General features: G+C 39.7%; 2 protein-coding genes across 2 annotated transcripts in view; one reads left to right on the top strand and one right to left on the bottom strand.

Moving 5' to 3' along the window:
- npffr1l2 (neuropeptide FF receptor 1 like 2) overlaps window positions 1-4,487 on the top strand; it is a 24,830-nt gene extending 20,343 nt beyond the window's left edge. The window contains exons 2-3 of the mRNA XM_072387042.1: window positions 2,835-2,934; window positions 3,485-4,487. Of these exons, the coding sequence (XP_072243143.1) occupies window positions 2,835-2,934; window positions 3,485-4,487 (1,103 nt within the window). The remainder of the gene's footprint in view (window positions 1-2,834; window positions 2,935-3,484) is intronic.
- Window positions 4,488-17,787: 13,300 nt separating this feature from the next.
- On the bottom strand, window positions 17,788-60,224 carry hk2 (hexokinase 2). The gene is made up of 18 exons (XM_072388498.1): window positions 59,945-60,224; window positions 53,786-53,948; window positions 52,611-52,759; window positions 51,332-51,451; window positions 48,911-49,006; window positions 46,961-47,060; window positions 43,210-43,393; window positions 39,432-39,593; window positions 36,300-36,533; window positions 31,293-31,597; window positions 30,289-30,437; window positions 30,022-30,141; window positions 25,753-25,848; window positions 23,445-23,544; window positions 23,145-23,328; window positions 20,794-20,949; window positions 19,350-19,586; window positions 17,788-18,863 (listed from the first exon to the last, which is right to left on the bottom strand). The coding sequence occupies exons 1-18, from the start codon at window positions 60,005-60,007 to the stop codon at window positions 18,719-18,721; spliced, it is 2,763 nt and encodes a 920-aa protein (XP_072244599.1). The 5' UTR covers window positions 60,008-60,224; the 3' UTR covers window positions 17,788-18,718.
- Between the last annotated feature and the right edge of the window lie 11,865 nt (window positions 60,225-72,089).

The following is a 72,089-nucleotide window of genomic DNA, read 5'->3' on the forward strand; positions in this document are numbered from 1 at the left end:
GACGTGGAAAAGCGATCCAAGTATGTGGACCACGCTTCGATCGTATTCAGAGTTTCAAGAAGAGGATAAGACTGACCATTTGTTGAGAAATATTTTCAAAATGTGGTCCGATTGGTTGTTTGTCTCGTTTGTCGTTTGGCCCTGTGATGGACTGGCGACCTGTCCAGGGTGTACCCCACCTCTTGCCCAATGACAGCTGATATAGGCTCCAGCCCCCCCGCAAGCAGACAGTTGGATTAAGCCAGTATAGAGAATGGATGGATGAAGTGGTCAAATTGAATGACCCTCTTGCCCCTCAACATGCCTGTTTTTATGACAAAAACTCAACTACATCCAGCACAGATGGTTGTTACTCCCGCACCTGACATGAAATCTTTCATTTCAGCCTGGTTACCATGATTAAATCAGACTGGATTGTCCTAATTTGGAGAGGATGCATGTTTTTGGAGAGGTGGAAAGAGAAGAACCAAAAGTATTTGAGAAGACAAGCTGCTGTCAGGTCGGACTGGGTGAGACTCCTCCCCCTGTTAAACAGCCATGAGCCTGATGTCACTGTTAATGACATTAGGCTCTGTTGCCCCACGAATACTGTTTAAAATCACAAAATACGGACTCAAGGTTTAAGCAGTATGCGATGCAGTATTTTCTTATGTTTATAAGTGTATGAAGGGAAGATGGAGGAGCCTCTGAGATGCACCAAGAAGTATGAACAGAAATTAAAAAGGGTAATTTTTTCTCCATACAAGAAAGAGAGAAACAGACATGAGCAGCTCAAGAGGAAGCAGACACAATATTAGATTCCACTGCATGAATACTTTAAAGAAAAACAACTTTGAATTTAGTTTTTGGGAAACAAATTGACACGTTGAAGTACTCCAATGCAACTAATTATTTTTAATTAAGTGTACTCACTCTGTCAGATGTGTTGAAGCCGCTCCATTCCTCTGTGGCAGGAGAGATGAAACGCTCATCATGCGAAATGCAAGATGTGCAACGAGTCCTGTCTCCTATTTGTATCTCAGTTATTACGTAAAAGAAAGAGACAGCTAAGATGAGATGCCTTAATTTCCCAAGTATTAGGTAACAGATCTGTACCATGCTGTGATTTCAACATACAGAGAATAAATTTTATTTACAAGTAACTCTGAAATGCTTGGTTAAATTCCACGTAATGAATGATCTTTGATAATCATTCAAACCACTGCTTTTTATATAAATGTGCCAAAATATACATTTACGCTTAGTCATTTAAGAGATACTTTTATTCAAAGTGAGGACACAACATTGAAGCTTCAGTGCAATGAAAAACCTGGTCTTTGCATTTAGTGCTGCATCTATATAAATTCATCGAAATGACAGCCTGAGCAGAACACGTACAGAAAGTGCAGGTTAGGTGTTAGTGGTGATCTCTGAGGAGATGAGTCCTCAAGGGGTTCTTGAAAATAGAGAGAAAAGCCCCTGCTTTGAAAGCACTTGGTTGCGGAACCACAAATGAGAACAGTCTGGACTGAGACAGTCTTGTGTGCAGGGATTGCAGTACCAGACGATGTTCCAGAAAGGACTGCTGTGCTCGAGGGGGAGAAGGAGCTCTACCTTTGAAAATGTGTGAATTTTCTGAATCAGTGAACTGAGAAAATAATCAGTGAAATAATAATTGAAGCTGACAAGTTGAGCTCCTCCTCCATCAACTACAACAGCTTTTTTCATTTTCAATACGTAACTATATGAATACAGTAACATAAGAGTCACAGGGGATACATTTCACTGCTATCATGTGAAGAAGTATTTGTAAAGTGTTGTTTTTGTAGGCTCAGTAAAGCCTTGGGATCCCTCTTCCATCCCTCACATATTGATTGAAGTAATGAGATTAACCTGACAGAAAAGGATCCTGTCGATCACATTCAGAAATGCTGACAGAGAGGCAGTTTCTGCTTCAAATAATTGTGCTTTTTACCAGTTGACGCCACAGTCTTTAGCAGCTATATAAATGTATAAATGTAACCGTTTCTACTGACTGAAATGCTTTGCTTGCTTTAGATGTACTCTTATTTTTAAGTATTCATAAATAATATCATTGTTACTATTTGTTAAGGAGTGTAATTGTGTTATTTTATGTAAGATTTTCTTGTGTACAATTGTAGATTCTTATCTTTTAAACATTCTCTCATTTCACGATGCCATGCAGTCATTGTTCTGAAAATGCTTGTACATGGCAGCGTTATTGTGTACTATGCTTTTAGATCAGTGTTATCTGTTATTGTTTTGACATATGAAGCACCTCAGGCTTCCTCTGCATGACAGTGTATGGTGCGATAAGAAAGGCACTGTGTCATCTTGGAAGTGATGTTTGCACACTGAGCTGCAATTTCCCCCAATCTGAGGTCAATGTCAACTGATTTCGATTTTTCAAAATGTGCTGTCACTTTGTAACAATCCCATCGTGCTCAATTTAAGCAATTTGCCGTTCCTCAAAGAGGAAAAAGGAACCAGGAGGGTGTACTCACTCTGTCAGATGTTTTCTTCTGTGGCAGGAGACATCAGGTGAAACACAAGATGTGCACGGACAAGTCCTGTCTCCTGTCACGTTGCAGTTTGTATCTCAGTTGAATGTTAGAGGTAACAGATGTATAGGCAAGATGCACTCTTTATCCTTTGCTGAACATCTTGTATCGATCTGAATTAGGCTAAAAAGTCTCCCCACCACATTATTACACAACATACTAAGACTCTCATAAGGTTTCAAAATCAAAGTGTGATTGTTGATTTCCCTCAGGTCTGCTTTGTAGCTTGATGTAAACATTAATGATGAGGTGGTTGTCATTTTTTCTCCACAGGTTGGCCCTTCTCCAACACAGTGTGCAAGATGAGTGGGTTTGTGCAGGGTGTTTCTGTGTCAGCATCAGTCTTCACCCTGGTGGCCATTGCTGTTGAAAGGTTAGTACACGATGGATCTTTAACTACAAACTGAATATTCAGAGTCCTGCCGGTGGTTGTTTTGTCCAGTATTTAGGAACAGCACAGCTTGAGCTAAATTCTGAAATCCACAAACAAAACATGCTTTTAATAACAATGCTGACATGTTGGGACCTTTTTAAATTCACGTGCTGATACATAAAACCTTACAAATGAAAGATGGTGTACTTTACATTTTCACGTGGTGGTTTTCACATGACTGTAGATATTGTTGCCAAATTTCATAACAATTCACAGAATGGTTGTTCAGTATTTCACCCAGAACTACAAATGTTAACCTCATAGATCCAACCTCAGGGGACGAGTATGCAGTTTATGCATTGAGTAGGCAGGGCTATGCCGGCTTGTCTGACTTACCAACACTATTATTTTTTTGAATATTGAAGTCAAGTAATGATCATTTAGTTCTAGATCATTTATCTCTATTGTTGTAATAATTTTGCTTCTGTCTCGTATTCATATATCTACCCGCCACTCAGTAACAATACTTTTCTCTACTTGTCTGCTACAGGTTTCGTTGTATAGTGTACCCCCTACAGCCTAAGCTGACTCTGCTTATTGCCAAGGTGGCCATTGTGTCAATTTGGGTGTTAGCCGTGGCGATCATGTGTCCTGCTGCAGTGGCACTAACTGTGGAGAAAGTTCCATTTCATTACATGGTTTACAATGACGACTTCAATCACACGTTGCCCTTGTACACCTGCTACGAAAACTTTGCCAACCCTCAAATGAGAAAGGTCTACACGGCAGTTCTCTTTGCCCACATCTACCTGGTGCCCCTCATAGTTATCACACTGATGTATGTAAGCATCGGAGTCAAACTCTGTTCCTCTGTGGTGGCAAACAGAGAGCCGCAGCTAGCCAACGCCACCGTCCAGGCAGGGGGGAGGAGACACGGTCAGCCGATGATATCTCACAAGAAGATCAAGGTGATAAAGATGCTCATTGTGGTGGCTTTACTTTTCATGCTGTCCTGGTTACCGCTCTGGACCCTCATGATGATGGCAGACTATGGAGGCTTGGACAGGGACAAGCTGGACCTTCTGACCAGCTACATCTTCCCCTTTGCCCATTGGCTGGCTTTCTCCAACTCAAGCGTTAACCCCATCGTGTATGGATACTACAATAAGAACTTCAAGAGGGGCTTCCAGTCAGTGTGCAAGTCGAGGCCCATCTGTTGCACCTTGCAGCTGAGGAGCAGAGTGGCCAGATGGGGGAGGAGGGGACGATCTGTGCAAGGGCCCTGTGAAGATACCGATTTAAGAGACGGCTTGAACAATCCCAACAACTTTGTGTTGGGGCTGAGGAATCGTGTCCATAATAACAACAAGTTGAGTGACACACCAGAGGGGAGCAGAGGCTCCAAGGTGGGGTGTGTGATGCTCCACTCTGGTAGAAGTCTGTCAGATCAAGGGTTAGAAATGTCATCTTTACATAAGAAAAGCAGCAATGGAGAAACCTCGGAGAAGGTTAGCTCACTGGCAGTTTCAGTGTATCAGGCGTGGGATAACTGAGTATTAACAGTGATAACAGGACAGGATCCAGACAAAGCCATAGGACATTGCATTGTCATACCGCAGTCCCAAGAAAAAGATCATCACCACTTACATAATGTCCAATGTAAAATATAAGCAGTGTTTGGATGGATGGTTGCACAATACTACCCGTATTTCTGGGCACTTGAAATTAAAGGGAGGACACCAGTGGAGCCCTGTGTTCTATGCCAATATTACCACAGTTCAAGAGAACGTCATCACTGTAGGGACAGGGGCTGTGAAGGAAAGAAACAAGCCTTGGCCAGCTTACCACATCCCACTGATTTGAGACTTTTTTCTTTTTTGTTTGTATCTTTATTTTTAATGTTAACCCTAAAACAACCAAACTAATGTCTTATCACTTTAGCCTAATTTAGAAATGTAAACCACAAGCAAGGACAGTGATGCCTATTGTAACTGCTCTCCCCTCCCTGGCAGCTAAAGTATTAGCTGAACAGCCCTGATGCAGAGTCTGTGGAGCTGCAGAGAAGAGGGATCAAGTCTAAAGACTCTGTTCTAAGGATATGTATGTATTAGGGGTATACAGACAGACAAGAAGTAGTATAAGCTCCTTGCATGTTAGTCTGCTGTTTTATTTTGTGCTGAACTTCAGAAAAAGGGACACTATGAGAAAACCAAGCCAAGACCGATTTTTTTTTGGTTCTAGTGGCCTTTATATGACAGCTGCTTGACATGAGAGGGAGCAGAAAGTGAGTCGAATGACCTGCCACAAAGGGCCTGAGCTGGGGACTCTAATCTGGGCCACCTACGTCGAGGAACTTTAACCTCTGTACATGAGGTTAAAGTTACCTCTTGAGCTCAACCCATATGTGCTATCAGGTACCCTGTATAGATACTTCTAAAGAAGGGTCATGTAGGAGAGAAAAATGTTTTATGGTGAGAGTATAAATAAATTACATCTGAAAACATTTAATTCTCCACCAATATCAAATTTCCTGAACATGAGATATTTATTTGAAATATTCTCTGTTGATTTCTGCTTTTGGCTTCTATACCCACCGCTTTCTAAAGCACATCTTGAATCAAACGCAGGTGTTTGTCACATGAAAAAAAAATTATGGGGAATTAAACACTTTAGACTTTTAAAAAAAAGGGATTAATTTAATTTACTGATATCAGAGTTTGCATCTTATCAAGTCTGAAACCATCTGACCTTTTCAACCTCTGCCACTGTAAATACACCTGAAACAATACATATAATATCAATATAATTTCCCATTAGTATAATTATTCTTTGGGAATAAAATATTTTGATAGCGTTAGATGTTTGTAACGTGGTTGAGTTAGGTCATTCCAGTCTGAATATGGTTGAAATGGACTTCTATCTTAATCTTTGGGAGCTCTGGAATAACATTAACTGATTTTGAAAAGAAAAATATGTTTATATCAATTTTACATAAGAAACATGTCTCTTCAATAGATAATGCATCATCAAAAGTGACCTCAGGCTGTACTAAAGCCAGCACAAGCAGATTCGTCAGTTCTCTATCGTCCGTTACATCCATTGATTTTTCCCTTCTATTTGTGTGTTGGGGTTTTTTGGTGTCATTTACTCTCTTAAAACTAAGACGCAGCTGTTTGGCTTTGATTTTCTTTTTGCACAGCAAGGTTGGTAATGTAAGTGTGACACTAAAGAAAAAACATATTTGTTAAAGCCTCTGTAGCAAAGGTATAAGTTACATAAAGCATCCTGCTGTCACTTAAAAAGTGCCTTCAAAGATCAGAACTCTACCTCCACAACATTCTTCTGATAAAACAAAACCATGAAATAAACAAAAACCTTTTGGTCAACTACCTCAACTTCCATCTGTGCACTCGGATCAAAACTTCTATACTTCTTTACTATCACGACAAAACATTTGGTACAGAATACAAATATGACAAAAGCATAATCGTCCTTGCACAATCCCAGACGATCGTTCTCACTGATGAGACCTTTTTTCTGTCATCTTTGCAGACTTTTTGTTTGCAGGTCTGACACAAACATCTGAAGTGGGAGGGTTTAATTCAATGTTTGTTCCCACTGGCTTGTACGTTTTTGAGTGACAGCTCATTGCCCCCTACATTGAGTGCAGGTTACAAAGGCCGACCTCTACTTCTTCTTCTTCTTCTGCATACTGGACTGGACTGGAGCCTGTGCAGAGCGCCTTGGCCTGTTTGAGTCTAGTCGAGCGTACACAGATAGGAGTGACTTGACCACCAACCACATTATCAGGGCATGTTTGTCTGGTTTTGAGTAGGATTTCAGTCAAACTAAAATGTTTACATCTATTTAAAAAGTCCAATTATGGTCAGACCAGCACAATAATTAGATTTTATTTTCTAGTATCAATAGGTATTGCCAGTATTCTAGAAAATGAGAATTAAGCAGAGGGAGCTGATACTTACTAGAAAATTACTTCAATTGATTAAGAGTTTGTTTGCAAATTCCAAGTCTTACTTTTGAAATCCTGCTTTCATTCTTTTTCTATTTATCTATGTAGCATCATCGAGGTTTACTTTCTCAAATTCTTTTTTTTGATTGATATTTAGTGCTATTTGATGTCATTGGCACATATCTGATTCCATACACTTGAAAAGGGAGGGAGGAGCCAGTCGTTACACTAAGGTTGACTTCATCTTGTATAAACTATGACAAAAAATGTGCTAAATAGGGTAGATGCAGTTTTCTGAGCATGAAAAAGAGAAGAGGCGTGCTTCCTTTCATACTTCGGTGAGCTGATGCCAATTACTGTGTGAAGTGGGTGTCCGTGTTAGATTGTTGAGGCTGACACTGGTGATCCTGGATAAATCGGTATCACAAAGGTTTAATCAGATGGCTACAGCAACTGCTAGTTTGTTCACATGCCACAAATGGAATTGTTGCACTTACAAATCTGCAGATCAAGAGCAGAACATGAGATCAGATTCAAATGTACAAGACTGAGGGTTTTCCGACTAAATGATCCTACTTGTGCTAATGCAAATGTAGTGCTGTAGTGCTATATATATATACTTATCTGTTTCTTTAAAAATAGGCAAGGCCAGTTTATTTATATGGCATGATAACAGTTATGATAACAGCTATGGGATTCAAAGTGCTTTAAACAAGCATTAAATAAAATTTACAGTAAAAACAGGTAAAACAATATGAATAATAAACAGCTGGTTAATATATTCAGTTACTGAAAACACAGCAAGTGATCTTTGTCCTGCTGTCAGAGTCAGATTTTATGTGGAAGTCCCCATTCTGCACCCCCGCATTATAATAACCCTATGACAGAAATATGACTGTTTAACAGTTAGGAATTATGCATAATAATTAGGCTGTTTGTCCATTATTTAATATGGCTCTCTTTGCATTAAATAGTGAAGCCAACATGCTTTGAAACGCATAACTTTGTGGACGCGAACACCATGATGTCCAGCTTTGGATTGTGAACTGCTGATTCGAAGCCTCTTGTTTGGCACTTTCTTGGTGTTATCATCGATATCTAGTAGGTTTTTAGCTGAAGAGAGATATTTAAAACAGGTTAGATGGAAATATTTATCTTTGTGGCCCATCTGTGATAGCTTTCAAAAGGATATCAGAGCAGGAGGTCTTTTAATGATCATGTTGCTACGTAGATATATACTTTAAAGGTAACCTTCAGGCTTTCGACATCCTCATTCCATTGTTCATTGCAATAATGACAAATTTTGGCACACCATCTACTAAAAACCAAGCTCACAGGTGGTGAAACATGTCTGTTAGCACAAGTAAGGTGAAATTAAATGGGCAACCCCCCTAACACGAGTTAGTGCAGATAAATTCATTGTAAGGCAAAATCTTTGACTTTGCAGTACACACGTTGACTGCAAAGTCAAAGATTTTGCATGTTACCAACAATGCTAAAGTACCACAATAAGTAACACATGAACAAGAAAGGTCATTTTATGCTACAGTGACCCCACACATGATTAAGTGGTGTTTGACATACATCCTGATGTACAGCTAGTATTAATGCCCCCAGTTCTTCCCAAGGTACCTGACATGTGCTATGCACTTGAAAAAAAAACCCTTTGAAATGCAGAGGCAGCTCATTTTCACTACCTTCAACAGATAAACTAACTGTAGCTTAGCAGATGTCAGCTTGCTACAGCGCTAAAGTCATCTTCTTTATTAGAAACGCTGCAATACTTTTGTGGTGCCTTGTTGTGTTTCTTTATTTTTATAAAGGAATTAAATGAATTGAGAAAATGTGAAACATGCTATCGCTACTTTAAGTAGATCCTCTTACTGTAACGCTGTTTCGGTCGAAAAATGTATGATTTAAAAATAATTGCTGCCTCAGCACAACTTTAGATAAAATTCTGTTGCTGTGTAGGGAGCTTTCAACTAATGTGAAAAAAACTGTTGCCATGACATAATGTTTGTCTTTGGTATTTTGCCGTTATTGAGGTGGTCCAGTGCAAATTGTGAGTCCTCCACTTTACAGTGGTGCAACACTTTTTGAAAAGCACAATTCAAACATAGTGTAGTCATTAAACTTTGTTTCTGTAACACTGCAATGCAAGATGATGTGATCAGAACTGTAGCTAATTGACAATTAGTCTTGAGGGCTCTGTGTTTTTTTTGATGGCGAAAAAAAAGACAGTATCCATGTCGTCGCAATTTCTCAAAATGCCAACATAGTTTATGGCAAACTTTACAGACATGAGTGGATTATAGTGAGGATTCATTGGAAATATCAGAGCAGCCTCTGGTCTTCTCTCTAAGCTGGAAAACCAGGAAATAAGCCTAAAATGTCGGATACAGCTTGGCGTGTTCTAGCGTGTTTTAGTGTGTTTTATATCACCTTCAGCAAATAAATTAGGTAAATACAACCTCAGCTGCGCAACAACACATGATTTATTACATTGTGTCATTTAATTAACAAAAACTATGCTAAAAATGCAGAAGCAGTGTGAAAAACTACACCTCATGATTCAAATGCTTGAAAAACACCTTCCGCACTAAAAGCTTGAAATAATCACTTTCTTTATCTTGTTATCAGTCTTTCACCTCACTGTGGAGGAACTTTGGTCCACTCTTCTCTCCAGCGTTGCTTCAGTTCATTGAGGTTTGCAGCATTGGTTTCTGCACAGCTCTCTTAAGGTCCCACCACAGCATTTCAGTCAGGTTGAGGTCTGGACTTTGACTGGATCACTGCAACACCTTGATTCTTTTCTTTTTCAGACATTCTGTTGTAGATTTGCTGCTGTGTTTGGGATCATTGATCATTAGTCCTGTTGATGACCCAGTTTCAGCCAAGCTTTAGCTGTCTGACAGATAGCCTCACATTTGACTCTAGAATACTTTGGTGTACAGAGGAGTTCATCTGAGACGCAATCATTATGCAATCAATGCAATTATTACACTTTCATATGCAACTGAGTCAAGCTACAGTTAAGAGTTCAATCGGAATGTTTGATTAGACCATCATCTTTACCCTAGTATATGTAAAAGAAGATAGAACTTTGGGACATATACATAGTGCCAGGGCCCATTTGAGTCTAGCTGAGTGGGAGTGACCCTGAACCACGTCATCTGGGTGATATTGGGCAAACATGTTAACATGCATGTTTAAAGTCTGGTTTTGATTTGACAAGCACATTATATATTTTTGAAGTGTCATGTAAGCATTGTACTGCAAGGTGCCCAGGTCCTGTGGCTGCAGAACAAGCCCAAATCATCAGCCCTCCACCACCGTGCTTGACAGCTGGTATGAGGTGTTTGTGCTGATATGCTGTGTTTGGTTTCCTCCAAACATGCTCCTGTGCATTATGACCAAACATCTCCACTTTGGTCTGCTCTGTCCAAAGAACATTGTTCCAGAAGTATTGCGGTGTGTTCAGATGCACCTTTACAAATCTAAGCTGTGATGCCATGTTCTTTTTAGAGAGAAGAGGCTTTCTCCTGCAGCCCTTCCAAAGAAGCCATATTTGTTCATTATTTTTCTAATTGTACTGTCCTGAACTTTAACATTTAACATGCTAACTGAGGCCTGTAGAGTCTGAGATGTAGCTCTTGGGTTTTTGACCTTGGGGTGAACTTGCTGGAACATCCACTCGTGGGAAGATTGACAGCTGTCTTGAATGTTTTCCACTTGGCCTTATAACCCTTCCCAGATTGATTTGCAGCAACAAAACTGCTGCCTTTATTGAGTTGTTCATACTTGTTGATGATCCATTAATAAGTTCACTTGATTAGCAGCAGGGCTGCACGGTGGTGTGGTGGTTAGCACCGTCGCCTCTCAGCAAGAGGGTTTCAGGTTTGATCCTCACCTGGGGCCTTTCTGTGTGGAGTTTGCATGTTCTCCCCGTGTATGTGTGGGTATGTGTGAGTACTTCAGCTTCCTCCCACCATCCAAAATCATGCATGTTAGGTTAATTGGTGTCTCTAAAATTGTGTGTGTGGTTGTGTGGCCCTGTGATGGACTGGTGACCTGTCCAGGGTGTACCCCGCCTCTCGCCCAATGACTGCTGGGATAGGCTCCAGCCCCCCTGTGACCCAACCAATGGATTAAGCAGGTATAGAAAATGGATGGATGGATGATTAGCAGCGCTTGGTTGCTACTCACCTTCTTAATTCCAGTGGAAACAGTAGGGATGTACTTACTTTTTCACAAACTACTTCTGCAATCTAGTTTAGTTATTGTCAGATAATGACATGGTGTAATGTACCACGCTATCTTTAACTGAGGTTGTATTTACCCAGTTTCAAGAGCTCATAATACCCTGACTATGTCCTGCAGATACCTAAAACCACAGAACTGAAAGAGTGTAAGCTAGCTTACTATTCTTACATAGCTTATTATTTTGGTTTACCGTTCTTCATATAGTTGACATAAAATACACTTTGGAGCTACATCTAACTGGTATTAAACTTAACAAAAATTGACAAAACATTTAATGTCATTCTTGTTTACTGCACCAAACACTTGAAAGCATGCCGGAATCCAAAAGCACAACCCTTGTGCTCCTTTTGATTATTAGTGCTTTGATTATATCTGTTACTATTTAAAAAGAATAAATACATAAAACATATTAAAACTGCCACAAAGAAGTCAGCAGCTGAAGAGAATGTAGTTGGGACAAAAGCAAACATGCAAGAGATGTGATCCAACCCAGCAAAGATGTATCACCAATACATTTAAAGCTAATTTAAAATACAAACCTTTAATCCAGAGCATCCTTTGTACAGATGCATCTCAAAGATCAGGCCTCTGTGGGGTCCAGACCCCCCTTTTGCAGGACTTCTTGTCTTAATGTAGTTCTTAATGTACATTTGGTCTTGCTGTCATGCTTCTACATGAACGTGACACTGATCAGACACCTTACCGATCACACTGCACCTCAAACATTTGAGCTTTATGTTAAAGTGGTAATACAATGGAATTGTTGTGTTGAAATCGTTGTTGCTAAGCAGTCACTAGTGTGGTGTAAGCTGTATGCCTTTCCAGGTTGTGCCTTTGTGAGGATGTACAATTTTAGCAGAACACTGAGGAGGCCTATTTCGTCATTGATTTATTAAGTCATTAGGCAAGTAAGTTGATTGTTTACACACCTATTTTTGTCTATACCATTGCAATGTGGGTGCTTAAGCGTGCTTATTCCAGTGTTATGGACAAAGGATGTTTCTAGCACAGTGGGCTGTAGTTTTGTTCTTACAGTTAGATTTATGTGAGTGTATTACTGGTGTCAGAAGAAAGTGTTTAATGTAATTTCTTATAGTGAGTCAGTGCTACCTGATGACAACTCAGGAAACATGTTAAAGTCTGCGTTTGTGGCTTGCAATGCAAAACTGAGTCAGCGTGTGCTGTAGCTCTGTGTTTTTGTGTGGTGAACTTGCAGTTCTGTATGTATGTGTTCAACCAACATGCTATTTGTATCAAGGTTGGGTGTTTTATCTGTATTTCAATGCTGAAGCCATTTTGATTGCACCTTTTAGTTTTGTTGCTTTGATGAGAACACGTTTGAGAAAAGCATTCAATGGAAGAACTTGTTTGTTCGTCCTCAAACGATGAAAGATCACAATCATTCAATATTTGTTTTCAGGCTCATTTGTAACAAGTCTGTTTCCCTTTTTTTGTAATTCAAAATGAGCAAACATATAATCTTTTTAAGATTCAGCGTTCGATGCATTGTCTTTCTAAATATTTTCAATCATATATGTTGTTTATATGATTTACTAATTATTCTTTTATTTTTTTACACATTATGCAGTAGCCTCTTTTTTTACATGGGGTTTACCAGCAGCTCAAAATGGAAGCTAAAGCCTTTCTCTTATTTGTTCTCTATTAATATTTCATTCCAACATGTGAAAAGTGGAGACCACTGACTAACGCATCCAATAGTGGATCAGTAAAGGCCGACGGATTGGACCTCGTGGTTCTGTGTGACAATCCAGCCAGCAGATGTATTTCAGATCAACTGACCATCCAGCCTTCTGTGTAAACATGGAATACACTTTCACATGTGAATAAAAGGTTCAAAGGGGAAAATTGTATCTGAATAATGTGTTTTGTGATTGTTTTTTGTTCACTGCCACCCTCGTGAACTCGTGCCTGCTTGCTATTCAGTTAAAACACTGATGCATGACGCTGCATTTGCTTGTGGGTGTTGCTGAGGAACAGCTGCGAAGGTACAGTATGAGTGACAGTAGCTGGAGGTTGTGGCAGCAGGTACTTTAAACTGTAGCTATTTTTCCTTATCTGAGCTTTGGTGTATTCCTGTCAATACATATATAAATTGTTAATGTAATGTAAATTGTTCCTGGTTGATGTATTCATCCATCATTTGTATCCCTTTTTTCCTTTTTATGTGTAATGGTTACCAAATAAATTATTCACTCAAAGGCATAATTTGAAGTCCTGTCACTTCTTTTTGAACAAACAAAATTCCACAGTGCATCACTCGGGTTCATTAAAAGACCTCTTGCAGAGCTTCATCAAAGTTTAACATTTTAACATATGCTCGTGATGTCCTCAGATACTACTGCATGGAAACACATGTTAATGCCTGACATTGGTTGTAATGCTTGTAAGAAGAAACCAGTGGCAGGTCAGGGGTGTAGTTTTTGCAAAAAACAGGAATATCACCATCAAATCTTTCCATTTTGTACAGTACAGTAGTACTTATTGCACCTTAAGTCTTGACAAACAACGTCATTTCTTTATAATACACAATTCAATCCATTTTCTTTAGGGATTCCATGAGGAATGTCAAATTCTACTCAGTTTGACAGAAATAAAAAAGGGGATTCCCAAAGAGTTGTTAGCTTAAAACTTGTACGGCGTCCTTTAAAAAAAACAGAGGAAACTGGACAAGTGAAGGACAAAAGAAGTATCAAGCTTCTTCAGGATGAACAGTGCTTTTAGTTGATCCATCTACTGTTGGCTCAAGCCTCATCAGAAATGGTCTCCACGGAAGGGTGGCTGTCAAGAAGCCATTCTTAAGGAAGGGAAACAGGGAGAAAAGGCTGAGCTATGCCAAATGACACAAGAAGTGGACTGAAAATCAGTGGCAACAGGTCTTATGGAGGGATGAATCCTCCCCAGAGCCCGGACCTCAACATTACTGAAGCAGTGTGGGATCATCTGACAGAGAACAAAACAAAAGGCAGCCAACTTCCAAAGAAGAGCTTTGGGATGTCCTTCAAGAAGTCTGGAGAACTATTCCTGAAGACTCCTTAAAGAAATGACAGAAAGCTTGTCTAAGAGGATTCAGGCTGTGTTGGAGAATAAAGGAGCTCAGACCAAATATTGACTGGTCAGAATTTTACCTACAGATTTGGGCTCAAGTATTGTATTTAATTTCTGTTTACACATTTCAATAATCACTGCACTTATTTCCCATTTTCCTACAAATACGTAAAGAAATGAGGGATGTTTCCCGGGACTTTTGCACAGTCCTGTAAAAACAGACTTTGCTTTGTCACCTGAAGAAAAAAGAAAGATTTGTTGGGACTGCCTATTAAATACTTTAAAAGAAGTTCTGTTATCAACGTGGACAAATAGGGGGGAACCAGGGGAGATATTAGAATTCAGGAAATAATCGAAGACGGGGCACTGACGGCTGTCTGGTCAGAGCCCCCCCGACAAAAACAGTGAGTCACTTTCCCCACACATCAGTCTTACCCTTGATGTTCACAGTCATGACAGAGGCTCAATGTTTCATGTTCAAAGGCAGCAATGGCCTTTAAGCTTTGTCAGAACTATAAATGAAAAGAACTAAACCCATTGACTAATTCCTTTTGTCTCTGAAAAAAAAAAACCCAAAAAAACAGATCCACCACAGTGGATGTTCACAGACGGCAGCGCATCACGGTAACTAGACTGGTGGGGATTCATCTGGGAGGAATCTCAGGGATTTACACGCCATGAGCTTTTCTTGGATGGCATGTACCATTCAAAGGCCTGAAGGCTCATTATAGAGGTCTGTGGAGTGAGTATGAGTTAGAAAAATCAAGGTGCAGTAACACTAATTAGGCTGCATATTATGCAAATGCAATGTTGACTGCTGTTGGCGAAACACTCATCTTTCAAACATGTCAGATGAAACAGGGTCAAATATCCGCTTGTATACTTAATGCATCCTCTATGGAACGCAGCAAAGATTTTTGTTCTGTACTTTTCTGCCTCAATTTATAGTTTTGCGATGCTTAGGAATGTCTGTTAATGCAGTCTATCTAGCAGGTGAAACAGCAGTCAGTCCACACAGTCATGCTTTTTGTTTAATTACACAAGCTGATGGTGATTGGTTTCCTTTAACAAAGCATTTCAAGCAAGGCAACAGTCTCACAATGAACATGTGGCCTGCCTCAGCCCTTAGTGAAAGGTTGAAATATCTGGCAGACATTATCAGCACGTTGCAGAACTCTCTGAAATGGACTACATGTCGACCTCTCTGTTTCCTTAACACAATGCAGCATAGAGTATTACGGCCGATTCATTCAATAACACAAACAGGAATGACATTCAACAAAATAATAAAGAAAGCAAGCGCAGCAAGAAGGAATCCATTCTTTAAATCTCATGCAGGGAGGAAAATAAGGATGTTCAGTCTCTCCACAGGCTCTTTAAATAAAAATCTGTTCTATAACGAGGTAGTGCAACATAGCAAACTAAACCTTTGGTTGCATCATAGATTTCTTCTTTTCCCTCAGTCAGCTTTTGGTGTCTGTTGCAGCATCTTTTGCATGTGACAGATGATAATAAACACTTCAAGTTGTCTGATGTGAGCTCGTTGAGCTGATCAGGTATCACATCTCTGAGCAGCTGCGGGATGGGTTTTAGCTGCTCAACAAAAGCTGAAACCCCTTGTTTGTCAGTAAGCTTTTCCTCCTCAGGCTCTGTGAGCACTCACACGCAGATACACACGATACACAGATCCACTTAAACTTTAGAAGAGGAGCAGGTTGCAGAAATGAGACGACAAAGCGTGGCTGTAATTAGGACAACAGAGGTCTGTAAGTGGCTAATATTTGAGGACAATTGTGTGCATGCTGTCTGTTTAGATGGACTTTAAAGTTATTCAACTTTTAATTTCATACTCAAGAAGTGCATTTATATGGAGGACTGAAACTAAAATGGTCAGAAATAAATGCAAAGATATATAAATGTCTCTAAATAAATGCAACAAAAATAAAATGTATGTGTAGAATGTCACTGATTTCTGCTTAAATTTTTTAGCAGCACCCTTAGCAGAAATCCTTACTGACTTATCTGTGGTTATGATTTTATTCCAGGATGTATCTATTTTTGATTCTATTTCCCCACCTCAGGTTTTACATTCCTGTACACATTTCTGCTCTACATCACACATAATGAGAGGAGAAGGGGCTGTTTTTCTGAGTGTGTCACAGGTGGCCTGTTTCACAGCACAGCCACAGAGACCAGAAGTGGGGAAGGCTAACGGCGCTAGCAGCTAGCTTAACTTCTGTTCAGAATAAAAACCTAAAGGCATTCAGTCAAGCAGCAAAGCTCTTTGTTCGAACTCCATTAAGAACACCTCTAAATTAAGCAGCTAAATCAGTGACTGAGAGAACGCAAGCTGTGTAAAGGTCCACTGTACAAGCACGTTTTAAATATCGTACCCCGCTTGCCACCTTTTTGTGAAATAAGATGATCAACCAACAGGTGAGAAGGTGGGCTCATGATATGCATAAAAGAAAGTAAAAACAGCGACAGATGGAAATAAATAGGCTTATGGAACTAAAAAGAAGAAATAAGTACAAAAACATGAATACACAGAGAGAAAATATAAAGGTTAAAAAAGACTGGATTAATTGAACAACTCAATTATTACATTATGGTAATTATTGCATGAATTCATCGTTTAGTTTCGTTGCATTAACTGAAACACTAATTCATATATTGAGACATTTTTATATTAATTTATCATGACAGCAATTTAAGTCACACATAGGAAAGTGTCAAATAATAACACGGAAATTGTCTCAGGCCACATCAAAGTGAAATGAATTTAAGAAAAGAAAAAGAACACGAGGACCCATTCTGGTCCTCCAATTAAATGCTTGGTTTCCAAGGCAACGAACTTCCAGTTTGTTTTACTGTAACTGTAAAGCCTCTCTGTGGGCATATGGATTCAAATTAAATGAAACCCATTGAGTCATTGACAAGTTCTGGTCAAATAGATTGATTTTTGGTTCAGGTTACCAAACATTTGATAGATTAAAAGCTGAAAAAGATGTAATTATGTTACAATACATTTGACCATTAAAAGGCTAACATTTGACATATGTCTAAATCAACTTACCAGTCTGTAAGATGAAGGTCAAACGAATGATTTTCTTTAATTCTATTGACAGTCTGACTTTTACTCAAAATCAATGAAGAGCTTTCCATCTGCTTACAGTGTCAGGAATCAGCAGAGATTTCATAGTTCTGTGTGACGACATGTAAATGTTGTTTACTGTCTGGTGGTGTCTGATGTGGAACAGGTTACATCTTCAGCCTGTTACATATGGTATATTAGTGTGAACAGAGAGCTACCTTCTCAACACTCACAACTTAAATTACCCCATGTTATAGTGCTCCCCTCTGATGTTTCAGGACTTCCATTAGAACACACGCAAACAATGAATAACAGCGATCAGGGCCAGGACTTGCAGCTCTAAGCTCAAAAGCAAAGAGAAAGCTAAATTACACTGTGACAGTCTTTGTTTAATGACAGCTATACTGTTCAGATTTTATCAGAAATTTCCCACTGAGGACACAAAGCTGGACAGTCAACAAGATGAAACACAGGTGTCCTTTTGCATTTAAACATGCAAATATATTCTAAAAGAGAGGGACAAAATGTATTTAACGAGCCCATCTTTATTCCCTCAACCTCCCTGCAGCCTTTAACCCTGGGGTTGTGTTGGATTTACTCCTGTTTCAGGTGGGCAATTAAGGATTTTGCTGAGATTTCACCTTCTATTTAAGCTCAGTGATGCAAGTTGGTATTTCTCTTATTCTTTTCATAGCATCAGAGTAATCATGGAGCTGACATTATACCACACAGTAAGATTTATAGCCCTTCACAAGCACTACACACAAAGCATCTATTAGGTTTAAATTAGATTCCAGTCACTGTATATCCATCCCATTCTTCTCTCAACTCAGACACTATTTTTTTGCTGATATTTTTACATCTTTTACATACATTTGTAGGCAAGTTGTACACGTCATTACTTAAAATTCTGCTTATATTCAAAAATTGCATATTTTGTTTCATTTTAAAAAGAGATGGGACTTTTTCAAAGTTTGCAACAGGATGCGCTTGCTGCATTCATGCAGTACTTTATTAGTCATTTATTGTGAGGACTTTGTGACGTCAAATCTTCAGATCTGCCTTTCTGAAAATGACTGAAACCGTGCAGAAAGTCTAAATAAAATGAGAAAGCCTGGTAATGCCGGGCAAAGGACATTTTAAGAGTGTTGAAGAGGAAAAAGAGCCCAACTGCTCGTAACAGTCACATTTCATGGAACGTGCAACATCTTTACCACATTTAGCTCAACTGTCATGACTGAACTTCATGCACCGCTCACGCCTTAAAACACACGTCCACGTTTTTATCAATACACACAGAAAAGAAAAAAAAAGTCAACACAACATTTTCATTTTACGGTGACCCGGTCCAGGTCAGTCAGTCACAGTAACTCTGCTTCTCTGTTGGGGATTCAGTGTTGCCCTTCGTTCTTGACCCTACAGGCCACAGCTGTGATCAGTGCTGCTCCTTTTCCGCTCCCATCCTCTGACTTCAGGAACGTCACATGACACTGCGGAGCCAGATCCTGCAGGGTTTCTTGCATGATGCTAGAGAAACTTTAGGAGAAGAGGAAGAATCAAAGTATTAAATAAGAAACTGCTGGAGAACAGTTGCTGAAGTTAATTCCACCGACTCTTTGTTTAATCTGTTGTAAAAACCCAAATTAACATTCCTCTCTGAAAGGTCCAGACACTGGTCTTGTTTACATACGTTGTTGAAGTTACACGGTGGTAAACATGGTCCCAAAATGAGCAAATATTTTTCAGAAGATAGTAAAATGTCTCATTTTCAGAATTTAACATGTTTTCTACATATAATCATGAATAAAATACTGAGTTATGAGATTTGAAAATAGTTCATTTCTGTTTTTATTTCCAGTTTAAACAGCGTCCCAACTTTTTGGAATTGGGTTTGTAAGATATTGATAAATATGATCCTGTGAAAAAAGTTGAACAAACATCATCATGGACTTTACTTGTATTCCTGTGTGTTTAGAACAGAAACACAAGAGCAAAACTGTTAGAAATACAACTGCTTCTTACTGAGGGTGTGTCTTGTAAAGGGTTCCGTCCACTCCCACGGTGACGGAGAGCTGGTTCAGGTTGCGGTTCTGCCGTATCTTGTCCACCACAGCAGCTAAACCAGCTCCACAGAGCTGCGCAGCACGCCGCGCAACAACGCCACACACCTCCTTCACCAGAACGCTGTCATCACACGTGGAGACGGTGAGGCCCAGGTGCTGCAGGATCGAGCGGATCTGACGCATGGCCAGACGGTCTCTTTGGGATCGGAGAATTACATATTCATGGATTAATACAGCTCGACATAACAACAAATTCTTAGCATTTATTTTTCTTGACCCTACTTGAGCTTTAAAGGCTCGATACGCCTCAGAAGACAAGAAACAAGAAGACTCTAAAGAAGAAGTTTATGCTTTCTGTCTTAATACAGTAGATCATTTTCAACACAGTTACATATGCTGCCACAGTTTTTAGGTTTATGGTGAACAATAAACACTAAGTGTAACACGTATTCAGGTTTAATTCAATCTGCTGCATAAAACCTTTTTAGTCTTACTTCAACAGTAAAGATTCTAGTCACACCAACATATTGTAAAAAGCACAAGCCACCTGCAGACTCCACAAAGCATGACTTTTGTTTGAATCACCTGAATTCTTTGTTTTCAAGTCTGAATCGAAGCAAACGCATGAATTAGGTGTTGGGGACAGATGTGTAGCTAACTGAATTCTATCCATTCAGGGATTCAGGGAGCTGACTTAATCACCAGCAAATTCCTCTGTGCACGCCGGTGTGTTTACATGCGTGAGTCTGAGCTCTGTTAAATCAGCTTGAGGGTGAAACATAGAAGACGAAGGCAGAGCCAGAAAGCTAAGGCCTAATTGTATACTAATAAACAGCATCGTGTGATAATAAAGTGACTGAACTTGGTGCATTTTGTACAAAGGAACCAGTTACTGAGTAGAATAGACAAATTAGGTCTAATTTGCTAAACATGTCACATGCCAACGGGGCTCCAGAGGGTAACCATTTTGGTGGCACATTCGGCTCCATCACCCAATAACAACCTGACAGCTCATAGAGAGAGAGCTCAACTTTGAATCGTCAGTGACATTCGCTAATGTTGGTTTGGTTCATGTTTTTTTAAACATCCTGAGTTACAAATAGTGACTAAGGATGGCCTCAAAGCAAACAAGTGGAATTCTGATAATGACGACTTTTATTTCTATGTATTCTCCCCTTTAATTTCTCCTGTGGGACTGAGGCTGGAGCATGCAGCTTATCACATGGCGCTAAGAATAAAGTAATGCATCCTCTTCCTACGAACACAGACATCTGCAGGTTACAGCAATCAAAGTGGGACTAAAAGGCACACCAGGCATACAAAGTTAGAGGCTGTCCCCTCAGTATTGGTATGGCTTTGTTTGATGTTTGACCTACAGAGTCTCACATGTTTGCATTGCTCACCTTTCAATCTGTGACAGAAACTTTGTCTCGAAGATGCCTCGGCTCTTCAGTCGCTCAGACATTTTGCCTCTGAACACCAGGCCCTTGGCGGTGAAATCTATCAGCACATTCCTCACTATCTCTCCGAGGTACATGCCACTGATCATCTTCTCATACCTTAAAAAACAACAACAAAAAGTAAAATTCAAAGCTATTCATCATGGGCACTAACAAAAACACTGACAGATATCAGACATCACAGTTATAAGAGAAATTAAGTCATCATGATGAGTAAAAGCATCAGATGCAACCCCTGACGTGTCAAAGGCTCTAAACCTGCATATCAGAGAAACTCCAAGGGTTTTTAAACATCATTTAAGATGCCTTTACTTCCACTATAGTCCTATTGAGTGTTTCAGAAAACAAGTCTTCATCAGAGAGTCAAACGGATGACGTCATGGAGCCTTTTTTAAGCAGAAATCCATCAACAGGAATCCTTCCACAGCATTTTCCAGCAGCCCGTAAAACCTCAGAAATGAGCGGACAAAAACAACAGGAAAGAGCTTCGTTTTTGTCCCACAACAGTAGCTACAAGGGGAATGATCTTTACTATGAGGATTTGTGGAAAGAAATGTGACTGTTTTTACAAAGAAAAAAAAAGCTGTAAAATCAAAGATCTCATTCAGGCCTGAATAGCATGCGGCTCATAATTTCTGTACCCAAAACTCTGTACCCAGAGTTTCCCATTATCTTTTCCAACAGGATGGGTTATGTGATCAAACCCGGATTGAATATTTACGTTCTGCAAGTCTTCCTGCAAACGTTGGACATTAAACCAGTGAATGACTAAATACATTTTACAGTTAATGAGGGATCAATGATGAACTCTTTTTGAGCTCTAATCTAAATGTTTTGGTTTGTTCTACAGCTGTGGCTGTGATTACAATGGCTACATTTGTAAGAATTTCTTGGTATTGGACCCAGCCACGGTTGTCATATATTTAGCTGAAGATGACTAATTCACCCTGCAGATTAGGGTAAAGTCTAAAAGTGATCACTGGTGGTTCAGAAAAAAAACTCTGCATCTCTCTGAATAATACCCAAGTCCTGATGATCATCTGTCTATTGTTTTCGGTCTTTGTGCTGTATGTTGCCACATACAGAACTCAGCCATATGCTGTCTGAACAGGACTGCTCCTATATCCTAGTTCCTCAGAACATGACCTGTCTGCTTGTTTTCTACCAAAGAATGTGTGTAAGATTCCCTGAATACCCTTAAAGATAGTTCGATCTACTGCAATTAAGAGTCAGCTTAATGTTTATATTTTCCACACCAAATAATGTGTTTAAACAGTGTTTCTCCACATAGTTGAAGACAAAATTCTCCTCTCATTTATCTTGAAAAATAGCCCTGCGTATAAGAGACTATGATATGCTCCAAGAGCACATCCTTGTCAGCTTACACACAGCTCAAAAAAATAAAAAAAAACATTCAGAGGTCTCTCACATTGGATGAACATAGGCTGAATAAGCCTTGTTCATGCTCTGTGGTAGTGTAATGATTCAACATCCAAAGCAGCTAAAACCTGTATCTGAGCCACTGCTGAATACAACTCGCATTTCTGGAGGTTCTAAACGCATTTACGTATCTTTGGAAGTAGACAACAGAAATTACAGTTCATATTTTTTCCTCAGCCTCTGTTAGCCCTTCCTTTAAGTCTATTTTGAGAAACTCAGTTGGATTATATGTCAAAAGTCTGTAAAACTGTTGTTTGGTTGACAAACGAGCCTCTTTGATATACATTTTTCTGCCCTAAACAAGAGCGGTGAACAGTTTCATTATATTTTGTTAATGATTCTAATGTATGTTTATGCTCCCCCATTATTGGGGCTGTAATGGCAATTTTCTGCAGACACTGCAGTCTTTGGGTATTTAGCATGTTCTCTCCAGCACTTAATTTTCCCAGTCACAAGCTGCACTAGAGAAGTTACATCACACCACCACCATAACAATCAAAAGGTGATCTGGTGAGTCCAAAGACAGAGAGGCAACGTTTCTACTGTCATGAAGTGGGGCATGACACCTCTGACTGTATCGTAAGCAGGCACCTCAACAACCAAAGAAAGCCAAAGGTGTTAATTAATTGATAGAAAACAGTGACTCCTCTCAGCCTTTGACTAAACTGAATGAGCTAAATGAGTGCTTCAAAACATTCACCTTTAATGAACCTGTGTCACTGACGGGCCTTTCTGGTGACCAGAAACTGGTGAAGATACTCAGAGAGAAAAATTGTTTATTCTCTCTGATCTTCTCCCCCTCTGCACAAAGTTAATGCAAGTGCTATAGTATGGTGTGTAAGCATGGCAAATACCTCTGTTTCCCAGGGTTGTCGGAGCACTCATCAACACTGCGGTCAAACTCTGTGCAAAAGTCATCCAGTTCACCATTGTCACCAAAAGCTCCCCACTCCACGTTGACACACATACGACCCTCATTACCCTCCATTATCTCAATGTTGTGCATCTCCTCCATGTAGCAGGCATTGGTCCCTGTGCCTGGAATGAAAACAAGGGTGTTATTTGTACCTTCGTCAAAGTAAAATCCATTTTAACAGCCTCATCACAAAGTGAAACATACGCAAGCAGGGAAGGCGGAGCTTAGACTGGCTTACCTACAATGAGTCCCACCTCACATTTGGGGTCCTCATAGCCACAGGTCATCATGGTCCCCACTGTGTCATTAACTACTGCCACAAAGTTTAGGTCAAACTCCTGAATGTAGAAACAAGAAATCAAATTAAATTGAGCCCAGCAGAGTAAGTTCTACAGTCAGAGGATACTTGAGATGTGAGTGGGGCTAATCAATCAGTATATTCATGGTTACTAAATCATTGGATGACAAAGAAGATGGGTTGAGGAGTCATGCTTCAAGCAATATCAAAGCTGTGAGAAGTTTTGTCATGGCAAAAATCATAAAATTGACTTTAAAAGCAGTAACGTGAATGAAAAGAGTTAAAGGTGTCCTATTGAGAGGAGTCAAATTACATGTTGGTTTAAGCACAGTGCGCCTCGTCTTTGTATCTGTATTAGTAGAAGATGGTAGAGAATCTACATGCATACAGAAGGTGGGCCAAGAACGGGCCCTTGAGGGTCAGGTGACCTATCCACTGAAGCTACCAAAGTGTGACATTTTCATTCAAATACAAAAGGACTAAAATCAAATCTTATGTCTGTTTTTCCAAAAGCTACACTGAAAAAACAAGCCCCCAAAAAGAAACTACACGCAACAAGGCAAGACAAATGTGGTCACTGATACCAGTAAAATCTGCACAGTTATCTTCACCATATGGACATGGGGACAAAATGGCCACACGGGACCAAAACGTTATCCATTTTAGACCGATGGGCTGTCGTGTGGGGTACGCATCTGTGTTGCTCTCAGCCCTCACAGATGGGTGCTTTTTTCATTGCTGCCGGACAGATTTACATTGCTCCAAAAAGCTCAAAGTGTGTAGGTTTCGGAGATGACACTACATGGTCATAAAATGCTGACTGGCTGCTTTGAGCTGAGACGTTTAGACAAACGATTAGTGTCATTATAAAGAAGAAAAAGTAGAAAAAACATAAACAGCAATCACAGGTGAAAAGCACAGACAACAGCTGCTCTGAACAGTCTTTATTATTTGACACCTATTTGATGCCTTAAACAAGACATCCGGGACGTTAAGAACCTTCAAGACATCTCAGGTCATCAGGAACAGGTTTGCTTTGTGTCCCCAAAAGTTAGAAGTAAACATGGAAACGCTGCTTTGAGTTTTTATGCACCACATATCTGCAACAAACTGCATTTCATTCATTGATTTAGTTCAAATGAAGGACTTTTATTAACAAGGTTCACTGAACCATGCCATTCTCTCCGTTTTACTTTTATAATTTTAGTTTTTAATGCTTTTATGTTTTGTAAAGAACTTTGAATCACTTGGTGTTAAATTGTGCTATATGAACAGATTTGCATGGTCTTGCCTTAACACTTAGTTTCATCCACCACAAAGCAGATCTTTGACCACTTTGACTTCTCCAAACTAGAGCAAAGCTAAAGCACCAACACAACCAACCCACCACTCAGATTCTTTCACAAGTTTCTGACACTGTTCCTAAGTTGCAGCAAATTGCAATAACGTGGTATAAATCCTGGTAAAGAAGTCGGGCAGATATAAGAAGTTCATTCTTTGGCTAAGAATAATATGTGGGGGTGGATCTGTACAGGCTTTTGGTTTTGGATTAACTTTGATTGCCAGCTTTTTGCTGAAATATGCTAGAAAGCCTCTTGTTAAAGCCATTGTCAATGTAAGCTCATAAAAATGCAGTTTTCACTAAAATGCGCCTCAAGACAAGCAGCTGGTCTCACTCCCCACTACACCCACGTCATTAAGCCCACAGCTGAAAAATGGAGCAAAATAAGATAATGGCATAAATAAATGACAATTAAGTCTGAGATGATGGAAAAGAATGTCAAAACAGTGAAGGGGAAAAAAAATCCCATTTCAGCTTACTTTATCCAACTGTCTCCAGAAGCCTGGCACAGGAGGAATATTCAAGTATAATGATTATCCAAAGGAAACTGCAAAAATTCACACGACTGTGCTATTACTGTGACAGCAATCTAGAAGCCAAGCTTCAAATGTCATCCCCTTCCCTGAACCAGCTGACTCTGTGGAAGGTTGTCATCACATAGGTTTACATAATTTTCTCAGCCTGAATGTGAACGATTGCTCATGGTTCAGAAATTACATGAAAATTGTTGTTGGCGTTGTCAGATTGTGCTGCTCTATAATTCAGTTCAGATGTCTGTGAAAATGCAAAGTGTGCACAAACTGTTCTATATACATAATCTATCTATCTTTACCTATCTACATCTGTCTTTCTACATACTCATAAAATACATACATATATACATGTATAAAACACGTGTGTTCTGACCCGTTTACGTTGGACAGCCTCTTTAAGTAACGTCACAACATTTTTCCCCACACAGTCGCTGGCTTTGAAGCCTTTGGTCCACCTCAGAAGAACGCCCTGCACAACAGAAAACAGTGATTTGGAAAGGCAGTTTGTCATTCTGTGCGTTTATTTAAAAAAAATAAAAAATAGATAACTGCACCAAAACCATGTGCAGGTTGATGCACACTCATCACACTATTTGAGAAACCTGAAAAGTGACCATAAAGTCCCATTTTTACATTCTATTCATATCCGCTGTTCACCATGAAATAAACACACATAAATCTATTCATAGGAGAAAAAGATGACTCATTTCAACACCACAACAAACCTGAGAAACTTATTTTAACAACTGAAACTTTTCTTTAATCATGAGGCAAAAACGGTGAAAGTCATTTTTATAGTTTTGAGTACACTGCATGTGTGTGTGTGTGTGTGTGGACAAAAAGTCTTTACATAGGTGAAAATAAGTGTGTCTTTGCTGAATTATTACTGTACGGTAACATGGTATCAAAGCTAAGGGAGTAAAGGATGAGCTGAACTCTTTGAAATGGAAATACATTTATACATGCTTCCATTAGGTAACATTATCAGACAGCATGGCATAAATTTCCATTGTTATGCTGATGATACTCAGCTGTACTTATCTATGAAACCAGATGAAACCAACAGGTTGGTCAGACTACAAGCCTGTCTTAAAGACACAAAGACCTGGATGACTCAGAACTGTCTGCTTTTAAATTCAGACAAAACTGAAGTTGTTCTTTTTGGACCTGAGCGCTTCAGGGAGAAATTGCCTAGTTATATAGTTACTCTAGATGGTATTTCCTTGGCTTCTAGTTCTACAGTGAGGAACCTTGGAGTTATTTTTGACCAGAATTTATCATTTGACGCACATATAAAACTGGTTTCTAGGACTGCCTTCTTTCACCTTCGTAATATTGCTAAAATCAGGAACATCCTGTCTCAGGGTGATGCAGAGAAACTAGTTCATGCATTTGTTACTTCAAGATTGAACTACTGTAATTCCTTATTATTGGGCTGTCCCACATATTCTCTGAAAAGCCTCCAGCTGATCCAAAATGCTGCAGCCAGAGTTCTGATGAGAACTAACAGGAGAGATCATGTTTCTCCAGTTTTAGCTTCTCTTCATTGGCTCCCTGTTAAATTCAGAATAGAATTTAAGATTCTTCTTCTCACATATAAAGCTCTTAATGACCGAGCTCCATCATATCTTAAAGATCTCATTGTAAGGTATTTTCCTAACAGAGCACTTCGCTCCCAAACTGCAGGTTTACTTGTTGTTCCCAGAGTTTCTAAAAGTAGAATGGGAGGTAGAGCCTTCAGTTATCAGGCCCCTCTCTTGTGGAATAAGCTGCCAGTAAATGTCCGGGAAGCAGACACCCTTTCCACTTTTAAGATTAGGCTTAAAACTTTCCTTTTCGATAAAGCTTATAGTTAGGGATGGCTCAGGTAATCCTGAAACATCCCATAGTTAAGCTGCTATAGGCTTAGACTGCTGGGGGACCTCATCTGTCACACCTTTCCTCACTTTGCTCTCTTTTTCCCCGTTTAATTTCACAATTGATTTTATGTACATGTGACATTATTGTGGTTATTAACGTATGTTTCCCTGTTCCAACAGATATCCTTTGAATGGCGTTATGGTGTTTTTCCCCCCTCTTTTCCCTCTTTTCTGTCTTCTCAAACCCCAGCTGGTCGAGGCGGATGGCCACCCTTCCTGAGTCTGGTTCTGCCAGAGGTTTCTTCCTGTTAAAAGGGAGTCGCTCCTTTCCACAGTCGCCACAGGCACGCTCAGGACGGGAGATTGGACTGAAGACAAGTTTCGGTGCAATCTGTTGGTTTCCTTAGCTAGGATATTATTTATTTATTTATTTATTTATTTATTTATTTATTTATTTTTTTTTTAAATTGGCTCTATATGAATTAATTGGATTATGATTACAATGAATCGAATTCCAATTGGCTTGAATTGGACTATATTACTTAAGTGCCTTGAGATGACAATTGTTGTAATCTGGCGCTATATAAATAAAATTGAATTGAATTGAATTGAATTGAAATGGAGCCAAATCAGATGTTCAGGTACCACGTGTGGTCAGGTCAGTACTTAGTATCAAAGCTTACAAAGACATTTTGTGGCCTTTCAAAGGGTCTTTCAGTACTCGTCCCACATAATGTTTTATACGTTTCTTCAGTTTGTTTTCCCACACCAGCGTTTGCTGGCAGAATCGGCTGGTATTTATGTGAATCGCAGTAAAATGCACATTGCACCTCTGGATGCATTCAAATGCATGACTGATCCTCACCTATGCTTAACCTATGCTTAAATGGATATCTTGTTTTTTCTTTGAAGTGGGTTCTGTGTGAAATGAGCAGTCTGTGTCTCACCTGCAGTAGACAGTGGTTAGAGTGCTCTCAATCGAAGGTGCTAACACTACATATAGTGTTTACTACACCTGCTATGAATGTTGAAAGTTTGCTCTTCTCGCCTGATCTAAGTAGCTCTTAGCTTCGCTGACCTGTCAGAGTTCCTTCCTCTGACTGCTCAGAAGTTGTATTACAGCCTCATTGCTCCACTGGACACAGTTTGTGATGAGCATGTAGAAAAGTTTTCCTCTGATGATCCTATTTTTGCAGCTGTTGCAGGGGACTTTGAATAGTCTGCTAAGTATTTCCATGAGCAGCTTACCTGTATTTAAGAATTCTCTAAAATGTTTACAACTATTGGTGATTCATCACTTTCATCAAATCATCCATAGTCCATAACGGCTTGTTTTTAGCCCACTATAACCTTGTTTTCCTCCATTTAGATGTTAAATGTGGTTTATGTTTGGTTTTTTTGGATTGAAATCCCACTTCCTTCAACCAGTTTCCTTCAGTTCTGCACAAACACTGACTCCTCTGCTTGTTTTCCCCATTTCTCTTGTGTATCCTATATTTTTAGTCCTGTTGCTTTGAGTTTTCTGTCTTAAGCTTTGATGTCTTCCTTGGTCCCATTTTGTTTGCACTTCTTCCCAGTTTTGAACGCAGCTGATTGGGAACAAACCGAATCTTTTCACCACCTCCCATTAAATGACCTTCTTGAGGGAGTTAAGCTCTACAAGCACTTATTTGCATATTTGCACTTTTTTTTTACAAGGTATTTTTCCCATTACAAATATTGCCTCTACTTGAGCTAAAAAAAACTTTACCAGTAATTATAAGTTGAATAATGTATTATCATTGAATTCGGGAATGTCGAAGTTAGACAGTTCAGCTTTTAAAATTGTTTTGTCATAAGTGTTCATTTCTTGTCTTTATTTTGTACAAAATAAAACCACTAACTGAACATCCTCCAAAGGTTGTGACTTAACATTCTTTATGAGGGGTTGTAATCTCGTCCATGATTTCAAGGCATCAATTATCTTAATTTGCAGAGTGCTCGGAAGCTGCTTTGAGAAGCTTATGCCAGCTGATTGTAGGGTCAAGGTTTGAAGGGTCAGAGTATTTATAAAGCTTTTAAATTTGCATCATCTGCCCCCGCCTGAAGTTGGTTGTAACTGGGTCGCTGCTCTAACAAGCTGAATATCTCATATCTCCAACTGAATTAATTCAACCTACCACATCTTATCTTTCAGAACATCCACGAGAAATTAGCTTCTGTACATGTCGGCCATTTCCATGTTCATGTTCCAGGCTGTATTTAAAGTAATCCAAGAGCACTTACATATTCATATTCACAAAACACCAAATGATGTTTCTCTTCTGAAACCCTGTCTGAATGACGCTGTATTTTACACATAATGTTTAGAGGCAGTAATACAGATTTTAAACGCACTTGTGCTTGTGCAGTGCGTCTAATTGTCGCCTTCAGCTAAATGGCACTCCCCACAGCTCACTGATTGTTGAAACTTCCAGCTGTTTAGTTGTGTTGTTCGTATTCATTTTTCAAGGAAATAGACGGTTTCATGATTGAGGCTGATTTTAAGCACTTCCAATCACACTGTGCTTACAGGTTCATAAGACAGACAATTCACACGGCCTCTCCACACACCGCCTACCATACCCTAGGTGTTTCTTTACAACATTTTAAGTACAATTCACAAACTGATTTGGTGAAATCCACAGGAGTAATTCATGCATTACCACCTAAGAACAAACAACTATCTGGTAACTCAATGTCACGCACACCTACAGTTAATGAATAGTATTACACATTTAATGAGTACTTAGAGAAAACATTACCTCATCTAGTTTGCTCTGATGACAGGGGAAAGAGAACGTAAAACCCAGAGGTAAAGACGCCCCTCTCATGCCCATGTATTCCAAGAAGTCAGAAATGCAGCACACGATATGATTGAACAGCTGACAATGCAAAGGAAAAATGCACAGAATTATGAGCAGCACCACACTACATTTTTCACATATAAAATTACATTAGGTTTCCAACTCATAACATGACTGAATTGTTCATTTAAATCTCAAGTGATGCAGCCCTCAGTAATGCGTTACCTCTTCCCCTGTGCCTTGCATGGTCTCCTGTGGGATACTGTAGATCTTCTGCTGCATATCCACTTTGTGCGCCTTTCCACTCCGCAGTCGCACGAGGAGCACCCGAAAGCTGGAGCCTCCGAGGTCCAAAGCCAAGAAATCACCATGTTCTGATCAGGACAAAGGAGATCTTTAACACATAGGAATGGTACTGTGCAAAGGTTTCTTTACATCTTGCCACGAAAATGACAAACGATTTATTACAAAATGTGCAAACACTTATGTAAATACAGTATATAAGGCTAAAAAAGGGTTTATATCATTCTAAAGTGCATGAAAGTCAGTATTTGGACTGAGCTCCTTTATTCTCCAACACAGCCTCTTAGACAAGCTTTCTGTCATTTCTTTAAGTAGTCTTCAGATATAGTTCTCCAGGCTTCTTGAAGGACATCTCAAAGCTCTTCTTTGGATGTTGGCTGCCTTTTGTTCCGTTCTCTGTCAGATGATCCCACACTGCTTCAGTAATGTTGAGGTCCGGGCTCTGGGGAGCATTCATCTCTCAATCAAATTTTAGGCCATCAGTTTTTTAGGCCTGACACTTTCTTCACTTGTCCTCCATTTGTTCAGTCTCATCCAATCATTTAAGGACACACTGCACATGTTTTTAACCAACAGCTCTTTGGGAATCACCTTGTTGGTGCAAAAATACCATTTTATGTCAAACTGTGTTATCTCTGGCATTGCCTATAGATACCACCATAGAAATTAGACCAAATAATGTTTATTTTACCTTCCAAAGCAGCCAATGTCCAAAGAAAAACATTTAAAGACCTTCAGAAGTCTGGGAAACTAGTCCTCAAGACCACTTTAAAAAAATGACAAGAAAGGCTGGGTCCTTGAAAGAAAAAGAAGAAGAAGAAGTGGATTCAAGGCGCTTGCACAGCACTTTACATCCACGCATGATAGAATTTAATTAAGGCCTCTTCTTTCTAAGTTTAGGGTGTCACAGTGTCTCTTAAGCCTACCGGTTCCATCAGGGGTGGACCTGACAAAGGTGGGAAGCATCTTGACGCTCGTCTGCTCGTGGGTTTGCTTTGACAGGCCTCGCATCATCTCCTCTGTCATCCTCCTCTTCACCTCCAGTAATTGTTCACGGCTCAAGCTCAGGGTGTCGAGGATTCGCTGACGCTCAGCATGCTGAGCAGCAAGACGGTAGGCCACGGCTGTTACCATAGCAGCACCTTTCCCACTGCCAACCTGGGACTGCAAGAAACGCACGTCACAATCTGGCACAAGTCTTCGCACCATTTTGTTGAGCCTTCTGGAAAATCTACAGGAAAGAAAACAGATTCTGTTCAATTCGATTTCTTTGTGACGTCAGTCATCAACAGCAGAAATTTCAAAGAAAACTTTAAACTTTGTGAACTTTAACATTTTATTCGCAGACAATGTCGACAAATAAATCTGCTGTCGGGAGTTTTATTGTGAATATCTCAAGACACTTGGGGTTATCTTGTTTATCACCTCAAAAATATTATTTGCTGAATATTAGATCTCTCCCTTTAAAGTCTCTGTTAGTGAATGATTTGATTTGTGATCATCATATTGATATATTTTGTCTTACAGAAACCTGGCTGCAGCAGGAGGATCATGTTAGCATTAATGAATCAACTCCCTCTGACTATTTAAATGTTCATGTTCCTAGAACCACAGGCAGAGGAGGAGGAGTGGCAGCTATCTTCAGATCAGGGTTACTAATCAGTCCTAGACCCAAGATTAGTTTTAGCTCTTTTGAATCTTTGATTCTCAGTTTCTCCCACCCAAAGTGGAAATCACAAAAACCTCTTGTGTTTGTTGTTGTGTATCGTCCACCTGGCCCTTATTCTGAGTTTCTGTCTGAATTCTCAGAGTTTTTATCCCAGTTAGTGCTGAGTACAGATAAAGTCATTGTAGTGGGTGACTTTAATATTCATGTAGATGTTGAAAATGACAGCCTAAATATTAACTTTAATTCTATATTAGACTCTATTGGATTTTCTCAAAGTGTTCACAGACCTACTCACTGCCTTAATCATACCCTTGACCTTGTGCTGACTTATGGCATTGAGAGTGAACAGTTAACAGTGTTCCCTCATAACCCTGTCTTGTCTGACCATTTTTTAATAACTTTTGAATTTACATTACTTGACTACACGGTTTCTGAGAAGAATTCTACATATAGAAGGTGTCTATCAGAGAATGCTGTAACCAGATTTAAAGAGTTGATTTCATCATCCTTTTCTTCACTGCCATGTGCTGATATGACACAGGATGGCTACCTAAATTTTACTCCAGTAGAACTTGACTCTCTTGTTGACAGCACTATAGCTTCAATGCGTACAACACTGGACAATGTTGCCCCTCTGAAAAGGAAGGTAATCAGTCAGAAGAGGTTGGCTCCTTGGTATAATTCACAGCTGCGTGCGTTAAAGCAGACTGCAAGAAAGCTGGAGAGACAGTGGCGTTCCTCTAATTTAGAAGAGTCTCAATTAGTCTGGAAAGATAGTTTAATAACGTATAAGAAAGCACTTCGTAAAGCTAGAACTGCTTATTATTCATCATTGATAGAAGAGAATAAGAATAATCCCAGGTTTCTTTTCAGCACTGTTGCCAGGCTGACAAAGAGTCCGAGCTCTGTTGAGCCATGTATTCCTTTAACTCTCAGCAGTGATGATTTCATGAGATTCTTCATCAATAAAATTGTTTCTATCAGAGAGAAGATTAATGGAATCCTTCCCATTATTATCACTGATGTATCATCAAGTAGAGGAGCTTTAGAAGTATCTTTCGAACCTGAATTGTATTTAGACAGCTTCTGTCCAGTTGATCTCTCTGAGCCAACAACAGCAATAGTCTCTTCTAAACCATCAACTTGTATGTTAGACCCAATCCCAACCAGACTGTTCAAGGAGGTTTTCCCCTTAATTGACACTTCCATATTGAATTTGACCAATCGATCTTTGTTGACAGGATATATACCTCAGACTTTTAAGGTTGCTGTAATTAAACCTTTACTTAAAAAACCTACTCTTGATTCAGAAGTGTTGGCTAATTATCGACCTATATCCAATCTCCCTTTTTTGTCCAAAGTTCTTGAAAAAATAGTTGCAGTTCAACTTTGTGATCATTTACATAGAAATAATCTGTTTGAAGAGTTTCAGTCAGGATTCAGAGTGCATCATAGCACAGAAACGGCACTGGTGAAAGTTACCAATGATCTCCTGTTAGCTTCTGATAGCGGACTTGTTTCTGTGCTTGTCCTGTTGGATCTCAGTGCTGCATTTGATACGATCGATCACAGCATTCTGTTACAGAGACTTGAACATGTTATTGGGATTAAAAGAACTGCATTAGGCTGGTTTAAGTCATATTTATCTGATAGATTCCAGTTTGTTCTTGTAAATGAGGAATCTTCCTCACACGTTGGAGTAAGTCATGGAGTTCCTCAGGGTTCTGTGCTTGGACCGATTCTTTTTACTTTATACATGCTTCCATTAGGTAACATTATCAGACAGCATGGCATAAATTTCCATTGTTATGCTGATGATACTCAGCTGTACTTATCTATGAAACCAGATGAAACCTACAGGTTTGTCAGGCTACAAGCCTGTCTTAAAGACATAAAGACCTGGATGACTCAGAACTGTCTGCTTTTAAATTCAGACAAAACTGAAGTTGTTCTCTTTGGACCTGAGCGCTTCAGGGAGAAATTGTCTAGTTATATAGTTACTCTAGATGGTATTTCCTTGGCTTCTAGTTCTACAGTGAGGAACCTTGGAGTTATTTTTGACCAGAATTTATCATTTGACGCACATATAAAACTGGTTTCTAGGACTGCCTTCTTTCACCTTCGTAATATTGCTAAAATCAGGAACATCCTGTCTCAGGGTGATGCAGAGAAACTAGTTCATGCATTTGTTACTTCAAGATTGGACTACTGTAATTCCTTATTATTGGGCTGTCCCACATATTCTCTGAAAAGCCTCCAGCTGATCCAAAATGCTGCAGCCAGAGTTCTGATGAGAACTAACAGGAGAGATCATGTTTCTCCAGTTGTAGCTTCTCTTCATTGGCTCCCTGTTAAATTCAGAATAGAATTTAAGATTCTTCTTCTCACATATAAAGTTCTTAATGACCGAGCTCCATCATATCTTAAAGATTTAATTGTAAGATATTTTCCTAACAGAGCACTTCGCTCCCAAACTGCAGGTTTACTTGTTGTTCCCAGAGTTTCTAAAAGTAGAATGGGAGGCAGAGCCTTCAGTTATCAGGCCCCTCTCTTGTGGAATAAGCTGCCAGTAAATGTCCGGGAAGCAGACACCCTTTCCACTTTTAAGATTAGGCTTAAAACTTTCCTTTTCGATAAAGCTTCTAGTTAGGGATGGCTCAGGTAATCCTGAAACATCCCATAGTTAAGCTGCTATAGGCTTAGACTGCTGGGGGACCTCATCTGTCACACCTTTCCTCAATTTGCTCTCTTTTTCCCCCTGTTTAATTTCAAAATTGATTTTATGTACATGTGACATTATTGTGGTTATTAACCTATGTTTCCCTGTTCCAACAGATATCCTTTGAATGGCGTTATGGTGTTTTTCCCCCCTCTTTTCCCTCTTTTCTGTCTTCTTAAACCCCAGCTGGTCGAGGCGGATGGCCACCCTTCCTGAGTCTGGTTCTGCCAGAGGTTTCTTCCTGTTAAAAGGGAGTCGTTCCTTTCCACAGTTGCCACAGGCACGCTCAGGACGGGAGATTGGACTGAAGACACATTTCGGTGCAATCTGTTGGTTTCCTTAGCTAGGATATTAATTTTTTGAATTAGCTCTATATGAATTAATTGGATTATGATTACAATGAATTGAATTCCAATTGGCTTGAATTGGACTATATTACTTAAGTGCCTTGAGATGACAATTGTTGTAATCTGGCGCTATATAAATAAAATTGAATTGAATTTAATTGAAAAAAAGAGCAGAGCAGACCAGCACGTCACCAAAACTGATATAAACCAGATTGGTGTTAAATCATTGCCACACATCGATAAGGACATGAGGCGCTTTAACTTCCACCTCACAAAGTAAAATTATTAATCTCCTACTGATGGACTTTTAGCTTTTTTTGCAAACAAATTCAAGATGTATGTGATGAGGATTTATAGTATGCTGTACAGTACATAGGTCAGTCCTAGAAGCCATTTATGCACGATGGGGAAAAACATCTTTAGAGACATCCGTCAACAGAGGCAAAAAAAATCAAAATAAGCAGGTGAGAGGGGAAATTCCACCTCAATAAGCCAACAAAAAAGTGCTGTTATCCACAGAAATAAGCAAATATGTGACCATAAAAACTAAAGCACACACATAGAATAATAACATGACCACTCAGGGTGTGTGTGCTTTAGCGTATGTAGGAGTATAAATGAGCCTACAGCTGTGTAGACAAGAATAGAAAAGCACACTTGAGCTCAATCAGCCTATTGTGAAAGAGAAAGAGAGAGCAAGGTCAATTATAGCAAAAAATGATCAGCTTGGATAATTAAGTTTGATTCAGGCCTAAAACCTATATTTGGAAATCATTAGAGAAATAGCCTGAAGTTTGAATGAAATCTAAAAGAGATCTGACAGAAGTGGTATGAAACACAGGGAGATGAGGCTGATTTCATTTGTCTACTCTATGTGACCGTAAAGTGGAAAAAAAACTTTTTTTGGAAAGAGTGAGAAGTGAAGCAGGTAAATGCACAATTTTGTATGTTCAGACTAAAAAAATCAGGCAGATAAACACTGTTTGCTTGACTGATGCAGGACAAGCTAACACTGTCAGCTCGACTGAGCTCTAATTACAGAACGGAGGAACATGTGGAGATTGCATGCTCTCTTTGTGATCACATGGGTAGAACTTTTGTGCTTTTTTATTTCAGCGGATGAATTCATCCTTCATTTTGTAACCTAGATTTCAGAATTTAAGGGTAAGACAGGTGTGATGGCCCTCCGAACACTTACTCTGGATGATTCTTGTAAACCGAGCCATCCGCTCCGATGGTGGTGCGCAACTTTTCGGCCGCTTTGTTATCTCGGATCTGCCGCAGCACCGCCGCCAAAGTGGCAGCACACAGGTGTGCGGCCCGTGTAGATACTACCTGACACACCCTCCGAGTAGCTTTGCAGTCCTCATCCGATGGGTCGAGACCCAAGCTGCGGAGCACCTTCTCAGCACTTGCCAGACCTTCTTCATCTCTACAGGTAAAGTTAAAGAAATCATTCATTCTGTAACTCTGATACATTTATTATGAGCACTTCTGCTGACACTGAACACTGCAACCTTAAAGTTGTCACTTCCAATAAATATACTGAAAATGTTATTTAAAGGCTCAGTGTTTCGAGCACCCTGAAATGCACCAATGCCTGCAGATTTCCTTAAAGCCGATTATCGAAAACGACAGACTGATTTAGTTTTTAATCATTCGACCATGACTGGAGCGAAAGCTTTTATAGAACAAACTGGCAGGTCGAGACACATTTGGAAACAGATGCAGCTTTTTGTTATTCCTGAAATGAATGAGTTCCCTCTTCTGTCCAGATGCTTTGTCTGGACTTCACTGAAGCCACCTTCAGTTGTTTTATTTGTATTTCTTTGCAGATTCTTCAAACTTTGTGTTCAGCAGGGGAAGCATGGCTCAATCACCTTGAGATCACGTGACCGAGCCACAGCAGAGTATTCCTCATCTTTTAAAAAAAAACAAAAAAAAACACGCGTGTTACTTGACCGTATGTTTAGGCTCACGATATGTAGTCTGATCAGACCGTACGATCAGACCGTCCGCTGCAGAATTGATTTGGGATCTTCCATCTTCTATTAAATTCAATCATATTCTGCATCCAATCATATTGCCTTTGCGATTCAAAGATGGTGTGTTCTACGGATCATGAGCTTTTCCAAATCTCTTGAAATGAAGTTTGATCTTAAAAGAATGCTGTTTCAGAACTTCCCTATGCATTTCCTCTCAAGAAGTCCTCCATTTATATAACACTTCTACCAGCTGGACAGGTTTCTTCATATAACTGAAGGATTCTCACCTGTGAGTTCTGTTTTTTTGTTTCATTTTTTAACCCCCCAGAATGCACTGTGCACAACTGTGGAAGTGGCATCTGCACATGTTCCTATCATCTTTGTGGTGTTGTTCACTCAATACAGATGGCCTGTGTGGCTTGAAGCTCTCACTTTTATATGCATGATGGGAGCTCAGAGCAGCAGCTTCCAAATGTAAACACTGCACTTTTGCAAAGTAGAATAAAGGAATATGCCACACATGTACCTCAATAAAGAAAAGTGTCTGCATTTTCACTCAATATTCATTATGTGACTTAAGTATGCTTTCGTATATACAGCAAAAGACAGTGTGAGACAGTGTGTTGTTTTTATTGTGCAACAGACAGGACTCACTCTGGTGAAAAGGGCAGGGAGCTACATATTGGACACGACTTGGACAGGATTACACAATCAGCTTTTTGAAAAGAAGAGAAGAAAACCTTTCTGGATCCCATCGGCAGCCTGGACAACACAGCAGTGGGAGATGTGCATGTCCTTGTTGTGCCTCACTGAGCTGTTTACAGCACTGATATTACAATTCATAACACAACTCTGTGTACATCTAACTTAGTTTAGAAGGCACTCGAGCTGCGCTGTAAGCCCCTACAACAGCCCTTCAATGCAAAAAAAAATCAATATCGATACCAAAGAAAAGCAGCACAAAGAAGTCCTGTTGCTCTTACTGGTGACGGAAGCCATCTTCTCAACATCCCTTTCCACCAATTATCAGGTATTTAAACTTATTATGTTATCACACAATCACAATGCTCCCTCCTGAAGGAGGAAAATAAGTAAACAAACTTTGAGGTTATTACCAAGTTGCTCCAAAAATGGTTTCAACATGCAACTCAGTGCTGCGCTTCTGTCTGCGAAGTTCACGTGAGGTGAAGACATCGCTGTCTATCTACGGTAATTAGATCGAATTCAAGACCAATTACAACTGACACAACAACAAGGATTATGCATGTCAGACAGATAAGAGTGTTTTCTCTCTATACTACTCTCATTTACAATTACTTCATTCTAGTTGAGCGTCACTCTCTGGTTGACCTGTTGGTGAGTGGTATCCACCCCGGTGCTCAACAAGAGACCTTCCCTGCCCCAGAGAGCCACCGTGAGCTGAGCAGCTCTGCCGGCGTCTTTCAAAAAATAATCGAGTAAAAGCACGTCTTCGGTGAAAAGCCCATGTGTCTTGCGCTCAATGCCTTTATCATCATTTTACTGCAGTTTGGTCTCAGTGTTAAAAAGTGAGTTTTGCAGAGTTGGAAGAGGCTTTGCAGAAGTGCTGGGGGGCAGATATGTGGCCGGGGCCAGATTTGCATATTCATAGATCCCCATGTACTGAGAGAGGAGGACTATGAGAGTTCTATCTTTTTATGGCAAAACCTTTCGAATAAAATAGAGTTTTTAGGGATATTAATACCTGCTGGAAAGGGGTTTTAACAATTCCTCACCAACAATGTTTAAGAGTAGACAGAGTAATAGAAAATTAGATGAAAGTTTAAGGATATGACATAATTAATGAGTGGTAAAATAATATCCATCACTTCACATGCTCAGTCCCCTCAGTGTTGCTCCGTCCAGAGAGACTGATTCCAACAGTACTGAGTGACTTCCAGTGAGTCAAAATAATACATAAAGATGTCTCCAATGGAGCGCCACACCCATCCCTATGTATCATGCTTCAAACAGGAATTAGACACGGTTCGTGTTAGCTGTTTGGTTAATAATAGCCATATTTTGTGGACAGCACAGAAAAATAATTCCTGACATTTTCATGGCTGCTTTCTCAGCTGCAGCAAACAAAGCTCAAGACTTCAGAAGCATGCACCTCTGTGTGAATGTACTCTGAGATCCTCTGGTTTGTCAAAATAGCAATTTAGCTTGGAAATCTGTACATTTATAGCAGTGCTGCAAGCTGTGTATATATTGAGAGTGCAGGCAGCCGATGTAACGATGTTAGATTCCTGACCGGTCTCGACTTCTCTTGGTTCTAATTGGACGTATTTTGCTACTTGTGAGTAATCCTCATAAAACAAACTAACTTGTCATTCTCAATGCCATAGATGTAGCTGGTGCTGAAGCGTCCAGTGGTGAGGAGCTCAGGTGTGGTCTTGCCCTGGAACAGCAGCTGCTCTCTGGCCATCTTCACCAAGATGAGACGCACCAGTTCCCCCATATACATCCCACTTATCATCTTTTCAAACCTGCAGACCAACATGCAAAACAGAAGAACAAATCAATGTAACAATGAAAGGAAACTGTCACACTAAATTAAAACAAAAACAGACAAAAACTGTTTAAAATGATAATTCATCTATTGTCACTCACACGTAGAAATGCAAAGCTGTCAAATCTGCAGCGTGCTTCATGAATCAAAATGTTTGACCAAGAACACATCACAATATAAATCTGTCTATGATAAAGTTATTAATAAGTCAAAAGATGTGAGAGTATACCATCTGTGTGACATTTCCTTGGCATCAAACGACTTAATTAAAACTCATGAGTAAAATCATGAGGAACATTAACACAGCTGTAGACTGAAAAGTATTTCTTTATGCTAATTAACATGGGCATGTCTTCATCAGCCTCTCAGGCTTGTTAGTCTAATACGTCATCACCTTCACTTGAAGTGAAAAGAATCCAAACACTGCCAAATCAGTGCATTTCACCTTTTTACCCCGTCTATAACCAACTTTTCACTCATTTTCAATTCCTCACCTGCTGCAGCATAGCTGACATCTAAAAGCAGACCCAGGTTTTGTCTTTTTCAATCATCTGTTATTTGGCATGTATTTCATGTCAAAGAGTAACAGCAAGTGATTGTGTGCAAAAGAAGAAGACAGCATGCCAGTGCCGGTCAAAGCACACGTGGAACACAGTGGAAATGGCAGGATTTTAGTTGACTTTAAATGATTTACAGTAGAGGTCTGATTTTAATTGTTCTACAAACCCATCTAAAAGGAGAGAAAACAAACTTAATAATGGAACAGATGACAACCTTTGTTTGGATTTCACCTTTCTTCTCCTTCTGTTGGTCGTTTTTGATACTGTCCACCAAAGGGCTTTTACCTCTTCATTTTCACACTCATGATCTTACCTAGGCAGTAGATTGTTGCATTAACATCTATATATATCTACATCCCTCGAGGAAAAACGGGCCTTAGTTACCATGTAAACATGACATGTGAACTTTTGTAGGGTCTCGGAATATATTGACAGTATGTTGTCAAGGCCGGTTTTCAGCTGCCTTCTAGCTAAATAAGCAAGCCAGTGCAAACAATGTGTCATGGAGAATGAAAAACCTCTCTTAGTGGGATCTGCGGACAGGTAGGCGGTGCAGCTTTAACTATTAAATGCCATTCACAGCATGTTCACAATCGCTTCAATTAACCCTGACCCAACATTATGCTATTTTCAACCAAGTTATAGATAAATAGCATACAGAAGAGGTATAGGATAAAAATACTGCCGTGGCCTGACTGACTCTGTAGAAACTGTATGGAAAAGAGGAGGAACTTTCAGAAATAGTAAGCAGAGGGATGGATAATGCATCTCCATCATGTCAAAGGTAAGCCTAAAACATTAGATAAAAATGACCATGCCGTGTCCTCTTTAATGAAGGCTGCGAGGTGAGCCAATCAGTACAGCACAGAAGATGAAGGTGAATTAAGGAAAATGTTAGGTGTAAAAGTAGTGGTAGATGAGCAGAATTATAACTCTGAATGGGTAGATTAAACATAGTTTTTTTTTTTAAAATACAGGCCAGGTTTCACGTAGCAAATTGTTTGCTAATTTGCAATCCACGTACTGGCTCGCTTATGCTCTCCTCAGCTCCAGCACAAAATATTCCCACTGGGCAGCTGTGGAGAGTTGCTCTTAAACAGACACCATTTCTGAACTCTCAGATTACTGTTATGTAGGTGACAGGAAAAAACACTTATTTGCCTCAAGTAACACCTTATCTTCTCTTCCCTCACTGCTGCGTGTGTGTTTATTATGAGGATGAGTGTGCATCAGAGGATCAGCACAGGGCATCCACCTGAATGCTGCCACCCACCCTGGAATAAACCAATAAGAGTGACTCAGGCAGAAGACAGAAGGTGACGTGGCAGATGTGAAAGTACTGATGAAGACCAAACACTTCAATGAGATGTAGCATGCACAGATATGTCATCAAGGCCAACCTGAAGGATGACACAGAAGCTCGAAATATTACAACAGATGAACATGCCATAGGCAGAAGATGGACATCAGGAGGGGTCTCAGACGGCCCACAAGTTGCAGATGTGCAAAGAGGGCCCTCGAGTCCCTAAATGAGACTTCAAATTCAGGACAACAAACCAGCTGCTGACCAACCAACCAGACATAGTGATGGCTGACAAGGAGCAGGAAAGCAGTCAGGGCTCAAGATATTGAGCAGAATCTTTGAACTCAAAAGCCTCTGTTAGAGGAGGGCCGAATGGAGAGAAAAAACGTGTCAAAACACACTTGATAAAAGAAGAAATTACTGTCAAATGGTTAAATTACTGTTAATTTTTGTTCTATTATTTGTTCTACAAAGTGCTACAGGTGCTGTTCATTAACCCATTCACATAAAAACTCATTTATTAATTATATTCTTGATAAGTTGGCTGACAACATGGTAGTGCTCGGTCTGACTGATTTCAGCAGGACCTGCAAACACGGACATTTGTACACTTTCCAAAAAACCCACTAACACTCGCCAACATGTGGCTCCTCACTGCAGTGTGGAGCGCTTTAATCAGCATACAGTCCCGGGCCACATGACTCTGCAGTAGATGCAGGTCTTACTCTGCTCCAGCTCGACGTGGCATCAAATGGAACACAACACATTTACACTGAAGGTGACTGCAGCTGTGGCAACAAAAATAGAATATTACACAAAACACACACGTTTACTGACCGTAACGTCTCACATGGAGGCTCTCAAACTGATTACAACTACTCCTGGACAAAAAGAAAAGAGACGCATCCATTTTTTTAACCTATGTTAAAAGAGCCTATGTCTATGAAAGAGCCTGATTTAATCAGAGAGTCCTGATAAACAAAAATACATTACAGCACAGTGGACACAGTGTAATGCCATTCCTTCATGTTGTCATGGTGACATGCCTGTTACCTGGGAGGACCGGTAAAAATTTAACCCCTCAGATAACTGAGTATAAACCTGCTACTCCATGCAGTAGGACCCAGCTGTGTACCCAGCACTTTTCGTCCAAAAAGTCAGAGCCCGTCTCCATCCCCTACAGAGACTCACAAAGGCGCATTTTCCCCCACTCTTCACTTCCTCCTGAAGTTTGCCTTCTCACACACAGCTTCACTTTCAGGTTTGGGAGCTGCAGGGCCAACGAACAACGGCAGCTCAACAGGACTGTGACGGCAGCAGCAGAATGATGGACGTCTATCAGCACAGATACCTCCATCACAACTCACCACTATTCTCAAGGCCTGTTTTACCAAATGCTGTCTCGTACGTACAGGAGCAACTTCTGCAGATCCAGCCGAGCAGACTGCGATAGTGTAAATGTCAGTGTATGAGGTATGTATCGATTTTTATCTTAGGTACAGGTAATCTTATACCATTATCAATCATTCATTACCATCTTTATTAATGCAATGACAGGAGCTGGTGTGAAACAACCTTTTGTTTCAGACTCTGCATACAAATACTGAGTGACATGACGATGAAACTAAATCTTGAGAACGAAGCAGCTTAGTGAACATGAAGAAATCTAGAAGTAAAAGGCACCCTTCAGCTGCGATAACAGCGAGAAACAAAATCTCCTGGAAACTTACAGCTGTTTGCCAGGGTTCAACGAGCCGGCATCAATCTCCCGATCGATGTCAGTGCGTAAGTCCTCCAGAGCGCCGTCGTCTCCGAAGGCGCCCCACTCAGTATTAACACACATCCGCCCTTCATCACCATCCAGCAGGTCAAGGTTCCTCATCTGCTCCATGTAACAGGCGTTGGTCCCCGTTCCTTGAGAGAGGCGATGTCACCATGACAATTACTGATCAGCAAAACAGCATGTTATCGCACTTCAGGAATATATTCAGATTCACAAAGATTTCCACCCGTCTGCACACTGAGCCAGGCGGCTATGATCTTTTAGAAATCATTTCATAAGATGCAGTACATTTTGCTCTGAGGTGTGACCAATGTGAGATCATACAGTTTAAAAACTCTCTACAAAAAACTAAAAACTTCAAGAGGTCAAATGATGGAGTTTTATACATATCTTATCCCACACACTCTTAGGGGATGATGTCATAATAAATGTGTGAACCAAGCTTCAGAAGAATTTCTGATGTACAATGTTTAATCTATGGTCTAGAATCTAAAAGAGAGTGTTTTTGATACAAGACCATCTATCTATCTGATAAATAAACACTATTAAACTTGGCTTTTGGACTATCTGAAGGCTTACCTACCAGGAGGGAAACAGGAGATATATCTATTATCGTGGGGTGGTTTATGCAAACCTTTTTTAGAAGCCGAGGTATTCTTGCATTTGGGTTCATTTTTTGTGTTAAAGATCGTTAAGGGTCTTTAAGTTAAAGCAGTAAATAAATGTCAGGAGAGAAGTCTAATGGAATGATGATGACTGGATGATTTAGCATTGCTCTCCTAATTGTTCCGATGATTTCTCTCCAAGGCGGTCGAGAAGTTTTCTGAATAACAAGCTGAAAGTTTTTCTTAAGCCTTCTCTTGATAAAGTATCCAAGCGAGCTCTCCACAGGTCATTAAATTGGACAGTGACTCAGAGCTAAAAAGAAAGTATTTTTATGAAAACACTGGAGACAAAGGTCATCACTTATAAAAGTTAATTTAACTTCCTATTTTACTTCAGTTCATTAAATTAAATCAAGCTTACATAAGAAGCCTCTAATGTCTCTCTGGCAGAGACACAAATCTTACTCCAGGGACCCAATTACAGTATGTGTTTCTCAGCACCAAGGAGACATCAAAAGAAATGAACAATATATGTTCACTGAACGTCATACATCTAATCCAAGCAATAGGGCAGAGAGATTTTATTTAAACCTGTGAGCTGGGAGATAGATTTTTTATTCATATCTTTATATATACCAGCTGAGTGCTGCTTGAATAACCTCAGACCCATAGCACTCATATTGTTGCATGGTAACAAAATGCCTTGAGAGGATCTCATGGCACATCAAGGAGTGTATCCCCTGAGCGTTTGATCACCACCAGTAAGCCTTCTGGGCAAACTGCTCCACTAAGGAAGGCAACTCTATCGCTCTCCATTTTACACTGAGCCAAATGGAACGCCCAGGGAGCTGCGCCAGACTTTTAGCTTTTCACTCCTCACATCTTCAGTAGGAAGATGTTGGACTTACAACTTCCCTCCTCAAAGTGTGCATGGAATAAAGACTTCTTCACCAGCAGACCACAACCACAAATAATCAGCTGCAAAACACCATCAAAACCATAAGAGGTCATCGCGGACTTCAAGAGAGCCAGGTTGACCACGTCATTCTCCACATCAATAGACAATGTTGAGAGGGTGTCCTTCCAATTTCTGGGAGTTCGTCTCTAATGATCTCTACTAGTCCGTGAACACCACGGTAATGATACAGAGGGTCCGGAAGCGACTGCATTTCCTGAGACTCCTCAAGAAGCACAAATGAGAATAGAAGTCGCTGGTGAACTTCAATGACAGTGAGCGTATTCGCAGACTGTGTCAGGGAACTCCGCTGCAGTCAGGAAGGAACTGCAGAGGCTTGTCAACATTGCTCAGAGACTGCTGGCTGCCCTCTGCATCCTTGGAAGAGACTGCCGGTTCCCGCTGCCTAAGGTCCCGATCCATCCTCCATGAGTCCTCTCACTCAGCACGTTATGCGTTTGACTTGTTGCCCTCAGGCAGCGCCACAGGTCAATGAAAGCCTGCAGCCTCCAGGCTCAGAAACAGTTTCTTCCCCTGAACCATAAGAACACTAAATGCACAATAATCTCGCTCTTTATAAATATTATTTTGTTCCTGCTTCACGTCTGTCTGTTTTTACTACTGCTTGTTGCCTGATGTGTTGTTGTGCTTGGACACTTTTCTTTTAATGTTTAAAAAAAAAAGCACAAATAGTGTAGAACCTGTACTCTTATTATATGCTATACATGTCTATAAAGATAACAAAGCTTTCTAATTCTGAAACAAAAATAACCTTAATATTAATAATAAAGCACAGTTTTTACATCAACAGTCTCGTGCTTTCCCCCACAAAGCCGTCCACTGTTAGCCTTCTCTCAATCCCAGCGCAGCCCCACCGTCCTTTTCCCGCCATGTTTTTCAATAAAAGCTGCAAACTTGCTTAAAACTTCTCACTACTGACAACCTTTTAACCATTTCTTAAAGCCAAATTCAGCTGCTTCTTTGACACAGCATGGCTACTTTAAATGACAGAGTATTGCAAGAAAAGCCCAAAAATTGTGAGGATTTGCTTTATATCCTAGACCTGTTTATCCTTTTTCTAATTGTACTGTCATGAACGTTAACATTTAACATGCTAACTGAGGCCCGTAGAGATGGAGCTCTTGGGGTTTTTGCAGTTTCTCTTGCTGTGAACTTGCCGCTCTTGGGAAGACAGGAAACTTTTGACTAATCTTTCTCTCTGTAGAATGATGGACTCCAAATAGTTTGCAAATGGCCGTATAACCCTTCACTGATTGACGGGCAGCAACAGTTGCTTCTCTGAGATCATTGCTGATGTCTTTCCTCCTTGGCATTGTGTTGACACACACCTGAATGCTCCAGAGCAGCAAACTGATGGAACTTCTGCTTTTATAGAGGTGCTCACACTCGATGACGATCAGATGATTGGCAGAGCTTTCAGTTTTTCTGGCTCCTCTTTAGCAGAACCAGCTGCTGCTCTGGGTTAGGCATGCAGACATCCTCTCCGCCTCTTTTTTTTTTTTTTTTTTTTATTTCCCTGATTTTGATGCACCAATTTCTTTAACATGCTGTGTCTTTTATGAACTCAATTTACTTTCAATCTCTTTGTTTCGGTTTATGCTGTTTTTATTGCCATCTATCTCAATTGTTTACTGTAATTTTCATTTGCTTTTAAATGTAATTATTTCATGATTTTAATATTGTTTGCTCTGTAAAGAACTTTGAGTGGCATACAACCAAAGTATAGCTAAATACAGCTAAATACAGCCCTTTTACATGAACACACTCATAAACAGATTCAGAAAGCCTTAGCCTGAAATGTAGACTCTCGAGAAAAAAGGCCAATTTCATCCCTTTAAAACTAAATATCCAGCAAGTGTGCAAACAGTGAAGGGATCCAAGTCATTTCTGAAGTATATATGCACATAGATCAATTAATAATAGTCTGAAATACATCATTTATATGTATACATGATAAACTAAAGGAGAACTTGAATATCTGTGGAAAAAACATAACAAACACAGACATAAGAGCTCACTGCATGGTTTAACGTAGCTGTTTCTGATAGATTTTCCCTTTAAGTGTTGACAAATGGTGAGCCTCATGACACTGCTGCTGTAGTACGGAGTTGACATACCAACAATGAGGCCAATTTCACAGAGCTGATCTTCATAGCCACAGGTCATCATGGTTCCCACTGTGTCATTGATTACTGCCATAATGTCGACGTCAAAGTCCTGCAATGAAATTCTACTTAATTGTTTACATAAAAAACACACAAACTTCAGGGGAGAAAATCTACAGATTGGAACCAAATGTTGAAACTAAAGTTTTCCTTATCATAAAATAATTTTAAAATCATCCGGTCCTTACCAGGTCTTAAAATCAGGTAAATACAGCCGCAAATGAACAACATCACGATATAGGACACAGTGTCCTTTTTTATTTAATGAAAACTAAACTAAAATGCTGAGACAGCGAGTAATAAACTATGAACAACCCACGATCCAAGAGCAAGTAGAACCACCTTTAGCAGCAATAACCATTTTCTGTATGATGTCATCAGTCTCTCACATTGTTATGGAAGAATTTCAGTCAGGTTGAGGTCTTTGACTGGAACACTGCAACACCTTGATTCTTTTCTTTTTCAGACATTCTGTTGTAGATTTGCTGCTGTGTTTGGGATCATCCTGTTGATGACCCAGTTTCAGTCAAGCTTTAGCTGTGGGACAGATGGCCTCACATTTGACTCTAGAATACTTTGGTATCCAGAGGAGTTCATGGTGGACTCAATGACTGCAAGGTGCCCAGGTCGTGTGGCTGCAGAACAAGCCCAAATCATCAGCCCTCCACCACCGTGCTTGACAGTTGGTATGAGGTGTTTGTGCTGATCTGCTGTGTTTGGTTTCCTCCAAACGTGCTGCTGTGCATTATGACCAAACATCTCCACTTTGGTCTGCTCTGTCCAAAGGACATTGTTCCAGAAGTCTTGTGCTTTGTTCAGATGGAACTTTACAAAGCTAAACCAAGTCATCGTGTTCCTTTAAAGATGCTTTCTCCTTTCTAAGTTTCAGGTGTTGTTGTTCCCCTGGGGTTGTATTTATCTTATCTGAAGACCTGATAAGGATTGGATCATTTTTCAATTATGTCCTGATATCTAAAAGCAAACAGAAATGATAGCAGGTGTACTTAATGTTTGCCATGACTGTAAGATAAAATCAACAGTTCTAATCTTAACCAATAATTGTATCTCAGCTCAAGTTTTTCTTTTATGCTAAATTTACATCCCTGGTTTTGATCTTGTGCCCTTGGGCCCAAATCTGCAGCTGGAGTGGATCACTGGCTGCCTTTTAAAGCACTCAGCAGGGGTTCATCAAGTCATCAGCCACCTGCACAGGGTGCATGCAGAGGCAGCCTGCACATACAGGCTTGGACTATCACAGAAAATTAACCTGCCATTTGTTTAGTGATGAATCTGAAGAACCCTCTTCCACCAAAGTAAATGTGCTTGCACATGAGCCCCAACCAAGCAGCAGTCCACCATCTGCTTTTCAACTCTAACCCCAGATGTTTGTAACTATAGAGGTGTATTAAGAAGGTCAAGAAAAATTACCCCATTCCACCATTTACAACAACTCTAAGCTGGAGTGCTTCTTGTGTTTGTCTATAGCTTACTATATAATCACAACTATCAAATGATTAAAGCTGATTCCTACAGCACCTGGATTCAGGCTTCTTGAAACATTTTTAGCTTGCAAACCCATCTTTGCAGATGTTTATACGAGCACAGGCCCTGGGCAAACAGTCGATTTTGGTTAAAAAAAAAGTTATTTAATATAGTTAGTTCAACTCAAAACAAACACAAATGATTTCCAGGTCTTTATAAGTGATCATCACCCAGCCCCTTTGCCAGAGAGAGCCATCAGCTGGTCTTTTTGGTCGAACTATGACTGCGAGTGCCATTAAAGCTATCACTTTGGTTTTAAGCGTTATTTGAAAACATCTAGTTTCTACTGTTACCTTAGCAGACAAATAATTTCCAGGTCGCTACAAGTTTACACATGTGTGAACTAATATGTATCATTACCCCTCGTTTCTTTATAGATTTCTTCAAAAGGCTGACCACATCCTTTCCTTCAACTCCACTTAACTTGAAGCCTTTGGTCCAAGACAACAATACACTCTGCAAAGAAGAAAATGAAGACAGAGTCAACTTCAACACAGCTCATGGTCTAAATGATCACAGCTAATCAGCATCCAAATAGATAATATTTAATAAAAGCTTATAATTAACTGCTACTGCATCACAAACCTACTGCTAAATAAAGAAGTATACATTTTTTGCTTGATTTATTTATAAGTCAGTATCATATTAAAGATGATTAAATACTTTTCTAACTTCATGATAAACAGTGAAAAGCTTTGAAATTCAGTCAAACAATGGTGGGTCGCCATCAATCAGAAATGGCTTCAGAAAAGACTCAGACATGGTGCTAAGAAGGGTGACTCATCCAGACAAGTTCCGTCCACCCCGCAGCCTCTAAACAAGCCTGCAAACACCGAACGCTGAGTCTTCTGCCTGCGGCTGTAATTTGGAGCTTCTGAGGGGTTCATATCCTGTAGTTGGAACTTTAATGGTCTGAAACATTTTGCATTTCCAGATGTTGAAGTATGTTTACTTGCACATTTATTTGTCCAACAAATCCTGCAACTAAACAGCCCCTTTTGAAAAGTATTTTTCTATTCTATTTTTGTAAAAAGCCTCCAGACTTTGACCATTAAGTTGCCATTTTTGGAGAAATTCTCTATGAAGATGCAACTTATATATACTAATATATACCTGCTGAGCCTCAACAGATCTGTATTTCAAAGAAAGATTACAAAGTAAATCAACAGGTCATAACGATTTTCAGAAATCAACATTCCTTTATCAACATGAAAATTAAAGATTAAAGCAAAGGTAAAGATTTAAAAAATTAAAGCAAACATCAAAGATCAGACTACCCTTAAAGGGACACAAACTCTACAAAAACAACCATAATGATTAACTAAAAGCAGTCTGCCAGCTGCATTTCAAAAGCAGGATTTATCTAATGTGTCTGCGCACAAAATGCAGACCATCGAACCACGCTGTGAAGAAAGAACTGCAATCTATGCTCGAGCAATTCATTTCTTCCTTTGAGACTAAAAGATGAAAAAAAAAACAAGTAGACAAAATGGGACTAGCAAAAAAAGACACTTTAATTAAATAATGCCATCAACAAAACTGATGAATTTGTAAATACATTGTATAAACTAAACGGTTAAGGGTAACACATCACAGGGGCTAATTCAGGTGAACGGATGAGACTTTCACTGAAATAAAACCCTGCAGAGCCGTTGCAGATGGATTACTACAGAGGAACATCAACAGGTGTTCATTTTACAGTCTTATTATATTAGCTAAAAAAAAAATTAAAAATAAAGTTAACCATATAACCCCGCAGCGCTATGACAGAAATGATCACATTCTCGCCTTATTGTTAGTTTCCTAGTTTTTTTCATGATGTTTCAGGTGAAATGAGAGGAGCCAGAAGTAATAAACAGGCAACAAATCTTTTCTGAATACCAAAGTAACAAAACCCACCTTTAAAAAATAAAGATAATGATTTTCATCAGTAATTTAGCAAAGATGGAAACAAAACTGAAAATGTGATAAAGTTCACTGCAAAAATCTTGTGCCGGTGCTCCAAAAAGGAGTTAGTAGCACAAGAGCTGGTGGATGAAGCTCGTCTGGAGTCCTGATTGATACAAATGATGGACAGCAAAGCGTGATGACAGCTCACGAGTCAAAGCACCACTTCATCTGCTCCATCTGTACATGTCCAAGCCCATGTTTTGGCTTGAGCATGTCAAAGGAACCATCACACTTGAATTCAATTATGTCACAGTAAGAACTGAAAGCAACAGGATGAATGTAGAGTAGTAAAGCAGAATTCTGGTTCCCAGTTTCAGCCAAACGCATGAAAAACATCAATCTGACTCAAACGGCAAAAGGAACGCAATGGCATTTCAGAGCAAGGGAGAGAAAAGCGCCCTTCTGAGTGAACTGCCTGCCATTTGCCGGGCACCAAGTGATGGCAGAAAAGGAAAATCTTAAAACAAGCAACAGCTGACTGCATCTCCAGTGGAAGTTCGCCGATTAATGTAGGATTTTAAGGTTGTCAGCGAATGAAAAGAGCTTTCATAAATACGGTTGGTCTTTTGTATCAGACCAGATCCCACACTACATTTTAAAAAGGCCCTCATCTCACACAGTTTCCTCTGTATCACTGCTAACTCGGACTGAAGCAGCAGGAAATTGTGTTCGAAATGATAATCAAAGATAGAGCAGGGTGATGATGGGGTAATCCTTTATCCTCAGTTCGTTTTTCAAATGGTTAAAGGTTCTAATTTGATTGCTTAACAGGGTGGTACTCAGATACATAAACCATTAAGTATGGTTCAAACAAGTCCAAAGGTCACTCACCTCGTCCAGTTTAGTTTGCTGGCAGGGAAAAGAGAAGGTGAAGCCCAGGGGAAGCTTTCTATCCTTTATCCCCATCTTCTCCAGAAAATTAGCCAGACAGTCAGCGACGTGGTCAAACAACTACAAGAGAAGAGAAAAGAGGTCTTTTTTCCTCCCTTCTCATTAAGCATGGGCTGAAAACATGTGCAAAGATCCCAGAACCATCAAAGTCACAGTCGGAGTCCTTGCATTGCATTATTATTAGTAGGGGGACTGTTTCATTCCCCGAAGTAAATGTTCAAAGAAGAGACAGATTCAGAGAAATGAGCAGAACCGATCCCTCCATTTAAACAGGTCATGGATATTTGAACATTTTACCAACACTGCTTTTTAAAATTCAAATACATGTGATTACATGACACTTCTCCATCATGTCTTTAGCCCCTTTAAAAACGTGTTGAAGACCATAACCTGATTAATGTGATGAACATAGCCTGGTTACTGGAAATATGTGCTGGTATGACTTTCTTTTATGTGTGCACGGATAGTTTCTGACATTTCTATGCAGAAGAGCAGGTGTTTCTAATAACTATAAAATCTTATACAATTTATATGAAGCATGTTGGGACTGTAGAAAGGTTTTTAAAGTAAATAAAAGCAGATTTTTAGCTGAGATGGTTTAATGTACTATTTTTCTATAGTGAACAATAGTTTTTTCTCTTTTTTGGCACTATTCACAGAAAGAGGAGACATTGGCCTGTTGAAACAGTGACAGACTTTTCATCAGAGGCTAATATTTTCACTGCCTGTCTGCTTTTCTTTCTTTCTAAACTGGAAGGCTGAGATCCATGCCTGCAGCTGCCTGCAGTTTGCAGCTCTGTCTAATTCAAACTTCAATGTACACTTCTTCCCCTTCACTACCTCTCTCTGTTGTGTTTTGCTGCTGTGGGGCAGATTGGATTTTCTACACTGTTTGCTGAAGCCATGAAAAATATCTGAAGGCGACGTTCAAGAGGAAACAGGCAGACTCACCACAGCTTGGTGTTACTAATAGTCCAGCTGGCAATTGTCAGGTTTGCTTCATTTTACCATTTTTCTGTGTACGCAGAGTCTAAAGGTTTTGATTTATTCTGCTCATCGCCTCTCATAAAGAAGGATGCAAATGCTTCATCCAACAAGTACCTTGTTCCCTTTCCAGATCAACAAGCAGTCACCATTATCAGGGCAGACGTGCAACAACGAGTCAGGGCTCAGGACAGTGGTGGGCATGAAGGATCCTCTTGATAACAAGAAAGCTCACCTCAGACCCGCTTCCCCTCATGACGTCATCAGGAATGGTATAAATCTGATTTTCCATCTCCACTTCTTGCTCGCCATCAGCATTAACTTTTACCAGGAGCACTCGAAAGTTGGATCCACCGAGGTCCAGCGCGAGGAACTCCCCTTGTTCTTTGAACAAAGACACAATTGCACTCAACATCAACCATACAACAGAAATCATCCACCAGACTTTGTTTCTAATGAAAAAAAAAATTAAATCACAAAAAGCGCTTCTCATGTTCATTATTTGTATATTTTTCGCAGTCATTAGCTGGGTTGTTCCTAATAATTCTACCCATAATCCATTGTTTTATCTTAAAGACTGGAGAGGAAAAAAGCTACAATCCCATCTGACTGTTCCCTTTTCCCTGCTCACAACTCTAAAACCCAAACGTTCACCATTTCACATTTTCATAAAAGATGATTCTGAAAATAATTAAAAGAACTGTCAATCCATCTTTAAAAATGCAGCCACTTCAAACGAGTGGTGAGGTGAGAAATTGACCAGTGCAATCGCTGCGACCGTTTTTTTCTACATAAAATACTGTGTAACAACTTTAGATTGATAACAAAAGAGAGGTGATTATTGGAAATGAAGATCATCTGATGGGAAAGTTTTAATACCGAGTTTTAAACTAGATCTATTCTGTATCTAAAATAATAATAATAATAATATTAATAATAAGGTAAATACAACGTGTAATCTACAGCATCGTCTTACTGGAGCCACTCTGACGAGGCAGCTCACACAGAAGAAGTGACTGATTGTTTACGGACCTCAGGAAATCACTGGCCTGTGAATTATGGGGTATTTATAATCATCCCGACTTGCAACTGCCTCCCACTTTCCTTTTCGTCAAGATTACTCTGTATGCATCGTGAACTGAGCCTGAACTGAGCCTTTCTGACTATGCTGTTATGTTTTCTACGTTCCTAAGAACCAAGAAAAAAGGGTAATTAGTAGAAATGAATGACAATGAATCATTTCATTGCTTCAACGGTTTGTGTTAATCTGAGGGCTGGGATGGGGTCCGCCTCCGCCCCCCCCTACAGTTCGATTAAGCGGGTATAAAAAATGGATGGATGGATGGAGGGCTGACTTTGTGTTCAATGAAGCACTTTTACGAAGCAGATCTACTATTAAGGAGGCGTTACCAGTTCCGTCAGGAGTGGAGCGCACGAACGTGGGCAGCATCTTGACAGTGGCGTTGGGGTTGGTGTCTCGGCACAAGCCTTTGTCCATCTCACGCCGGAATCTCACCGACAAATCCATCAAAGTTTCATCTGACAGCTTGAACTGGTGCAGGTATTTGTCCACCTAAAAATATCAGATAATCTCATTAAAATCTTTTAACATTAAAACATGGAGTCACAGCTTTGTTTAGTAGAGCACGTACAAGCATAATGCATGAATATCGTCCCACCCATCTTCGAATGCAGCCCGTTACTAAACTTTCTCAAGCTGTAACCCGTCTCAGGTTGCTGAGGGAAACGCACCGTCAATGTGGCAGTTTCACACTGATGGCAGCTGTATTTGATGCTGAAATTTTGTTTGAGGCATTCAAACAAAACATTTAAAACATTTTAAGTTAATCACTGTGGTCCAAAGGTCTGAACATGAGTTTAGGCAATTTAAAATTAAAAACATCACTTTTTAGCTGTCCATAAATTTAGTTAATAACGTTGTAAAAAATGTGTCGCAACTGAAAAATAAAATCCAAGTAACTGAAAAAAAAAAAAACATTTTTGTGCCTTTTACTGTTATCCTTCTCTCAAACCCTCTAAACTTTCACATTATATTGCAACAGCTGGAAATCTAAACTCAGTTCCAAGCAGGCATCATTAAGAAAACACTACAGTTCTGTGTAGGAAAAAAAGTGCATTTATAAGCCCTTTTCACAAATGGTTTAAATCACAAAAAAAGCACCTGGCATCGCTCCTCCTCATAATTCACACCAACCATCAAAACTAGAAAAGAGTGTGGCATTTGTTATTTACAAGGTGGGACGGCGGCGGGTAAACAAGGAGGTCATTTCTATATATCTCCCTCTGTGCTTTCACACGTTCACTCATGAAACCGATGCACAACAAAGGGTCATAGGCCCCAGATTGAAAGGTATACCAAAAGGCCTATAGACAGGTACTGCAAGATCTGTGTATGTTAGAGAGTCACCAGTTTTTGTGACTGCTACAGTCAACATACAGAATGTACCCAGTGTTACATTATGTCTGTTGGCACTGTGGTGGGACACAGGCAGCCAGTGAGTTCTTCATATCCTCTTCGTAACCTCTTCCATTTCTTTGAGGAAAGCCAAGAATTAACCTTGAAGGTCATCTAAGAGGCTTCCAAACACTTCAAATTAAATTTACAAAAACAGTTAAGTGTGTAAAAAACTTGGTCTGCGTACTGACTGCCATTTAAAATGTTCTGCTTCCTTTTTTAATCACTTGATGATCATAATTAAGCAGTCGCACAGGAGGAGCAGCTGTGATGGTTTCATGGATGAATAGTTACAATCATAAAAGCAGGAACATCATAATGCCTCTCAATTTTTTCACTTTAAAAAAAAAAAGAAGAAGAAGAAGAAAGAAATGGCAGCCAGGAGCAAAAAACGGCCACAGAAGAAATATCAAATCAAAGGCTGAATGAGTTTCATTCAACAACTAATCAAAAAGAATCTGCAGGAAAGATCCTATTTTAGGTTTATTGATCTTCCAACGAGACACATCATGTGACTTCCAGAGGGAAACTGCACAATCTTACAATAACTCATAAAATAAGAATATCAATAAACATGAAGTGTTCCTAATTGCAAGCTCTGGATTTAAAGAAATCCATCAATGTTCTGATGAATGACAACTTGACTTGAATGATCTATTGGAAACTGGTTTACTTTGTCAAATGGGTCTTAAAAGAGATTCCAGCACATCGACTTTGTCATTAACAGATATTACCAGCAGTCACAGCAAAATCATCAGCGTCGGTGCGTTTAAAACTCACACCGACTGCAATTGATACGTTTAAAAAGCAGTTCATGATAATTAGAAGGAATCTGGTAGTACATCAGGATCAGTAATCCAATGCAGACCTTGTTCCATGAGTCAGGGGGTAAAGCCCATTTCCTTTCTCTTTTGGAGATCCCATCTTGATACCAAGGTTGACTATTTTGAGAAACATTTTAGTCAAACTAAATCAAAGCCAGACTAACCTATGTGCAGGTGTGGATGAGAGGAGTTCCTGTTCCAACATGCAGACTATTACGTACCTTCTCTGGATTTGGCAACCATCACATTTTTGTTTTGCAAAAACTAATCAAAAACAGTGAAGACTTTTTTTTTTTTTTTACCTAGAGCTGCCCATGTTTAGAATACGATTCAGGGACTTTTCAGGTTCATTTATTAACTTTTGCAGCAAACTGACCTTTTAAACAAACACATTAATTTATTGGTAGAAGAGAGCCTCTGGCAGAGAAGAAAGGTGCGTCACCGTCAGGATTTTAACAGGAGAGCTTTCCAAATTCAGGGGAAGCTTTTCTAACCACACTGGCGTTGTGACTGACTTGACAGCTGACAAGGATGAGAATGGGAAATGATAAAAACCGAGTCCATCTTCTGAAATCATGTACAATGTTTATATAAGCATGATGGTCATTATCACATTCATTTATATTGCATCACAGCTCCGTGTGCAACATCACACACACACATAAAACACCTCATTTAACACCTTTCAGCATGCATCTGATCTGAATTACGCTCCATATTCATGGAGTAAACTGGCCTGTTTCCATCTTACCGCACTGACCTGTGGGTCTTTGGTTGAATGGTTCCAATTTATTTTTCCTCTTTTGGACATAATTGGGATCAAAAGCAATATCAGTGGCCAATCTTTACATCTTTTATGATAATGTTTATGTTTATGTATTTAGCAGACGCTTTTATCCAAAGCGACTTACAAATCAAGATATAACAAGCTATACAAAAAGCTAACAATAAACTACATAGAAGGAACCCAGTAGTCCGACTCTGTCAGAGGTGACAGAGTGGAGATAGGGTGCAGGCATAGAAGGAAGTGCAGAAAGATAAAGTGCAAAGATAGAGGTTGGTAAGTAGGGAGTAGGGATAAGATTCATCACAGCCATCTCAGTTGGCCTACAGTTTCTGAGCTGATCTTTATTTGCTGGAATAAGCTGGACTTAAAGTAAGTAAACACCTGCACCGTATAGCATTGCAGTACTGCAGAACACTAATAATTAAAGAATTTTTAAAATCAATTAGAAATAGTAAAGGTATAGTTCGATGCAATGCAAAGGCAAACACAGCATACATATTATAGTATTTAGCAGCATAGTTAGAGGGGAAGTTCTTTTTTTTACTTTAAACCTAGACCTTATTTCTGGCATAAAATACGTTTATCTACTGTAGCTCAGGAGGAAGAGCAGTCGCCCACCAATCGGAAGGTCGGTGGTTCGACTCTGGCTTCCCCAGGATACATGTCGAAGCGTCCTTGGGCAAGACACTGAACCCCACGTTGCTCCCCCAGTGTATCATTGGGGGTATGAATGTGTGTGAATGCTTAGAAAGCACATAGTTATATCCTAAGACGTGCTGTATGAATGTGTGTGAGTGAAAGTCGGCGTCCTTCTGACGCTATTTAGATCGCTCAAGATCCACGTATATCCATATAACGGGAGAGAACGGGGCAGGGACAATACAGCCTCTAAACAAGGCATTATCTGTCTTTATTTTCACTTTAAGACGAATGAATGAATGAATGAACGCGTACTATTGCGCTGTTAGCTCATAGCTGCTGTGTTGTTGTTATTGGGGGCTATCGTGTGCTTAACGGGCGCTTTCTACACACACATCTAGTGGGATGACGTCATCGACATAAAAGAATCCAAATCTGGTTTAAAATTTTAAAAATGGACATTTAAAGGGGCTGTTCATCCTTATTTGTTCACAGTTCCATGGAAAGTACAGTGAATGCTACCATAAAGCTTTCCAACAAGAACAAGCACAATGCCATCCACCGGCTCCAACATATTGGTGGAGCATTGCCAGCTATCAGTTCTAAAACAAATCTGAAAAACAAGACTGTAGGTAGAGGATAGAGGTCTTTTTTTTTTTTACTTGGAGAGTTTCCAAACTAAGTGAAAAGACCAGGACGTATCTAAACAGCAGCCATCATAAGAGCTATAAAATTATCTAAATGCTAAGGAAGGTAACCTGGGTGCTACCTTCATTTTCTCCATTAGTCGTTAGTCTCGGAGGTCTTGGGCCATCCTTCATGAAAAAAGGAGAAGACGGCGCCCCACAACTCCCCAAAGCTGCAACTTCACACCAGCACTCACTTAATTATATTCATCCAGTCATACAAACATGAGGGGAGTGTAACATGGTCCATGTTTGTGCCTTTTTCTGTACGTTCTTAACCATGAACTTTAATAATAAAAGTAATATTTCATATCTTATACTAACATTGTACTGTAATACTTGATAAAGCCTCTGTTCATATTCACTGAGCAGCTGTTGTTTCAGGGCTGCAGACCCACATCACAGCTTAGTGTCAGCGTACTCAGATTTCTTAAGTCCTTAAAGATTTTTCCTTCCACGTTTTTCACAAGGTCAAGGGAAAGAGCTCAGAAAAAGATGAGAGGATGTTTTTTTTTGCCTTCAGAGCAAAATATCCTACTTCTCACCTGATTCAGCCCATGTTTTCCTGATGAATCCAATGGTCTTAATTGCTTGATTCAAAACAAAATGTTCAATTTGTAAAACTAGGGTTTCACTTAGAGCCAACTATAAATAATAGCACAGGGAATGCTTTAAGACTTAGGCAGCAGGCGATAGACAAGATGCTAACATATGGGAAATGCTCTACCCTTATATGACACCTTTAAGCATTAGCCAAGCTCACAAAGTGTGTTTCTCAAACACCTGTTAACACACAGCTGCCACGCAAAAGGACTTTTCATGCTGCTATTGGGAATTAAGCATCTTGTTCAAAGCTACTGATCATATGGTAAGGCGGTGAACTGAAGTGCAAACTCTGTGGTTAGTGAGCAACCCATTCCTCTTCCAGAGGCACAGCCACCGGTAGTGCCTCTATATCAGCATTGGCACACAGCTCTTAGTGACTCCAAAACATGACATCTTAAAAACCCAAGATCCCATTGCCTAAAATGCCAAAATCAAGGCTTCAAAATGCCTGATAAACCAAGAGTCTACATTCATATTTTTAATAGCTGAAATAGCTAAATTAGTCTGGATCCAGACCTGAAACATACTAAAAACCTATTCCCATACTTTTTAAGACAGTGTAAGAACTATAGTTTCTACTCCAGCACTTGTTTTTCTAAATATTCAGAGGTGTAATGAAACAGATTGGTCATGTCCTTTGTTTCCCCGACAGTCTAATACACTGTGGGAACACTTAACCTTACAATGAGTCATTTCACAATCAGTAACACAACAGCTTTGACATCCATTTTCACTTGTTGGATGTGGAACGACAACGTTATCCACCTGCTAATGAACAGTGCTTTAAGTGTCAGCGGCAAGGTTTTAATGTAAATGAATATTCAAGACCAGAATCTTTTCACTGCAGATAGTGTGTTTCTCTCCTGGTCCTAAGGACCCCCTGCCATGTATGTTTTTTAAGTTTCCCTGCACAAAATGAATGAGTCGTCTTCTGGCATCAACAAAGCTTAATGTTAAGCTGACCAGTCACTTGAATGCACCAAATATTCATGGCAGGGGTCCCTCAGGACCAACACCGAGAAACACTAGCCTGTTAGAACACTAAAGTGTATCATTTAGCACCATTAACTTCACATTGTTTCCTCTCTAACGTGTCATAATGTCTACTATGAAAAGTGTCCATCAGATCCAATCAAATCTGGATATTGTGAATGAAATAGCACTTACAGCTGCCTCAAAATATTGTATTTACCATTAAGCCATCACATTATAACACAAACAAAAAGCAGCAAAAGCAGGAACTTGAACCCAAAGACATTAAATTAATTTCTGCTCGAAACTTTTTTATGTTCTCTCATAGTTTGACAGCTACAAATACGTACAGATATCCGGTGTGTTAGGCTGCCCATATCCGAGTGACCCTGAGCTTCTTGCCTTGGAGGTTATGACAGATATTTGGACAACGGGAGGAGTTTGTTGTCCAAACACTTTCGAACAAGCTAGCAGTCAAATGTGCCTGAGCCCAGTTTTTATGACTTCGGCAGCTCATGAAAATGTCACGTCAGAAGTATCCAAAACAAACACAGGCAGTAGGTTCACATCGATACTTACTTTAGGTACTTGGTCTACACTGAGCTCCAAACAGTAATTAGCCGACATACTTGGCGATAGCATCTTCAGAGTGATGTGTGGCGACTTTTGGGTCCACGGTGAACTAATTTGGTGAAAGTTTACCCGCAAAGATGGCTAGTTTGAAAAATTACAACAAAGATGTGAAAGCACCACCCTCACTCGGTTGCTTATCGAAAATTCGTCGTATAAAGCGAAGTTAAAAGCGGAGTCGTACAGCAGGAGACAAGAAAACTTCCAACTTCCTGGACTTGGTAGTTTGTTGACGTCATTCAGAATAGATGGCCCGGATTGGCTGCAGATGAGGCGCGACGTGACCCGCCCGACCAGACAAAATTTAAGGATAGTGGTTTCCCCCACTACACACACACACAATACAAAGTATTTCACAAAAAAATGAAAGCCCCCAGTTGGTGTTAAGACTTAAGAGTCAAATATAATGCTAACAAAGCCATGGGCTTCAAGATTGTGCGTTTGCTTCGGTTTACGTGCAGAGATCCACAGCCTAAATCCACAGAACAACTATGCCAAACATTAAAAGATCCTTTCAAACAAATAACCTGTAAGTCAAGGTAGAATAATACCCAAGATGCTGAGGAGCCAGTCACAAAGTATTAAAGGCAGCACCTTCCTCTTAATACCTCAAATAACATTCTTCAAACCTGTTCAATGCACCAGGAAAAAGCTTGTGACCAGAGATTTTTTTCATTCCTCACGACTTTTTTAACACCGTGCATCTGCTGTTTTCACTCTAATGTGAAAACACTTTCACTGCATGGCAGACTAACTCTTGTTATGAAATAGGCAGTCATCTGAGTATCATAACTATTTATAGACTGGGCTATTTTCACATCACAGAGAGATGACAGTAGATTAAAAGGGGAATTTAGGAAATGGTGCAGAGGAAATCATACACAGAACAATATTTCACTATATAAATGAGACTCATCTGGACAAAAATCCACACTTGAAGCCTAAAGGGCCATTTTTGTGAGTGCACATTAGTAAACTTCACTGTAAGTATGCCAGAGTTAAATCAAAGGGGGCATTTCTAATCTGTAGTCTCCTGACAGGTGTTACAAAGCAACCCAAAAACAAAAATACACATTAAACCAGTTTAAGATTCAATCAGGTTCTGAGTTCCATTCCAGCGCACCATGAGCAGAGAATGCAAACTGGGTGAAAATATTTTTCCTGGGTAGATCATGATATATAAAAAGTTGGTAAACTGCCAGAGAAGAAAAGTCATCTTGTATTTAATATTGAAATGAACATGCACCAATTTATTGTCAAGAACATACTGTGTTTGTTTATGCAGACTGTAACCTGCTGAAAGTAAATTGGAGATTAAAACTGAATGATTGCTTAACATGAGGGTTCAACATGCGTTAGTTAGCAGTAAGATGGAGATGGATAACTTATTCAGCAGCACTTTACTCCCTTCCACACTTCAACCACAACCTCATCACAACACTGCCTTACTCACACGCTCACGTGACAGAAGTGGCCAATCAAAAGTTGGAGCATGGTAAAATTAAGGGAAACACAAGTGCAGGTTCACTAGATTTTCACTCTTAATGTCACAGTGTAAATATGGAGGGCTCAACATGTAACAATGCAAATATATTTACTGTTACACATAAATGTGTAAATAATTAAATGCAAACATCTTAAACATATTTTGTAAATGTGGCAAGGAGCGTTGTAGTATAAGGAATTGTAGGGCCAACAACGCTACCTGGGGACTTGCACCACAAGATATAACAACTGGAATAAAAATACTTATAAGGACACAGGGTCGTGACTGAGGAGGCAGAGACAGTAACGTAAATAAAACAAATTCCTTGAAAATGCTGATGAATAAAGCTAAAGTAAAACTGCTCCTGCAGAAAAAGAAAGGGTTAAACACAAACAACAAAGAGGGTTAACAAAACCGGCAACTTAATCCATAAAACAATATTACAAATGTAAATGGGACAAAAATATACTTAAATTAACCAAACTGGATAAACAAAGAACTAAACAAAACAGAACGAAGGGAAACAAACCAAAACTGTATAACAGAACTGTACAAAACCAACTAACAAAACAGCACAGCAGCAAGTAAACTTAAAAGACAAAACAACATATGTTAGTGAGGAGCCAGATTTCATCACACACACATGATGGGGACCCTATTCACCACCTTGATCAGGTAACCGCACCAGCTCAGCAAGAGGCTGAATGGAGCCATTTTGAGCCTTTATATAGTCACCCCACACAACATGGGGAGGAGCTAAGGGAGGTGCTAAAGAGGTGGCTACCTGAGTTGCATTATACAACCCTTAGGTCCCCTACATAAACATCATAGCTAAGCTCCCTCTGCTGAAATATAATCAGGAAGTAAATTACATTTTGAAAGATTACATGTTTTGATTGAAAGCAATGTAATCGCTAAATTACTTTTAGTCACATGAGACATCTGGTGCTCCACTTGAACTAATAACATGCAGACTGTTGCATAGATGTTCATGAAAAGACCAACTTTTACAGGATGCAGAGAAAATTTACTAGATTTCAAATACCAGATGATTTTCTTAGCAAACATTTGCTTTGCAGCAATTGATCCTGTACTGTTGGTAAGCTGCTAAAGGACTTGTCATTACAGACAGAGGAGGAATCTCCTCTTTTCAATTATGGAACAGCAAACATCTAAGCACTTTAAAACAGTCTTTCAAAAATAGGTTGACTAATAATTTCGATGAAGATATTGGTTTGTGTCATTCTTAACACGAACCATCCATTTTCTATATCTGCTTTAACCCAATTCAGGGTCGTACAGGGGCTGGAGCCTATCCAGGTTGCCACTTGGTGAGAGGCAGGCACACCCTGGACAGGGTTAGGATTAGGAAAACTATGCATGCTCATTCTTAACACTTTGAGCATATTTGTATTTGTACCAAAATATCTTCTAGTCATCTATCAAAATGTTTTGTTCTAGGTTGTTTAAGACTGCAGTTACCAAGGGGTAAACTGTGGCAGCCTAGTGTGGCCTAAACCAAGCCATGTTTAATTTCCTGCTTCAGTACTTTGCATACAGTCAATTCCCAGAAGCCAAAATACATTTTTCCCCCCCTGTGAAACGCTTTAAAAACCCCTTTTAAATGGAGGCCCAGACACTTAGTACTGTTACTGAATGGCAGGAATCTTTAGTGACACATCAAAGGTTATGATCGACCAACGGAAAAAAAAATCCTTCGGTCCGGGTGGGCATCAATATGCATGGAGCAAAACACAACTAACTATCCATGCTCAGCAGAGGACAAAATGGGATCCCATGGGAATCCCTGCAAATTTTGCAGAGGTGGGCTGGTGTTAAAGTTGCTGCAAAGATGAGAGGTTGTACCTCCTTTAAGTGTGCATTTGGGTTTAGATCTGGTTACTTGAATAGCTACAACATACATCACAGTCACACCTCTCATTCAGTGACCCTTTGCACTTTATGGTGATTCAGGAGGACACTAGTCTTCAAAAGACATGTTTCAATCATAGGATGAAGGTGATCCCTCATCACAGTTGTGGATTTGTGGTGGCCCTACTCAGACATCAGCTGTCCAGCACAGTATTAAAGAAACCAGCCCAACTATCATTCTCTTGTCATGCACGCCACATCCCCTCAACCACATAGTGCACTGACATCCTCAGTCACCCATGACGGATTGTTGCTTTTTCCAAGCAGATCACACTAATAAAGAAATTTTCAACATCATCAAACGCTCATGACTAACCACGACTTCTGATCAGAGTAACCCATATCTTTTCTTCAGTTATTTTCCACTTTCATCCTTGTAATAATCCATATGAATAATAATAATAAGAGCTGAAAGAAACTTCTTTTCTGACGTTCCACCTCTCGGCTGAACGGCTTCTTCCATTCTACCTGCCTGTTGAGCTATTGTTGGGTTGTTGGGGAAGGCAAGGTCCTTTTATTCATATGGCACAATTCAGCAACAAGGGGATTCAAAGGGCTTTACAGACAGCATAAAATCATTAAAGTAAAGTCAAATCAGTTGATCAAAAGCAGAGGTAAACTGGAAAGTCTCAAAGTTTGATTTTAAAGAAGCAAGAGTTGACACAGACCTGCATTTTGTTCATGTGCATAAAAACTGAAAGCAGCTTCTCCATGTTTTGTTCGAATTCTGAAGATGTGTATTTTGGCCCTGAACCATTTAAAGTCTGAAGGTAAAGCAATTAGAAATGTCTCCAAAAAGATTATTGGTAAAATGTACAGGCAGGAAGTTGAAGATTTTTAGAGGCTTCATCATGTCTTTAAGGTTGTGTTTGTTGATTGACCAAAATGGTATCATATTCTAATTATACTTTTGTGGACAGTGGGAGGTTGCATTCCCAGTAAGTGGGATTGGGCTTTGATTACTCATCTAATGTTCAAGATTTTGTCTTTGAAAAAAGCAGCAAAGCCACTGCAGACTTCAGTGGATAGAAAGTCACAGTCTACTGACACAGAAGGATTTGTTAATCTGTCTGTGTCCATTCTGAGTGACGCAGCGTTTCACCTTGGAGATCTTGTCTTCCCAGAAATTACCTTCACCTTAATGTGTACAATGGCATTCTTAACCTTTGTAAATTAAGATTTGAGCAGTTCTCCAAGCTCATTAACTGAAACCAGTGAGAGGGAGGTGTGGAGGAGAAATCCTGAATAAATGAGTCACTGGTCTTATCATTTGTCATTTTGGGTTTATATCTGTTTGAGTATCTGTGTGCACATATGTATCACCCTCAAAGAATACACAGGAAGTATCAGGCAGGAAGGATACAAGGGTGTGGCCTCTGTTGTGTGTTGGCCCAGACACATGCCAAATCAACCAAAAGTTATCAAAAATGTTCTATTCTTGGAATTATCAACAATAACTACACACTCATAGTCAAAGTAGATTACTGCAAGAAGGTCAACAAATTCATTGAAAAATACTGCTCTATAATTTAGTGGCCAATAGATATTTTAGCAGTGTGGCATGAGTGGATTATTTCAACTCAAAAGAGACATATTCAAAGAATATGAAGTTTCCACAAAATCAGTGAACAAAACAATAACTCTGTCCCCCTTTTTTATGAACTCCATCCATCCATCCATTTTCTATACCCGCTTAATCTGTCGGTCAGGTCACAGGGGGGCTGGAGCCTATCCCAGCGGTCTATTATTAACTAATTTCTCTAAAACATCTGAAGTTTGGAAGGGTTGCATCAAACAGCTGCAGTGTTATCTCAGTCTAACCAAGTGTCTGTTAAAAAGAGTCAAGGTTATATCGAATTGAGTAAAATCAGGGATTAACATTTCTTTTTCCATCTAAGGATCTGACATTTAGTAAATGGTGGATTAAAAACATTATCTGGACGTTTTTTGGTGTTAACCAGCAGATGATAAAGTATCAATGCTAAACTTGTCAAATTTTCAATGCTGGTTAAGTGCTTCCTGCGTTTCTGTAGGTTCACTTATTAATACACGACTTGGCAGAGCTACTTGCCTACAGGACCCCAGTTTTTCCTGGGAAGAATTTTAAGAGGTTTTAGCCTCAAAGCCTCGTACCAGACTTATTGAGTTAGAAGGTCAATTCTGGAAGGTGACATTTGAAGACCTTCCTCACTGGTATCAGGCTGGCCCTAAGGAAGCTCTCCTCCAAGGTTTCTTCTGTGTTCTGTTATTTCCTTCTCCTGCCGTAAATCTTGTCCTTGGCCGAATGAGCAGATGAGTAACTTAGGGAGTAAAATCAATTTGAGACAGAGAGGGTTGTTCCCAACTTGTTAAGTTAAAAAAGGTGTCTTTGCTTCCATAAAAAGTTGAAATTGTCAAGAAAATTTAGGCAACGGTCAATATGGGCTGTTGAGAATCCTTTAACTCCTCTTCTGACTGGTATAAAAAGATCACCTAGGTCCTTTAGACTGTTGTTTCGCTAGGTTACTGATCCTTACTTGCAGTATGATGCATTGTCTAGCTGGATGTGAAGCCTCAACGTCCAAAAATATATATAAAATATAAACGTGCGTTTGCGAAGCTGTGTAAAGCATTGATGCAGAGTGGTTGTGGAATCTTGTTAAGGCCTTTAGACATATTAGGCCATCAGAGAAGGCAGAAGAGTCCTCAAGATACTCCCAAGATACTATCTTGTTTTGCAATCCAGAAACCATAAAAGAGCTCCCAACCTGGTTAACGGCACCTCCTCTATACCTCCATGTATGTCAATCTTATCTGGTATGAAGTACCTCCCACTGCCGACAGCTTGCTACCAGCTGTGATTGCTGTTGCATTATGTCATGCTCAGAACCATGTTGCCAGTGTAGCGATGCTCCAGTAACCATGAATTGTCTATTGTCTCTCTCAGCACAGACTTTCAGAGACATTTATCTTCCAACCTTCATGTAAGTTCCTTACCTTTAGTTGCCTTGGTTTTGTTCCCTGGTCTCATGCACACCTGTTCCTGTTAATCACTCACCTGTTGTTACTCAACTCATCAACCACCCCAGCTTCCCAGCTGCTTGGTTTTCAGCATTTATTGCTGAAATCATCATCATCATTTTTTCATCAATCCGTTAATCGGGTAGCGGGTGGGCTGGAGCCTATCCCAGCAGTCATCGGGCCTATCGGGCTGGAGCCTATCCCAGCAGTCATCGGGCCTATCGGGCTGGAGCCTATCCCAGCAGTCATCGGGCCTATCGGGCTGGAGCCTATCCCAGCAGTTATCGGGCCTATCGGGCTGGAGCCTATCCCAGCAGTCATCGGGCGAAAGGCGGGGTACACCCTGGACAGGTCGCCAGTCCATCACAGGGCCACACATAGACAAACGAACACACTCATCCTAAGGAGGATTTAGAATCACCAATTAACCTAACATGAACGTTTGATGGTGGGAGGAAGCCGGAGAACCCAGAGAGAACCCACGCATACACGGGGAGAACATGCAGACTCCACACAGAAAGGCCCCAGGCGGGATCAAACTTGGAACCCTCTTGCTGTGAGGCGACGGTGCTAACCACCACACCACCGTGCAGCTGTCAGTTAATCCAATCAGTGGTTTTAGTGGCCCAATGACGCTTCCATCTTAGTGCTTAACATTTTCTGTGTTTCAGCTGTATGAAATATATTGAGTGCAAGTGAGCACTCAGTGTGCCTGGCTGAGTTTGGAGCACAGGTAGCCTAATGCTTTGTGTGTCTCACTGTACAGAGGTCTCTTTGGAAAGGGGAATAGTAATTACAGTGTTGGTGTACAAGCATCTGTGGATTTCTCTCTCCAGTGTCTCAGAGTATAGTGGCTTGGTAAACTATTCACCCCCCTTGGTGTTTTTCCTGTTTTTGTTTTATGTTACAAACTGTAATGTAAATGGATGAATGACAAAAATATCACAATAAAATGTGTTACATTCAAATTTATTCACATCCTTTGCTATGAAACTCCTAAACAAGATCTGATCCCGTCGATTACCTTCAGGAGTTACAAAATTAATGTAATAATAAGGTCCACCACAGAGTCTGAAACACCATTAATCAAGAGGCTCCACCATGCAAGTAAGCACCAGGAGGACCAAATAGTTATCTAAGCAGGTCAGGGACAAAGTAGTGGAGAGGCACAAATCAAGGTTGGGTTAAAAGAAAGAAAAAAAAGTGAGGTTAGAAAGAGAAGTGCTTTGAACAAATATTATCTCAAGGCACTTCAAAGATACAGTTGAATTTAAACCAACTGTAATACAATTCATTGATATACAATCATAATCCATTCAAATCAAATTCATTACAAATCTGAATTAGTCCAATTCATATAATGCCACTAAAAAGGCAGAAAAAAAGGGTTGCCAAGTAAGGGAAACCAACAGATTGGGTTTGTTTTATGGATAAGTGGCCAGAAAAAAAGCCATTGCTCACAGAGAAGTTGGCCAAAAGTGAACCACAAATTTAGTTAGCTCATTTAAGATTTCATAGTCTTTTGTTTCCTCCGTTCGGAGTGATTTTTGTTTTGGTTACATTTCATAGTGCCTCCAATTTTTCAGGAGGGATTTTTGTTTGACGTCACCTCTTTAGTAAGAGAGCCTTTAGTTATTGATAAAGTTTAGTCTTTTTATTTTCCTCCTAGAGTGGAATGATAATTATTTTGATAGCCACACTTCTTCCTCTGTATTTATTGGAAGAAGTGTGTTAGAGATATTTTGCATAGCCTATAGTTATTTCTCTGTCTTGGAGAATTATAGTAGTGAAAATAAAGACTACTTTGTTATTTGAAAATCCCTGCATCTGTGTCCTGCCGGGTTGTGTCACTCCAGTGGTTCAAGGGAAAAGATTTAAATACGTTGGAATTGTCATGATCTTTTGTGTGTGTGTGTGTGTTAGTTTTTCTATGTTCTAATTTTGGTTGGATCAAATTTGGTTCTTTTTTTTCAAAGAATATCTTGTATCATCAGTTTAGCATTCTTGTTAGTCAGCATTCAAGTTATTTTTTGTCCTGTTCCTTTGTACATTTTTGTGAGTTTGCTACTTCCTGTTTTATTTATTATTTATGCCATTCTCTGTTCATTTTTGTTGGTTCTACATAAGGGGTATTGGCTTCTAGTCAAAAGATTTTCAATAAAATTACTTGAACACTGAGAATGGTTGGTCATTCTTCTGTCATCTCCTATTTGAATTCTAATGATTCCCAAAATCTATAACTGCTTAAAAATAATGAGTTTCTTGATGGATAACTGGTCTGATGGTGCACTCCTTTGTTTGTTGCTGCTGCAAGGATTTATGGAAAAAGACACAGACACAGACACAGCCTCCAGACTATGCTCCTTGGGGAGTACAATGTGGGGCTGGGAAAAAAACCTCAGCAAGAACACATCAAGAACAGCAAACATAAGCTCACCATTCAACATATAACTCAAAACATAAGCAAATATTTGCTCGCTTCACACATAAAAACACAATTGTTGGGGGGGGGGGGGGGATTGTTTCAGCAGTGGCCTTGGCCAAGGCTGGTGCCAGGAGCAGGAATGCAGATTAGATTATGATTGTTGGTTTAGGGCGAGTAGTCGTATTTCAATGGACACGACTTACTCTGTTTGTCCATTCTGGTCACAAAAACGATCCATATGCCTTTGCAAAGCCACAAGCTTATCCAAGATGTTTTCCATATTGTGGTTAATGACCACAGTCTGAGCGCCAACAGCTCTGCCCACTGCTTCAATCATGTCGGGCAGCTTGGGGCCTTTGACCACTGTCTCCGACTTCCGACTTTTTCCATACACCAGGGCAATGCCTAATCCAATCAGCAGATAGCCCATTATCATGGTTCCGAATATGTAAAGATGCTTGATGTCCTCAACGGAAAGAATCGCCAGGCACACAACCCCCTCCCATGAATCCCTCATGTAACCAGCGGCAAACGTACCATCAGGACAGACAGGTTCCCCTGGACCCGAATTTCTCAGTTCTGTCAATTGCGTTGAGAGACCAGTTGCCCAATTCCATGATTTTAATTTTGAGAGCAATGCAGAGAGAGGCACCAAAGTTTGAGACAGGACAGTACAAGATGTGAAGAAAAGCAGGGAAGATAAGAGAGAAGGAAGATTGAAGAGAGAAGAGAAATGCAACAGCCTTCGTTGAGAGCCGGAAGAGAGATAATTGAACCCATTTGGGTTTGAAAAGTTAATAGTGAACTACCACCTAGTACCCAGGACAGTATTGTCACAAATCTACACGGACAGTTAACATTGGGCATAATTGGAACACATGGACAACTTTATTTGTATTTTTCAGTCTGTTTATTACCCCCATGCGCTCGACATACAAATGTTGACTGGGGTTTATCCTCAGAAAGGAAGCACTGAAGTGCCTTTCCTTATTATTCAGATAATTCCACTTGCTTCTATCATGAGAAGGACAACCCTCTCTATTAGTTGCATCATGTGAAATTATTCTAAATTGTACTTTTGTATCTCAGTACAATAAAACTACAGTCTATCCAATAGGTGCTCAAAGAAACAATAGTTGGAGCACCTTTCATCCCAGAAAATTGTATTTTTTCAGTCATGAAGGATACTAGTGTTGCAAAAATGTCCAAATGTTCATCTTTCAGAAACAGTATTTCTGGTGACTTTGTGTTGAAAAAGGTGCTGTGTTCCACTGTTTTCTTTAAAATACCCCTAATTAGGACTTTTCCCCATTTCCTTCTTTAGAAACTATTCTGTGATTTGGCTGTGTATCATTTTAGCTCCTGGAGGGTGTTATCTCAGGTGCTATTTTGATATATCCACGGGTGTTAATGGTTTAATCTATAAATATCATTTTCTGACACCTCTTGCACTCATAAACGCCCATAATTGCACCCTCCCCGCTCTACTTCACTGTCAGACCTCTGCATTTCTCTTGGTAGTTCTGCTCAGGTTCACAAAATATGTTTGATGCCATCTGAGTTGATCAAATTCAGTTTGAGTTTAAATCAAAGATCAAAGAATGAGCCCCAAGTATTTCATGTTCACATTTTAAGTTTTATGTTGCAGTTTCGTGTCAAAGTGTAGACTTTATGCAGTGTCCTTTGCGCTGCCACAGAACACTCTTTGAATAATTTCCTCGGGTCTCCTCTGCTGAGTCTGATGCACCTGCTCCACAGTTCTTTAGAGCTAGATTACACAAACAGCCAGTTTAGTAGGACAGCCACTGTTTGTAATGTTCCTGGCAGCTGATTTCCATTTGTATCGAGGATGTACACAGAGAGCCCACTGGTCCAAATTGAGAAAGCTGTGATGTGCACATGTCCCTTTATAACCATGATCATACGGTCAAGTTAATAGTTAATCACAGACTATTTGCATCAATGTGATCACAGGGGTCATCACTTTTGTTGGGCTTAATCTGTCCTTTGCTTTGGTATGGTATAACTTCAAGGTGATTCTGTTCTGAATCATTTGCTGCTTAGGTGATATTGCACAGGGATAAATTCACTTCTGCTGTATACTGCTACATAATTTCACTCAGGAGGCCCCTTACAAAGGAAAAATCTATTTTACCTTAACCTGACTCAAAAACAAGACAAACTGAATTCAAAATTCAAAACAAGAAGCAAACAAACAAGCACAACAATTTTCCAGTTTCTAAATTGAGACAGAACTGAAGCCATTGTCTTTGGACCTGAGCACCTCAGGAAGACACTATCAAGCTATACAGTTACTTTATTAAAACGTTATTAACGTTAACGTTATTAAATTGATCTCCAATAAACTTTTTCCTGGTAGCCCTCTGGAGTTATTACACTGACAAAACATTTTCAATGATATATTGTAGAAATGTCAATCAATTTAATTTCAAGTCAAATGTATTTGTAGCACAATTCATGTACAAAACAATTCAAAGTGCTTTGCATAAAACAAAGGCATTGCAGCGGGAAGTGGAAGAAGCATTAAAAATACAAACATGGCCCTGTGTCCTTATACAGAGATATTTACAAAACATCACCGGTTGGGCTATAATTACAAACGTCACATTTTGCGGTACAGTTACAAAACATCACCGGTGTCAGGTACGGTGCAAAGAAGGTAGGACCCAGATGCAGTACTTTCAAAATCAAAAAGGGTTGTTTTCAACCACAAGGTAAAAAAAAAACAGAAGGCGTGACAGAGCTGGTTATCAAAATGACTTTAACTATGGAAAAAACAATAAACAAAACAAGGCTATGAGGCAAGAACCAGACTTAACAAGACTTAAATTCGGCATGAAGGGTACGTAAGGATTCTGCAATGGACATGAGTGAACCAGGAAACTAAATACTGTGGGGAAGTGATCAGTGATGACGTGCAGCTGTGAACAGAAACAGGTGACATGAGTGAGCCTAACATGACAGGGGAGAAGCATGACAAGAACCTGAAAACCTGAAAACCTAACAAAGAAACTGAAAACATAAATGTCAAAACATGAACTGTGACAGCCGGTTGCAGTATAATTACAAAACATGTCCCATGTCCTATCCAATTTAGAAAACAACCCTCAGGGGTTATTAATTTATTTCATGAATTTTGCATCTTTTATTTATTCAAAAATGTAAAAGAAAGAAATAAAATAATTAAAATTTTTATTCAAAAACGAGCAACAGTCTGGATAAATTAAAAA

This window comes from Leuresthes tenuis, unplaced genomic scaffold (genome assembly GCF_036924035.1).
Source record: "Leuresthes tenuis unplaced genomic scaffold, fLeuTen1.0.hap1 SCAF_6, whole genome shotgun sequence".
In the NCBI taxonomy this organism is placed as follows: domain Eukaryota; kingdom Metazoa; phylum Chordata; class Actinopteri; order Atheriniformes; family Atherinopsidae; genus Leuresthes; species Leuresthes tenuis.

Excerpts from the sequence above, each read along its gene's own strand:
- hk2 (XM_072388498.1), bottom strand. The coding sequence starts at position 60,007 with ATGCTATCGCCAAGTATGTCGGCTAATTACTGTTTGGAGCTCAGTGTA. Across the intron at positions 23,545-25,752 it reads AGGCTGTCCAACGTAAACGG|GAGTTTGACCTAAACTTTGT; the intron begins GTCAGAACACAC and ends TTCTACATTCAG. Across the intron at positions 20,950-23,144 it reads GACAACCCTGGGAAACAGAG|GTATGAGAAGATGATCAGTG; the intron begins GTATTTGCCATG and ends TTGTTTTTTAAG.